At 40.8% G+C, this 60,948-nt stretch overlaps 2 protein-coding genes across 2 annotated transcripts; both read left to right on the forward strand.

Annotated features, from left to right (window-relative positions):
* The first annotated feature begins 9,765 nt into the window (after window positions 1-9,765).
* LOC150044754 (uncharacterized) lies at window positions 9,766-12,601 on the forward strand. The gene is given in 2 exon segments (XM_090321255.1): window positions 9,766-11,409; window positions 11,411-12,601. Coding segments are annotated over 2 exon segments (1,617 nt in total). The 5' UTR covers window positions 9,766-9,832; the 3' UTR covers window positions 11,451-12,601.
* A 19,264-nt stretch (window positions 12,602-31,865) lies between these two features.
* LOC150044755 (zinc finger protein 39-like) lies at window positions 31,866-51,170 on the forward strand. The gene is made up of 5 exons (XM_090321155.1): window positions 31,866-31,887; window positions 31,950-32,069; window positions 32,548-32,631; window positions 34,469-35,843; window positions 50,250-51,170. Exons 1-5 carry the CDS (start codon window positions 31,866-31,868, stop codon window positions 50,554-50,556), a joined length of 1,908 nt encoding a protein of 635 aa, XP_090177281.1. The 3' UTR covers window positions 50,557-51,170.
* The last annotated feature ends 9,778 nt before the right edge of the window (window positions 51,171-60,948 follow it).

Raw genomic sequence — 60,948 nt, forward strand, 5'->3', positions numbered from 1 at the left:
ACCACTTATCCAAGCAAGTAGAATTGGAGGTTAAGTGATTACCAGTCATCTCCTCCCATGACCTTACCTTCTATGAGAACTGGTTGTAAATGGTACTTCAAACTCAACATGTGACTGATTTTTAACTTAAATCTCTATTAAGAGCCTTCCTCTTTCCTCCACAGCCAAGGTCAAGCGGCCCTAGGCCATGCTCTTTAGCTTCCCTCCAGCCCCATTTCCAGGCTCACATCATGGTTTCCATACAACTCCTCCATGCTGGATTGTTGTGCCAAGATTGTCCCATGTTCTGGGAATGACTCCCTTCCCCCTTGCTTAGGGCCCATGTACTTGAACCCCAGGTGGTAACAGCTTAGTGCTCAGTGGTTACACACCTGAGCTCTGATTCGACCCGTGGTTTGAGTTATCAAATAGCCAATTAGGTAATTGTAATTCCCCTATAAAAGCTGTGTGAAGTTCTTGCTCAAGGCCTTCCAGCGTTGCCGGATACAGGTACGGCAGAGGCTCGAGTGTAAACTCGTAAATAAATGCTTTTTAGCTTTGACTGTGGCCTCTGGTGGTCTTTCTGGGGTTCTAGGAATTCGGGTACAACACTTGGTGTATTGGCCGGGAACCCCCAAGCCCACTCAGAAGCCTAGTCAATGGGTCCAGGAAAAACCGCGGTAAATAGGCCAGCTTCATTTGTTTCTGTGTATTATGTTTTATCTGTTACTCTGTTAATCTGCGTTGCCTATAGGTTCTGTATCTGGGTCAATGAAGAATCCTGGTGGACACGCTATAGGATTGTTGATGGGGCCAGTGGAAGACTATTGATTGTATATAGAGATTCCCTTTTGAATACTTATTTGTTAATTATATCACTTGAAATATGATGTAAAAATCAATGTTAATAAATTCTTTAATAAAAAAATAATTTAAAAAAAGAGCCAACTTATCTTGTGCTAGCCATACGTTTTCATTTTCTGCTTGTTCTTACAATTCTTCAAGAGCCAAACAGTAATTTGAAATAAAAAAAATCACCTAAGTTCCCAGGTCGGGAAGAGAAACTTTCCAGTACATGCAGCCACACCTGAGATCTAGGCTCTGAGGAACCTGTGAAAGGAGCCCACTTCCTCCAAGGTGCGCCGTGCATTGTGGGCGTTGTAGTTTTACCACAGAGCAGAGCCCTTGGTGGTGGAGGAAGTTAGTTTTGGGGCGGGGTGGGAAGGAGGAAGATCCTTTTTGCCTCTGTGTGTTAATGCCCACAGCTTAGTGTTTTCCCTTTGAAAAATCCCTGCGTCTGCCTCTTCCCCTCGATGCTGGAAGTCCTCAGAAGACTAACTTGGCTTTCTGTAGTGTAGGTTGGATTCCCCCAAGGCAGGCGCCCAGCTGTACTTGAAGGCATTTCAGGCTGTGGAACCAATGTCAGGTGGGGAGCCATCTGCTGGAGCACGGGTACAGAGTCCACCAGTTGGGGTTCATGAGTGTCGCTGCCATCAGCTCTCGGGTCTCCTCCAGGTGCCAGAAACTGGCTCTGGACGCCGGGAGAGCAAGCTGGGCCCTGCAGAGCAGAAGCACGAGCTGTGCATTTCCCTCCATGACTGAGAGAGAGTGCTGTGTCAGCCATGGGATGTTATCACTGTGCCCAGCTGGAGGACGAGCCAGGGCATGACTGTGGTGGAATTGTGGAAGGTCTTAGGACAGTGAGCTGGGATTGGGGTTCTGTGTTGTTTCTCAAGACATGTTTGCTCTGCTCCTGCTTTGTTGGCCTTCTTAGCTGGCCTGGCTTGAGTTCACGTAGGTGTGCACAAGTCCTTGTGTCTGGAGTCATTGTTCATGGGATATTGGAGTAGTGTGTGCTGGTGCTGTGGTTTTAGGAATGGAGCCTAGAGATGTTTGAAAGACACCCTGTGACCAGGAGTCTCCCTCAGTCGCCCTCCTAAAGGACAGACTTCACCCACTCTGACTTCACAACTCTGACCTACAGAGCAGAGGACAAAAGCACAGGAAGAGGAAGATGGTTTTAGCTTTCTTTCCCTTAAGGAATCATTGGTTCTACTTCTGCAGAGCACAAAATGGACGTGGTAGTCTTTCTTCCAACATTCAGTCACTTGGTGATTTTTGTTTGTCCCTTTTTTTTTTTTTTTTTTTTTTTTTGCCAGTCCTGAGCTCTGTCCTTGGGATTTCTCAAGGCTAGAGCTCTACCACTTGACCCTCAGCACCACTTACAGCCTTTTCCTGTGTATGTGATACTGAGGAATCGAATCCAGGTCTTCGTGCATGCTATGCAGGCACTCTACTACTAGGCCAAACTCCTGGCCCCCAGTTGGTGATTTTGGAATGTTTAGACCAACTTTCAGGAGGGGAGACAAGCTGGGTGGGGGAATAAGCTGTAATGTTATTAGAGGGTAACTGGAGATGAATGAAAGGATCTGTCTAGGTTCTACTCCCTAATCCCATTCTCACTAATTTATTCAGCCTACTCCCACAATCATTTCTAGTACATGATCTCTCAAATTTAATCCCAAATATCCCATCTATGGATTTGGTGATCCTAGGAGTTATATATTGGTTCTTGCTGGAAATTCAGGAAGTTTCAGTTGGCGATCTTTGTCCTTTTAAGAAAAATTACACAAGAGGGCCGGGAGTTTGGCCTAGTGGTTAAAGTGCTTGCCTAGCATGCATGAAGACCTGGGTTCGATTCCTGGGTACCACATCCATAGAGAAAAGCCGGAAGTGGTGCTGAGGCTCAAGTGGTAGAGCTCTAGCCTTGAGAAAGTTCAAGGACAGTGCTCAGGCCCTGAGCTCAAGCCCAGGACTGGCAAAAAAAAAAAAATTACACAAGAAACATTCAGGTCTTGCTGAATGTTTTATAATTTGTAGATGTGACATATCCTGAAGCTTTACCTAGTATTCTCTGTTTTTGTGTTTTTCTAATGTTGGTCTTTGAGCTCATGATCTGGGCACTAACCATGAGCTTGTTTGCTCAAGAGTAATGTTCAGAAACACTTAAAGGACATCTCAAAATGCAGTTATTCTTGGTATTTGCTTGGAGATTTCCCAGACCTGTCCCTACTGGCTTTAATCTGTGCCACTTCCGGGTTTCTGGTGATTAATAGCAGGTAAGGGTCTCATAGACTTTCGTGCCTGGGCTGGTTTGAACCACAGTTCTCAGATCTCAGCCTCCAGAGTAGCTAGGATTATAGCCCTGAGCCACCAGAGCCAAGTTACAATACACTCTTATAAAATGCACATTACATTTCTAATAAAATCATGTGAAATAGAAAACTTTAAAATAATAAGGGATGTCCAGTCATTAATATGTATAAGGGTAGTCCCACTCCCAAAACAAAAAGAAAATACCCTACCCTGAAATCTATAACAGTCTTGATCTCAAGTGTTGTGAATATAGGCAATGGGCTATTGTAAAATGTTTTTGAAGTTTTTTTTTTTTTTTTTTTATGCCTGGGGTTTGTCCCTGAGCTCTTTAGCTCAAGGCTACCGCCCTACCAGAGAGCCAAGCCCCACTCCCCATTTTGTAGAGGTTAACTGGAGATAAGAATCTCAGTTCCTTTTCTGCCCATGATGGTTTTGAACCTTGATCTTCTGATCTCAGCCTCCTGAGAAGGTAGGATTACAAGTCTGAGTCACTGGCACTGTCTTTTTAAAACTTTTTAAAGTAAGAAAACATTCTTCTGATGTAGAAAAACATAATACTGATGCGCAAACATTGTTTTAAAGGATTCATATTGTCTTTCCTAGCAAAAACAGCCTCAATTAAAGTCTAAAGAGTAGATTATTGTTTTCTGTATGTCTTTGTGGGATTCCTGTTATTTTACATTATAAAATGTGAAGCTGGGCGTGGTGACTTACACATGTAATCCTACCTTCCTTGGAGGCTGAAATCTGATAATTGTGGTTCAAAGCCAGCTCAGGAACTAATGTCTTTGAGAATCTTACCTGCAATTAAGCAGCAGAATCCCGAAAGTGGCACTGTTAGGTTCCAGGGGTAGGGTGGTAGCCTGGAGCTGAAGAGCTCAGGGACAACATCCAGTCCCAGAGTTGAAGTCCCATGAACAACAACAACAAAAAATTTACATTCTACATGACTGTGTAAACAGAAAAATCCCCAGAAGTGTAGATAATGCATTTTCTGTGTAATAAACCAACCAACAAGTACATGTAGAAACACATCTATTTAAGTTTTTAAAAAATATAATGGATCTGCCCTGTGGAGAGTTCTCAGATCAGTATTTTGTATAATTTTTTTTAAGTAATGTTAGACTATAAACTGGGCGAGGTGGGTCATGCTTGTAATCCTAGCTACTCAGGAGGCTGACATCTGAGGATCAAGGTTCAAAGCCAGCCTGGGCAGAAAAGGACCTGAGAAAAACTATAATCTTCTGGTTCTTTGGCTCAGGATGTGTGAGTTGCATTGAGACACACCTATGACCAGTATTTCATGTTGCATCGTTACTAGGCCCTGTGTCTCCAGCAGGCTGGAAAACGTTCTTCACTTGACTGTTAAGGAAAGTCAGCATTAAGGACTTGCATCATCTTTACTGATGGCCTTTTGACAAAAGCAGGTTAAATGACAACTTGCAAGTCATTGCACAAGGGTACTCTGAGTGTTTGAATATAGGCAAATGTGCCATTTGATAGCCATTATTGAAACATCATAACACAAGACTTGCATATCATATACACTTCTCCAGTACAACTTTGGGTGACAAATACTGAGTTATAAACACATGTTTTTTTCTGGTATTTAGTATGTAAATGAATGAGGTAGTAAACAAATGGTTAGTTCAGTCCTTGGATACCTTTGAATTAATAAAATAGTCATTCATACATGCCTCAGTGTATTTCAGTAAAACCTAGTTTTAATGAAGGTTTGATTTTCTTTTTGTTTCAATTAGTTAATTGTTTTTGGTGGGAACATTTGCTTTGGTTAGCTTTTTGCCAGTTCTGGACTTGAAGTCGGGGCATGGACACTGTCCTTGAGCTTTTTCAAGTTTACAGCTCTACCACATGAGCCATAGCACCACTTGTGGCTTTTCTGTGCATGTGGTACCAAGGAATCAAACCAGGGACTTCATGCATACTAGGCAAGCACTCTACCACTAGGCCACACTCCCCACCCAAGCAAATATTAGCTTTTATGAATTCTGTATATATATTAATCTGGAAATGAATTTCTTTTATACTATCTACCTACCAACTAATGGAATGTGGATTCTTCTTAGCAGAGCGTTTATTGCTATTCTTGAGATATAAAAGAGTCTATAGAAGGCTTTATGCTTCTCCAGCCTAAATAGCTTGTGTTGTGCAGGAAAAAAATGGGGTAAAACCATGCAGACTCTTTCCTAACTTCCTCATTTGCTTTTTCTTCCAGCCATTCTTCCAGAATCTTCTGCTCATTGTCAAATGCAAGAAAACATGAGAAGATCTGTGGTGAGTTGCTTTTAATTTCTCAGTGTTGTACCTTCCATTTTATGAACCTAAGGGTGTGAAAGATTTAAAAACATAAAGAGATAAAGATGGAATTATTTTGAACAGATTATAAAGTCTTACATTCTGTCTAAATTGAGTGCCAGTTCTCTTCAGATTGTTTTAATTTTTCTGATGTAAGAAAAAGTAGCCACACTTGTTATGTGATTTACTGACAATGGGGAAGTGACTTCTCATGGAAGGTTTACTAGCAGATAGTGAGACATCACATCCCCACGAGTAACATAAATAAGTGTAGTTAATGAAATACTAGTGGAGCAGCTGAAATAGTGTGTCCACACACAACTTCAAGTGTGCTACAGGAGAGCATAAGCTGCATGTGTACAAATTCCTCTCCATGCTTCTTGGACAGTTTTGTGGTTTGTGTCTTACATGAAAATTAGGCTACATGTGCCCCAATTTATTTTTCTTATTCTCAGTCTCTCTTCCTTCCTTTTTTCTTCCTTCCTTTTTTCCTTCCTTCCTTCCTTCCTTCCTTCCTTCCTTCCTTCCTTCTTTCCTTTTTATTTCTTCTTTTTTGTCCAGTCCTGGGGCTTGGATCACTCAGGGCTTTAGCTCTGTCCTTGGGCTTTCCTCAAGGCTAGCAGTCCACCACTTGAGCCACACTACCACTTTTGGCTTTCTCTATGTATGTGATACTGACTGAGGAATCCAATCTGTGCCTTCCTGCATGCTAGGCATGCTCTCTACCACTAGGCTCTGCTCCTGGCTCCACCTCTCCATCATATGTCTCACCTTTTTATTTTCTTGAAATGATCTTGCTTTCGCTTCATTTGGTGCAGCTTTTTATGTGTATGTGGTACTGAGGAATTGAACTCGGGTAATTGTGCATGCTACCCAAGCACTGTACCAGTAGCCCAAACTCCCAGCCAGGAACTAGTTTTTCTTATTGATCAATTTTCCTTTGTCTATTGGAATTGACATTTTCATTCTTTACTTTTTTTTCTTGACATTCCTGATGATGTAGTACTGATGAATCGAACCTGGGTTTTTTGTGTATTCTAGGCAGGCCCTCTTACCGCTAGGCCAAACTCTGGCCAGAATTGATATGTATTTTTTTTTAACATTCATTCATTCGTTCATTTATTTATTAATTAATTTTGCCAGTCCTGGGCTTGAGATTAGGGCCTGAGCAGTATCCTTGAACTTTCTCAATGCTGGAACTCTGCTAACTTTTAAGTGCTAAATCAATCACTGGATACATTCTTATTGTTGAGGCTTGAACTCTTGACCTTGGGGCTTGGGCATTGTCCCAAGCTTCTTTTGCTCATGGCTAGTCCTCTACCACATGAGCCACAGAACCATTTCTGGCTTCTTCTGCTTATGTGATACTGAGGAATCAAACCCAGGGCTTCATGCATGCTAGGCAAACTCTTTACCACTAAGCCACATTCTCAGCCCTTCATTACCTTCATTCTTTTTCTTTCCTTTCTTTGTCTTTTTTTTTTTTCAACCCTGAGGCTAGAACTCAGGGCCTGGACACTGTCCTTCAGCTTTTTCTAGCCTAGCTCTCTACCACTTGAGCCACAGTGCCCCTTCTGGCTTTTTTTTCAGTGTATGTGGTACTGAGTATTTGAACCCAGGGCTTGGTGCATGCTACGCAAGCACTCTACCACTATGCTATACTCCTGGCCCATGAGCTACATGGTTTTTTTTCCCCCATTAGCTACATTCTTAAGTAGTGTCACTCACTTAAACATTTCCCTGCACACTGTACTTTTCACAGATGTCTTAAGGGGATATGTATTCCATGTGATGTCCTGAATCTGTTCTGATTGCTTATGAGAGCTGTTTATTTAAGACCAAATTAAGATATTCAGTAAGAAAGAATATGAAAATATGGAAAATAATTTACTCAATGGTTAAGTAGTACATTTTATCAAATTAAGCTAAAGACACCCTTTTAGACACCTATGTATTATTAATTTTATCCTTCCAGGTTATTAGCTCCCTAAAATTTTTACTTTGTCTCTAATGCTAATTATTACTAATTACTAAGCTAATATAGAGACAAATATTTCTCTTAATTTGTCTGTATCTAACTGTAGATATATCAGAGCAAGCTCCAAACATTTGATGTAAGATAAAACATATACATAGAAGAGTGCATTTTCACACTTGGTATTCTTATAACTCGGGGCTGATGACTTGATGGAAATGTGCTGTTACAGAAGCTGGTGTCATTTGATGATGTGGCTGTGGACTTCAGCTGGCAGGAGTGGCAGATCCTGAACATTGCCCAGAGAACCATGTACAGGGATGTCATGCTAGATACCTACAGCAACTTGGTGTCCTTGGGTGAGCAAAACTCAGAATAATGTACAAGGTCAATGTCATTGTTTGTAGTGGATTTATGAATATTTATGATACTAGAGTGTAAGATTCCAGTGTGCAGGAAATGTCACACACACAAAAATATTCCAAGAAAACATCCACTTGATTATATTCAAAATCTCTCTTCTGATTCTTCCAAAAGCCAAATCGGAATTTAGACAAAAGTTCTAAACTACATTATACTGACAAGAGACTGTCTACCCAAAGTTGAGGTGATTTTGTTGGTGTATATACAGTCCAGAATGGAAGGTATATTAATATTGGGAATGTCACTGGGAAATCACTATTTAAAGAAGGGATGTACAATCTAAATCTAGCACTGGTTGTAGTGCTTTACTCTTGTAATCCTGGCTCCTTAGGGGGCTGAAATCTGAGAATTTGGGATTTAAGCCATTAATGGCAGGAAAATCCCCACGATGCTCTTATCTCCAATTAACTACTCAAGACTGGAAGTGGTTCTTGGACTCAAACTGATAGAATTGTAGCTTGAAGCAAAAGATCTGAGTTCATGCCACACAATTACTTAGCCAACTGAATGCAAAGTTCTGGGCTTGACAACCATGCAACCAGTGAGATAAGAGAAACAAGATTAGGATCAGCCTTGTGAGCAATATGTGTGACATCCTAGAGCAGTGATGACCCAGCATGAGCAATAGTTCTCCACTACTTCTTATTAGCAGGGCACTGCTTTCCTAAACCTGAATTGATTGCCAAGCTGGAGCAAGGTACAGAACCATGGGGAGCCTCTGACAAAAACTTCACAGGTGAGTGACATCATCATACAGAGTGATGCTGAGGTCTGGACACAGTGGGTAAGTTGTAATTGTGCTGTACGGAGCAATAATATTGCTACTTTCCTTGTGTCCTGTGTGTGTCAGAAAGCTAGGTGATCCTTGTGTCAAAGGCCTGTGAAACAAAAATTCATATGGAGATCTACTAAGTTGTCTGGGGCAGCAAAGTTAGTAATTTCATTCTTTTTGTGGAAGTCACTCTGGAACAAAAAGAATAAAGTGAATAATGTAGAAAATGAGATTTTATTTTCTACCAGTTGCTGGTGGTTCACACCTGTAATCCTGGCTACTCAGGAGGCTGAGATCTGAGGATCTTGGTTCAAAGATAGCCCAGGAATGAAAATCCTTTAGATGCTTCTCTCTAAATAACCCCACAAAGTGGTAGCACACTAGTGTTGGCCGAAGAGCTCAGGAACAGTGTCTAGGCCCTGAGTTCAAGTCCCACAACTGACAAAAAGAGAAAGAAAGAAAGAAAGAGGGCAAAGAGATTTAATTTTCTTTGATAGTAGGTGGCTGCAGGTGTGAGGAAATAAGGAATACATCAGGGCTGTTCTACTCTGAAAACCAAAAGAGTTTCTCAGTGGTGGGCAGAGACTGAGATCCAGAACCAAAGCTTTTAGTTTAGTGAGGATGATTAACTAGATGGTGAGCTCTAGTGTCTTTGTTTTTCTATGTTTCTGAGGAGCAGGAGTGTTAGGAAAAGAATTTTGATGAGACTTTGTCTAAGATAGAGAAACACAAAATTTAAAATTCCCATGGATATCTAGAACAGTGTATAAACTCTTATGTGTAAGGCAAAGAACAACTAATCATTGAGATACAAAGCAGAATAATGTATTAGTCATTTTAAAAAAGTAAATATAAACAAGGCAGCTTTTCTCCCATGATCTAGCAAATAATATTTGAAAAAAATAGTAAAGGCCAAAGTACTCAGCTCATAATTTTAGCAGTCCAAGTTCAGTAATCTGAGTAAATTTTCCTCTGATGTAAAACAAAGAATAAAGGCAACACAGACAAACATTTTTCTCTGTAAAATATTAGTATTAGTTTCTTAATATACAAGACAGAAAAATATATATTTCTCATAAGTCAATTCCTACTGTGATATTTTGAAATCTGTTAACAGTTAGGATGGATGAAAATGTCTTTCCCTTTACATTACAGAATCTTGGTTCTCATTTGTATTTGTTTTTCTGTGACTCATTGTAGATATCAAAAAGATGGAGGCAATGATTACAATCGGTGAGGAAAATCCAGATGAATGTGTGTGTGAAGTAGAAAGCATGAATAGTAACACAGTGGAGGCAAGCGTGAGATTAGTACCAACCTTTAAGTTGAGTTCACAACAGAAGCCGGAGCTGGTGAGGAATAATCGGGATTCCTTAGAGCTGAAGACTGACAAGCTCATTGAGTGTCAGAGCATGCTTCTCTCCAGTAAGCCCGATGAGATGCATGCTGCATACAGGCCTGCTGTGTCTCCTGCAGTTGAACAATCCCTCAGATATTCTGAGCATTTCACTCAAAATGATCAAAGTCCAGATGAGCTGCAGTACTTGAAATATGGTGGAGAAAGGAAGGTATTAAACTCAGAAGCCACATTGTTTAGACATAATTGTGTTGATGGGGGAGAGCCCTCTCAAAACCATAATGAATACACAGAAGACTATGATAGGCCTGTTCTCCTTGTCCAGGAGATATACCAGGAAGGAAGGAAAACACCTGAAGGTACTGTATGTGGAAGAAGATTGTCCTTAAGACCTACAGTCACTGCACATGAGAAAATGTACTTAGAGGTCAATCCATGTGGTGAATGTGAGGATTCTTCAAGAAAGAAAATATTCATTACAAAATCTCAGAGCAAATATTCAGAGGTGCAATCCAATGAGTACAGCCAGTGTGCAAAATCTGTCTTACAGAAGTCACACCCAACTTCCCAAAGTCAAACACCCGCAGAAGAGAAACACTCTGGATATAAACGATGTAGGAAAATTTCCACCCAGGTGTCAGCTCTGAGTAGGCCCCAGAGAATTCTCTTAGAAAAGAAACCTTATGAATGCAACCAATGTGGAAAGACCTTGAAGAGGAAGTCATATCTTGTTGTGCATAATAGAATTCATACTGGTGAGAAACCTTATAAGTGTAGAGAATGTGAAAAGTCTTTCAGACACAAGTCAAACCTCTCTTGCCATCTTCGAACACACACAGGAGAGAAACCCTTTGAATGTAAGGAATGTAACCAATCCTTCAGATACAAGAAAGATTTTCAAAGGCACTGGAGAACACACACAGGAGAAAAACCCTTTGAATGTAAGGAATGTGACAAGTTCTTCACCCTGAAATCAGATCTCAACATACATAAAAGAAATCACACAAAAAAGAAAACTTATGAATGCAACAAATGTGGAAAGACCTTCATGAAGAAGTCACATCATGATGTGCATTATAGAATTCACACAGGCGAGAAACCTTATGAATGCAGCAAATGTGGAAAGTCTTTCAGACAAAAGTCAAACCTCTCTTCCCATATGGGAACACACACAGGAGAAAAACCCTTTGAATGTAAGGAATGTGACAAATCCTTCAGAGACAGGACAGATTTGCAAATACACTGGAGAACACACACAGGAGAGAAACCATTTGAATGTAAGGAATGTGACAAATCTTTCACCCAGAAATCATGTCTCAAGAGACATACAAGAATTCACACAGGAGAGAAACCTTATGAATGTGAACAGTGTGGAAAGGCCTTTATCCAGAACTCACATCTTAGTAGACATAGGAGAATTCACACACCTGAGATACTTTAGGAATAATAAATGTGGAAAATCTTTCAACTAGATAAGAACTCAGTTTGCAAGAGAGAACCCTAGAGAACCCCTAGATTATACAGGACAACTGTCTTTCAAGCAGAGGTCACACCTCTTTGCAATAGAAAAACCATATGGGATAGAAGCCTTTTGAATGCAGGAAGGCACAGCTCACAGCTCATTAAAATAGAAGAGAGAAATACAATGAATGAAATAAATGTGGAAAGTTTCTCCAGAAGATGTCATACCTTAGTTTTCATCAGAGAACACACACAGGAGAGAAACCATATGGATGTAAGAAATGTCAAAAGTTCTTCACCAAAAAAGTATAGCTCAGTGTTCCTAGAACACACACAGGAGACTGGGAGTTTAAACTAGTGGTAGAGTGCTTCCTTAGCATGCATGAAGACCCGGGTTTGATTCTTCCATGCCACATACACAGAAAATGCCGGAAGTTGTGGTATGGCTCAAGTGATAGACCTATCTAGCTTCAGGAAGCCCAAGGACAGTGTTTAGGCTTTGAGTTCAAGCCCCAGGATTGGCCAAAAAAGATAATTTCATATTTCTTCTCAGAAATAAGAGGTCTGGTCTATGAGTCTGATGTTAAAGTCATCTCCAAGATAGTTTGGGAATTGTTACATGTAATAGGGTGTCATGATTTGAGCATCTTTTTCTCGGCTCTTTCCCAAAGTTTCTCACTGTATTGTGTGGTCCATGCATTATAACTCAGATGACTTAGTATTTCCAGATTGGGTTTTAATAGAAGATGTGATGGAAGATACCACTTATTACAAATTGTGCACAGAAGGAACATCTGTCTCTCCATCTTTTGTCTGTAGGTACAGTAGAGAACATGGATGAACACACATTTGGGGATACATTTTCTTTGTGTATGTGGACAAATCTTACAGCTGGAACTCAGAGCCTAGGCACTGATCTTAAACATTTTTGCTGAAGACTAATGCTTTACCACTTGAGCCATAGCTCCTCTTCTGGTTTCTCTGGTGGGAAAATAAAGACAAACATAATTAAAATGGTCAACAACAGGTCATTGAATTTTGTAAGTGGTGAAGTAGCAGAAAAATGATGAGAAAATAGATTCATTTCTAACCCTTCTTGTGTTGAGGTATGTGCTTATTGGATAACTCGTGTCTCTTCTTCTCCTCCTGTCCTTTTTTTTTTTTTTTTAAATTCCTTTATATCCTTCCCTTCTGTCTGCCCCTGTATTTAAACTCAGGGTCACATTCATGCTAGTAATTATTGTACTAGATGAGCCACACACCCTGGTCTTTTTGTTTCACTTCTTTTTTTTACTAGGGTTTATGTTTATGCCCAAGCCAGTTTGCACAATAATCCTTCTTTATGTCCTTTCTGAGTAGCTGAGATCACAAGCAAAATGTACTGGGTACAACTGTTGAATGAGATGCAATGTTGTGAATTTTTGCCTGGATAGCCATAAATCAAAATACTCTGTATGTAATCCTAGATCTGTCTATAAAAGGTTGCAAATGTGAACAGCCATTCGTGACTTTAATTTCTAACTATTTAATTATTTGAAAAGTTAAATTTGGGGACAATGTATGCTTTTATTTTCATAATTTCAAATTTCAACCCCCCAAAGCCAAAACTTTAACATTTGATTTCCCCAAGATTAATTAAGCAGATAAGATTTTAAAATATCAATTAACTGTTTGGAAAAAGAAACAAAACTTCAAAGAATGTATCCTTACCAATGTAACTCTATATTTGACACGTTGAAAAAACTATCTTAATTCATACTCTTCTTTCTGGAGAATGTATTCCATGAATGGATCATGAAAGCGCCAAAGCTTATGACCATTTTGACCAAGAGGAGGAAAGGCCAACCTGTACACAAACCCACCAAGGCAAGTTATGGTGGCTGTACCAAACATTTGACCTGAAATGATTCCACTGTTAGGAAAGCTTAATTATAAAAAGGGGAAAAAAGCAGGGAAATAGGAAAAAGACATCAATATTCCAAAACTGTAGGATCAAAGAGTGGGTTAAAGATAGAATAATTTAGGCCGAGAGCATGGACTAGTGGTAGAGTGCTTGCCTAATGCACATGAAGACCCAGAGTTAAGTTGTGAATTCCACAAGCAGAAGAAAAGAAAGCCGGAAATTGTGCTGAGGTCAAGTGGCAGAGCACTAGCCTTGAATAAAATCCAAGGACAGTGCCCAGGCCCACAGTGCAAACCCAACACTGAAAAAATAAAAAAGAATAACATTTACAGTAGGTACTGGAACAAATATCTTTTAGTTTAAAGAAAGTACAAGAGCTGGGTGCTAGGGGCTCATGCCTATAATCATAGATACTCAGGAGGCTGAGATGTGAGGATGGCAGTTCAAAACCAGCCTAATCACAAAAGTCACTGAGGCTCTTATCTCTAATTAACCATCAGAAAACTGGAAAGTGGCACAGTGCCTCAAGTGGGAGAGTGCTAGGTGTGGGCCAAAGATCTCATGGATTTCATCCAGATCCAGTGTTCAAGCCCTAAACCTATCAGATAATGCTAATTAAATCTCAGAGGCTTTCAATAAATTCTATTTTATATATTTGAGAAATCAGAAGGTAGCCATTGAAATTTATCAATTGTCTTTTCACTCTTATAGCACTGGTGATTTCAGTCAATAAACTGAGTAGGGAAGATAGCCTCAACACAAGAGAAAGATAAATATTAAATGGTTTCTGTCTAAAAGGCAAGGTATTTTTCTTCCTGTGATTATTGGATGTTTTTAGTACAATCACTCATAGGAAGCAGTTTTGGAACAGGCCAGGGAGAATGACTGACCCCTTTTGAGTCAATGAGACTCAAATTAGAAATCACTCAAATTAGAAGCTCGCTGAAATAAGCCACTACATACATCTCTAGCCATTGATATAGAAAGTAGCAGCTGGTTGTCACCTACAGTTTTTAAAGAACATACATGAAGCAATTCTGGAATGACCTTCTTCTGCTGATGTGCTAAAGAGGATCTATTTCCATGTCCATGATTGGGTGAGGACACACAGCAGCAGCTCACCTGTGTGAAGGAAGCACAAAAGCGTTCACTCTCACAAACAACATGGAGTCAGTCAGTGATGAGTAAGGGTCTGAGTTATTAGTTGTAAATTAATTTCATTGTTCTTCGTTTGTGTGTGTCAGGAGTAGGGATTGAACCCAGGATTCTTGCTCTTCCTTGGCCTTTTCCCTTATGGATGATAGGCTGCAGGTTAAACATACTTGTACTTCTGGGTTTCTCACAGCTGAACTGGTATTTCCTGCCTGGACTGGCCTAGAATCCTGATCCTCAGATCTCAGCCTCCAGAGTAGCTAGGAGTACAGGCGAGAGCCACCGTGCCCAGCTCAGACATTTTTTGTTTAATCAGGTAAATATTACTTAAATCACAAAGGATGCTTCAGAGACTGCAGTCCTCTTACTTAAGCCTATGTAGATAGAATAATAGGCAAGGATCATAATGTTTCCTTTATTCATGGTAAAACTGCTAGAAAAAAGTATTTCATTTTTTTGTATTTAAAATTTTGTTCATGTATTTTTATTGTAATTAATAGAATGGTTACATTATATTCTCCAGATAAAGTATTTCATTTTTGTCTTTTTGGTTTTCCTGAACTTAGAGTTGTGAGCTCAGAGCCTGAGAGTGTCTTTTCTTGTTGTTTTGTTTTGGGGTTTTTGTGAGATTTTTTTTTTTTGTCAATGTTGGTGCTCTTATTTCTGGAAGCACAACTCACTCTCACTTCTGTCTTTTTAGTAGTTAAAGGTAAGTTTGAAATACTGCCCGACTTTGCTGCAATAGCAGTGAGCCTCAGACTCAGGCTGCTGAGTGACTGCTCCTTTATTTGATGGATAATTTAAGTGGATACAAATCTTATGGTTCTGAACTGTACCTGAAGTAGTAGAAGCCTCAGCAAACATGCTAGGCCTTGATAGGGAGGGAGGGAGGCAGGGAAAAAGGAAGAAAGGAAGGATATTTATTTTGGGGAGGCTCTAAGAATTCCTCTTTTAGAAGCATGGCCGAAGAAAAAAATGGCTTTTACCAGAAGGAAATTCATTGAGCCATTTGTGAATAATATAGAAGCTCACACTTTTTTTGTATGTGTGCCAGTCCTGGGCTTGAGCTCAGCACCTGAGCAGTGTCCTTGGACTTTCTCAAGGCTAGAGAGGCTCAGACATTTTACAGAAGGTTGGAATGAAACCCCTTTCATCTACATACACACAGAAATCTTGACTTAAGTTTATAATTCCTAGAAGCAAGGTGGATGGCATTGTATAAGTGGCAGTGTGGCTCAAGTGGTAGGGGACTAGCCTTGAGCTAAAGAGCTCAGGGACAGTGCCCAAGCCCCAGGGTCTTGCTGTTCCACATCGCTCCCCCATCCTGCCCCCCAAAAAACAAAGACAAAAAAAGCAAAACTTGGTGCAAACTCTGTGTTAGGGCCTGGTCTTTGTGACAGAAGTCCAGCAGTCCTGGGCTTGAACTCAGGACCTGATCTCTGTCCTTGGCCTTTCTGTAGGGTAGAGCTTTATCACTTGAGTTACAGCACCACTTCTGGCTTTTCTATGAATATGGTAGTGCAGAATTGCACCAGAGCTGTGATGCACGCTAGGCAAGCATTCTACCACTAGGCCAAAGTCCTGGCCCAGCAGCCTGCTTTTTAATAAGGACCCCAGATATAAATTCCTAAATTGTGGCTTCTCTATATTGGGCTAATCTCTTGGTCCTATCACATCATTATTATAGGAAAGGCAAGTAAAGCACAGCAAATGCTCCCAGTCTGTGCTCAAGGTCTGAGTTCAAGTCTCAGGCCTAAAAGCAAAGAGGGAGGGATGGGGACTTTAAATAAAAGGCAAAATTGAGAAACAACCAAAATAACAAAAAGCTCAAGGTTTCATGAATAGGCCGGGCATGGTGGCTTATGCCTGTCATCCTAGCTTCTCAGGAGTCTGAGATGTGAGGATCAAGGTTCAAAGCCAGCCTGGGCACAAAAGGACCTGAGACTCTTATCTCCAATTAACCTCTAGAAAACTGGAAGTGGGTCTGGGGCTCCAAGGATAGTGTGGTAGCCTTGCGCCAGAGAGCTTGGGACAGGGCTCAGGCCTAGAATTCAAGTCCCATTATCCCCCCCAAATAAGAAGTCACAAAATTTGCTGACTCAAAAAAAAAAAAAGAAAGAAAGAAAAAAAGAAAAAGGGCAAGGGTCCTTTCTTACTGTGGAATGGCACCTCACTACTCAGATAGTAGAAATGTGGTGCCCTCCAGCATGGGACGAGGGGATTTGACTCATAGAGACGGGCACTAAAGGTACCCAATAATGTTAAACCAAACTGCCCTCTGACAACAAAGGAAAGGGAGGAAGTTTCCTGGCAGGCTGAGGAGGTAGGGTGAGAGAGGAATTCTGGTAACTCCACCTGGTTAAGCTGCTCTTGTAATCTGAGCTGTTATCAGGGAATTTACAGCCCCTGAGTTGAGTCAAGTACTCCTTTTTCCTGAAGATGGGCAATGCCTATAGGAGATGGATTTGGAGGGAAGTCAAGAAAGGGGTCCCTTCACAAACAAGCTGGTTCACAGAATTGACATTTGCAGTGCCCAGGCCCTGAGTTCAAGCCCAACACAGGGGAGTAAAAAAAAAATAGCACATAGAGTAGGTACTGGAACAAACAAACATCGTTTCAAGAAAGAACCAGAGCTGGGTGCCAGTGGCTCATGCCTGTAATCCTAGGTACTCACGAGGCTGAGATGTGAGGATTGCAGTTCAAGGCCAGCCTGGGCACAAAAGTCAGTGAGGCTTTTATCTCCAATTAGCCACCTGAAAACTGGAAAGTGGTACAGTGACTCAAATGGGAGAGTGGTAGCCTTGGGCCGAAGAACTCAGGGCCAGTGCCCAGATCCAATATTCAAGCCCAACAACCAACCAAAGAATAAAGAAAGAAAGAAAGAAAGGCAAGAAATTAAACCTCAGAGGCATTCAATAAATTCTGTGTCATCTACCTGAGAAATCAAAACCTAGCCATTGAAATTTATCAGTTGTCCTTTCACTCTGTTCTAGCACTGGTGATTTCACTCAGTAATCTGAGTGAAAGGTAAATATTACATGGTTTCTGTGTAAAGGGCAAAATATTCTCCTTCCTGTGATTAGTTGATGTTTTTAGTACAATCATTCATAGGAAGCAGGTTTGGAACATGCCATGGATTATGACTGACCCTTTATGATCCCACTCAAATTAGAAATCACTGTTCTATGAAGCTCGCTGGCTGAAATATACCACTTCTTTTTTTTCATATATTTTTATTGTAATTAATAGAAGGGTTACATTATATTCACCAGATAGACGGTACATTAATTCAAATACATTGATACTCTTTTTCATGTCTTGGTCCCTATTTCCCTCCACCCACCCTCACCCTTCATCTTGTTTTCCCCCCTTCACTATTCAATTTCAAATAACCAAATACAAATATATCCAATATATAAGCTAACAAAGTGAGATACTATAACAATATGAGATAACCAAGGGACAGCAAAAGAGATGAGAGATAACATAGAACATTAAGGACAACAATCACTCATTATATGGCTTTTGTTTCTATATCCTAGAGGTCCTTTCATTTAGTGTCCTACTATATGGCCTTATGTATCTAGGTTTTGCTCTATAGCAAATCTCTGCTATGAGAGCCCAGGTTTCTACTGATTATGACAAATGAGGGAAACCATTGAGCCTAAGTTCCTTTGAGTCTGGCTTACTTCACTTAATATGATTTTTTCTAAGTCTTTCCATTTCCTAACAAATGGGGCAATGTCATTCTTTCTGACAGCAGCATAAAATTCCATTGTGTACAAATACCACATCTTGTTGATCCACTCATCAACTGAGGGACATCTGGGTTGGTTCCATATCTTTGCTATGGAAAATAGTGCTGCAATGAACATCGTTGTACTAGTGCATTTAGTATGTCCCTGTTTCTGTACAGTTGGGTAAATGCCTAGAAGTGGAATTGCTGGGTCATAGGGGAGTTCTATGTTTAGTTTTCTGAGGAACTGCCATACTGCTTTCCATAGTGGTTGAATGACTTAAAGACGTAAAGAGAGTCTTCTCTGAAGAAGAAATTAAAATGTCCTATAGACACATGAAGAAATGCTCAACATCTCTGGTCATAAAAGAAATGCAAATCAAAACAACTCTAGATTCCACCTCACTCCAGTTAGAATGGCCAGGATCAGGAAAACGAATAACAACAGATGCTGGAGGAGATGTGGCCAGGAGGGATCAACAAACCACTTCTTACATCTCCAGCCATTGATGTAGGAAGTAACAGCTGGTGGTCACCTTCAGTTTTTAAAGAACATACATTAAACAATTCTGGAATGACCTTCTTCTTGTGCTAATGTGCTAAAGAGGATCTATTTCCATGTCCATGATTGGGTGAGGACACACAGCAGCAGGTCACCTGTGTGAAGGAAGCACAAAAGCATTCACTCTCTCACAAGCAACATGGAATCAGTTATTGATGAGTAAGGGTCTGAGTTATTAATTGTACAATAATTTCATTGCTCCTAGTTTATATGTGTGTCAGGAGTAGGGATTGAACCCAGGATTCTTGCACTTCTTTAGCCTTTTCCATAGGCTGCCTGTTAACCATACCTCTACTTCTGGGTTTCTCGCTGCTGAAATGCGGACAAGTCTCAATGGTATTTCCTGACTGGACTGGCCTGGCATCTTCAGATATCTGCCTTCAGAGTAGCTAGGATTACAGGGGTGAGCCACCGTGCCCAGCTCAGACATTTTTTTTTTAAATCAGATAAATATTACTTAAACCTCAGTGGATGCTTCAGACTGCAGTCCTCTACTTAAGCCTGTGTAGCTAGAATAATAGGCAAGGATTATAATATTTCCTTTATTCAAGGAAAATCTGCTGGAAAAAAGTATTTCATTTTTGTTTTTTTTTTTTGTTTTTTTCTGAACTTGCTCAAAGCGTGAGAGTGTGTTTTTGTTTTTGTTTTTGTTTTTGTTTGTTTTACGGTAGCCAATCACGTTAAACCAAACGCGCACACAGCTCTCTCATTGGTCCACTTTCATGCCAGGTAGAAAACACAGTAACACATAGAACCGTCCCAGGCAGGCAGCCAATAGTTTGACACTCTGTCATCATCTAGGCCGCCAATGACTGCGATGCAAGCATACAAAATGAACCTATCAAGGTGAGGGCTACCACTTACCCAATCAAGCAGAAATAGTAGCTAAATGATTACCAGTCATCTCTTCCCATGACCTTCTCTTCCATCAGAACTGGTGGAGACTAGTACAAGAAACTCTACATGTGACTGATAAAAATCTCTATTAAGAGACTTCCCCTTTCCTCCATAGCCAAGGACAAGCGGCCTTAGGCCATGCTCCTTAGCTTTTCTCCAGCCCCATTTCTAGGTTCCCATCATGATTTCAACACTATTTCTCCATGCTGGATCTTTCACATTCTGCCAGGACCTCATGGGGGGAATAACTCACAACTCACACAGCTCTTATATTTGCTACGTGGATCCCCACATTCCTTGATCCTGCCTGCAAACAAGCTGGTTCACAGAACTGACATTTGCAGTTTCAGAAACAGGGGTGGGGCCAGCAGAGGCCACATCCCCCAATTTGGGGGAAAGGCTGAGGGTCTAAAAAACAGCAATAAACACACACACAGACATACACACACACACACACACACACACACAAACAAACTATATCTAAAACTGGGTTCTTACAATAACTTTTAAGGTATTTTATGTCAGTGTGAACATTAGAGCAGTGGAAACTTAACCAGGAATTAGTTTAGGGCCAACAAATATCTTTTCAAAGGGACAGGGAAGATACTCAAAACTTGAAGGGGAAACAGAGACATACTTTACACTCTAGCAGAATGAATCTGTGAAAAGAAAACCAAAACCAATGTAGTCTCATAACCTCAATGCCATTATTACATCTAGGAATTAAAAAGTCAAAGCCAGGGGCAGTGGATCACCTGTAATCCTAACTACTCAGAAGGTTGAGATCTGAGGACTGCGGTTCAAAGTCAGCCCAGGCATTCAAATCCTTGAGACTCTTATCTCCAATTAACCCCCACAACAGGGGAAGTGGTGCTGTGGCAGCAAAGGCTGGGCGGTAGCCTGGAGCTGAACAGCTTAGGACAACACTGAGGCCCAGAGTTCAGACCTACAAGTGACAAAAATATTAAAAAGCCAACTTATCTTGTCTGTTGGCTATGTAGAATTTCATTGTGTATATATACCACATTTTCTGTATCCATTCATCTGCAGTAGGGCATCTGGATTGTTTCCATCACCTGGCTACTGTGAATAGTGCAGAGAGAAACACAGCTGAGCAGGTGTCCTTATCACATCTTGGGATATGCTGTTCAGGATAGATGCCCAGAAGTGGTATGGCAGGATCATAGGGAAGATCAATTTTCAGTTCTTTAAGAAACCTCCACACTGCTTTCCAGAGTGGCTCAACTAGTTTACAGTCCCACCAGCAGTGCAGTAGGGTTCCTTTTTCTCCAAGATCTGCCAGCAACTGTCATTGTCTGAGTTCAAAATCTTGGCTATTCTTGTTGGAGTAAGGTGGTATCTTAGGGTTGTTTTAATTTGCATTTCCTTTATGACCATAGATGATGAACATTTTCTCATATGCTTTTCTGCCATTTTAATAACTTCTTTTGATAAGTCTCTCTTTAGCTCCATTGCCCATATAGTGAATGGTTTGTTGGATTTGGAGGGGATTAGTTTGTTGAGTTCCCTGTAGATAGTGGATATTAAGCATTTGTCAGATGCATTATTGGTAAATATCTTTTCCCAGTTGGTTGATTGTCTGTCTACTTTTGTGGCTATACTTTTATCTGTGAAGAAACTTTTGATTTTTAGGTAGTCCCATTTATCCAGTCTGTCTCCAATCTGTTGTGATCCTGGGATTCTGGTCAGGAATCTTTATCCTGTGCCTATGAGTTCCAGTGTCTCTCCTATTGTATCATGTAGCAGTCTCACAGTTTCTGGTCTGACATTGAGGTCTCTGATCCACTTTGAGTTAATGCTTGTGCATGGTGAAAGGCTAGAGTCATTTTTTAGTTATTTGCATGCGGTTGTCCCGGGAAATGGATAAATCTAGAGTGAATCCTGTTGAGTGGGACAAGTCAAGACCAAGGGACCAATATGCAACTGGTATCTTTAATATGTGGCTATTAGATCCAAACAGTACAAGAGTGAGGACTCAATATTTGCACACCAAATGCTATGGATATGGTATTGGAAATATAAACACAACGACATAGACATAAAAACCTATGACTCCATAGACATAATGTTTTATTATATAGATTAATATGTATCTATGATCTACAAACCCTTAGCCTAATTTTGATTATGTTCTAAAAACTAAGTGCTATTGATTATATATAGAGATTCCTTTTGAATACTTGTTTGTTAATGCGATGTAACAATCAATGTTAATAAATACTTTAATAAAAAATAAATTTAAACAGGAGCGAACTTATCTAGGGCTCCCCATACATTTTCATTTTCTGCTTGTTCTTAAAATGCTTCAAGAGGCAAACAGTAACTTGAAGGAAAAAGTCACCACAGTTCCCAGATCGGAAGAGAAACTTTCCAGTATCTTCAGCCACACCTGGGACCTAGGTTCTGACAGTGGTGGATCCTCCGAAAGGAGCCCACTTCCTGCGAGGTGCCGCCGTGCATTGTGGGAGTTGTAGTTTTACCGCAGAGCAGAGCCCTTGGTGGTGGAGGAAGTTAGTTTTGGGGCGGACTGGGAAGGCGGAAGATCCTTTTTGCGCCTGTGCATTCCCGCCCACAGCTTGGGGTTTTCCCTTTGAAAATCCGCGCGTGTGCCTCTTCTCCTTCCTGCTGGATTCCTCAGAAGACTACCTTGGCGTTCTGTAGGTTGGAGTCCCCGAGGCAGGCGCCCAGCTGTACTTTGAAGGCATCTCAGGTGTGGAGCCCATGTCAGGTGGGGAGCCGGGGCTGGGGCACGGGAGCAGAGTCGACCTCCACGTGTTCCTCCACTCGGGGTTCATGAGTGTCGCTGCCATCAGCTCTCGGGTCTCCTCCAGGTGCCAGAAACTGGCTCTGGACGCCGGGAGAGCAAGCTGGGCCCTGCAGAGCAGGAGAAGCAGGAGCTGTGCATTTCCCTCCATGACTGAGAGAGAGTGCTGTGTCAGCCATGGATGTTATCACTGTGCCCAGCTGGAGGACGAGCCAGGGCATGACTGTGGTGGAATTGTGGAAGGTCTTAGGACAGTGAGCTGGGATTGGGGTTCTGTGTTGTTTCTCAAGACATGTTTGCTCTGCTCCTGCTTTGTTGGCCTTCTTAGCTGGCCTGGCTTGAGTTCATGCAGGTGTGCACACGTCCTTGTGTCTGGAGTCATTGTTCATGGGATATTGGAGTAGTGTGTGCTGGTGCTGTGGTTTTAGGAATGGAGCCTAGCGATGTTTGAAAGACACCCTGTGACCAGGAGTCTCCCTCCTAAAGGACAGACTTCACCCACTCTGACTTCACAACTCTGACCTACAGAGCAGAGGAGAAAAGCACAGGAAGACGAAGACGGTTTTAGCTTTCTTTCCCTTAAGGAATCATTGGTTCTACTTCTGCAGAGCACAAAATGGACGTGGTAGTCTTTCTTCCAACATTCAGTCACTTGGTGATTTTGGAAGGTTTAGACCAACTTTCAGGCGGGGAGAGGAGCTGGGCCGAGGAATAAGCTGGAACCTAGTTATTAGAGGGGAACAGGAGACAAATTAAAGGATCTGTCTAGGCACTACTCCCTAATCCCATTCTCACTAATTTATTCAGCCTACTCCCACAGTCATTTCTAGTACATGATCTTTCAAATTTAATTCCAAATATCCCATCTGTGGATTTGGTGATCCTAGCTGTTATATATTGGTTCTTGCTGGCATTTCAGGAAATGTCAGTCCGAGATCTTTGTCCTTTTAAGAAAAATTACAGAAGAAACTTCGAGGTAATGTATCTTGCTGAAGGTTTCATAATTTGTAGATTGTACATATACTGAAGGTTTAGCTAGTATTCTCCATGTTTGACAATCTGCTCTAAGAAGTATTACTTCACATAAGACCTTTCTGGGAATTGAAGTTAATGGGACATAGCACTCTGTGAAACTACCTTTTTGTGTGTGTGTGTGGGTTGTGAGGCTTTAACTCGGTCTGGGTTTGGTCCCTCTTCAGCTCAAGGCATCCTCCTTACTCCTGGCCCTCGCTGTTGTCTCTGAGCTTTTTAGCTCAAGACTACCACCCTATAGCCAAGCCCCACTCCTGTTTTCTAGAGGTTAATTGCAGATAAGAGTCTCAGTTCCTTTTGTGCCCAAGTTGACTTTGAACCTTCATCCTCAGATCTCAGCCATCAAAGTAGGTATGCCTACTGGGTATGAGCCACCTTGTCTGGCTCTGTTAAAATATCTTATGGAAGGATGTTTATGCTGGGTGTTTATTTTCCCCTGGGGGGGGGTATGTAGCGGGGGAGAGGGGGCCAGCAGGGTGGTTGTGGGGCTTGAACTCTGTGCCTGGGGGCTCATCCTGTTCTTTTCATCTCTGGACTATTGCTCTGACCAGATTCTCTGGATTTTTCTGCCTGCTGGCTTTGAACTGTGAACTGTGATTCTCAGATCTCAGTTTCCTGAGTAGCTAGGATGATGAGTGTGAGCTACCAGCTCATGGCTTGATCCTGTTGGTTTGTTTGTTTCTTTGGTTCCTGGTGCTGGAAATCTGTCCTGTGCTATCACTGGGCTCTTGAGCTCTGGGCTACTGCTCTAGAAAGTGGAGCAACAATATTCTGGTGGTTAATTGGAGATGAGCATCTCACAGGACTCTTTGCCTGAGCTGGCTTGGTCCTGTTTTTATCCTCTGCACTTGATATGGCTTTTGCAACTTAAAATGTTACTCACATGGATATTCACCATTTTAATTGTCTGCCTCTTTAACATCCCTTAAATGTAGAGACTGCCTAAATCTGTATTGCGAAACAATTGTTGAAATATAATTCATGATCCAATGCCTGTTTTTGTGTTCTTCTAATCTTGATCTTTGAGCTCATAGTCTGGGCACTAACCATGAGCTTGTTTGCTCAAGAGTAATGTGCAGAAACACTTAAAGCACATCTTCAATTCCAGTTATTTTTGGTATTTTATTGGAGATCAGAGTTTCCCACACCTGTCCCTGCTGGCTACAATCTGCCACTTCCGTGTTTCTGGTGATTAATAGCAAGTAAAAGTCTCATAGACATTAGCTCCTGGCCTGGCTGTGAACCACAGTTCTCAGATCTTAGTCTCCAGAGTAGGTAGGATTATAGCCCTGAGCCACCAGAGCATAGGTATAATACTCTCTAATAAAATGCATGTTGTATTACTAATAAGCAATATGAAATAGAAAACTTTAAATTAATAAGGGATGTCCAGTCACTAATATGTATGGGGTATTCCCAATTCCCAAACAAAAAGAAAATAGCCCACCCTGAAATCTATAACACTCTTGATCTCATGCATTGTGATATGGGCATTAGGATATTGTAAATTCTTTTTTGAATTTCTTTTTTTTTTTTTTTTTTTTTTTTGAGCCAGGGATCTCTCCCTGAGCTTTTCAGCTCAAAGCTAGTTACTGCCCTACCCAAGAGCCAAGCCCTGCTCCCCATTTTCTGGAGGTTAACTGGAGATAAGAGTCTCAGATCCTTTTGTGCCCAGGCTGGCTTTGAACCTTGATGCTCTGATTGTTTTCCTTAATGTACTATGTTATCTCTCATCTCTTTTACTGTCCCTTCCTTATCTCATATTGTTACAGTATCTCACTTCATTATCTGATATATTAGATATATTTGTATTTGGTTATTTGAAATTGGATAGGGAAGGGGGGAAAATAAGATGAGGGGTGGAGGAGGTGGGAAATGGGGACCAAGACATGAGAAAGGGTATCAATATATGTGAATTAATGCACCTTCTACCTGGCAAATATAACGTTACCCTTCTATTAATTACAATAAAAAATATGTGAAAAAAAAAAAAAAAAGAGTCTCAGGTCCTTTTGTGCCCGGGCTGGCCTTGATCCTTGATCCTCTGATCTCAGCCTCCTGAGTAGGTAGCATTACAGATGTGAGCCACCGGCACCCGGCTTTTTAAAATTGTTTTTAAGGTAAGAAAACATTCTTCTGATGTACAAAAACACAATAAGGAAGTGCAAACATTGCTTTTAAATGATTTATATGGTCTTTCCTAGCAAAAACAGCCTCACTTACAGTCTAAAGAGTAGATTTTAATTTTTTGTATATGTCTTTATAAAATCCATGTTATTTTACATTAAGGAATTTTCAGATGGGCGTGGTTACTTATGCTTGTAGTTCTAGCTTCTCTGGAGGCTGAGATCTGAGAATTGTGGTTCAAAGCTAGCTAGGCACTAAGGTCTTTCAGACTCTTACCTACAGTTAAGCAGCAGACACCTGGAAGTGGCATTCTTTGTTTCCAGGGGCAGGGTGGTAGCCTGGAGCTGAGGAGCCCAGGGACAACACCCAGGCCCAGAACTTCCATTCTACATGATTGTGTAAAAAAAACAAAACAGAACTGTATAATGCATTTTCTGATTTTTTTTTTTTTTTTTTGCCAGTCCTGGGCTTGAGCTCAGGGCCTGAGCATTGTCCTTGGACTTTCTCAAGGCTAGAGCTCTACCACTTGAGCCTCAGCACCATTTCTGGCTTTTTTCTATGTATGTGGTACCGAGGAATCGAACCCGGGTCTTCATGCATGCTAGGCAAGCACTTTAACCACTAGGCCAAACTCCCGGCCCCTGCGTTTTCTGTTTAATAAATCAACCTGCAATACATGTAGAAACACATCTGTTTAATTTTTTAAAAATAGTGTGGATCTGCCTTTTGGAGAATTCTCAGCTTGGTATTTTGTATAAATATTTTTTTAAAGTAATGTTAGACTATATAAGCTGGCAACGTGGCTCAGGCTTGTAATCCTAGCTACTCAGGAGGCTGAGATCTGAGCATCAAGGTTCAAAGCCAGCCTGAGCAGAAATGACTTGAGAAAAGACTATAATCTTCTGGTTATTTGGCTCAGGATGTATGAGTTGGATTGAGACACGCCTTTGATTGGTATTTTCTGTCGCATCTTTATTAGGCCCTGTGTCTCCAGCAGGCTAGCAACGTTCTTCACTTGACTGTTTAGGAAAGTCAGCATGAAGGACTTGCATCATCTTTACTGATGGCCCTTTGACAAAAGCAGGTTAACTGACAAATTGCCAATCATTGCACAAGGGTACTCTGAGTCATTGAATATAGGGAAATGTGCCATATGATAGCCATTATTGAAACATAACACAAGACTTACATATCAGATTCACTTCTCCAGTATAAATTTGAGTGAAAAGTACTGAGTTACAAATGCATGTTTCTTGTATTTAGTGTGCAAATGAATGAGGTAGTACACAAATGATCCGTGCAGTCCTTGGATACCTTTGAATTTCTAAAAAAAATGTTCAAAAATGCCTCAGTGTATTTCAGTAAAACTAGTTTTAATGAAGGTTTGATTTTCTTTTAGTTTCAATTAGTTAACTCCTTTATGTAGGAACATTTGTTTTCTTTTGCTTTGTGCCAGTTCTAGACTTGAACTCAGGCCATGGACAGTGTCCTTGAGTTTTTTCAAGGCTACAGCTGTACCACATGAGCCACAGCACCGCTTGTGGCTTTTTTCTGTGCATGTTGCATCACGGAATCAAACCTGGGGCTTCATGCATGCCAGGTGATGAGCACTGTACCACGAGGCCACACTCCCCACCCAGGCAAACATTAGCTTTTATGAATTCTGTATATCTATTAATCTAGAAATGAGGAGTCTATAGAAGGCTATATGCTTCTCCAGCCTAAATTGTCTCTGTTGTGCAGGAAAAAAATGGGGCAATACCATAGAGACTCTTTCCTAACCACCTCATTTGCTTTTTCTCCCAGCCATTCTTGCAGAATCTTCTGTTCATTGTCAAAAGCAAGAAAAAATGAGAAGATCTGTGGTGAGTTGCTTTTTATTTCTCTGGGTTGTACCTTCCATTTTGTGAACCTAAGGGGGTTGAAGATTTAAAAATATAAAGAGATAAAGATGGTATTAGATTGAACAGATTATAAAATCTTTCATTCTGTGTACATTGAGTGCTAATTTTCTTCAGGTTGTTCTTAATTTTTCTGATGTAAGAAAAAGTAGCCTAGCCACACTTGTCATGTGATTCAGTGACAATGGGGAAGTGACTTCACATGGAATGTTTACTAGCAGATAGTGAGACATCACATCCCCATGAGTAACATAAATAAATGTAGCTTAATGAAATACTAGTGGAGAAGCTGAAATAGTGTGTCCACACACAACTTCAAGTGTGCTGGAGGAGAGGTAAAGCTGCACGTATACAACTTCCTCTCCATATATGCTTCTTGGACAGTTTTCTGGTTTGTGTCTTACATGAAAATTAGGCTACATGTGTCCCTTTTTATTTTTTGTATTCTTAATCCCTCTTCCTTTCTTTTGTTTCTTCCTTCTTTCCTTTTCTTTTCTTGTTTTCAGGCCAATCCTGGGTCTTGGACTGGGGCCTCAGCTCTGTCCTTGGGCTTTCGTCAAGGCTAGCACTCTACCACTTGAGCCACAGCACCACTTCTGGCATTTTTGTGTATGGCATACTGTCTGAGGAATCCAATCTGGGTCTTCCTCCATGCTAGGCAAGCACTTTACCACTAGGCTATGCTTCTGGTCCCACCTCTGTCATATGTCTCACCTTTTTCTTTTCTTCAAATGATCTTTTGGCTTCATTTTGTGCAGTTTTTTCTGTGTATGTGATATTGAGGAATTGAACTCAGTTCTTTGTGCATGCTCAGTAGGAAAGCATTTTACCAGTAGGCCAAACTCCCTGCCGGAAACTAGTTTTCCTTATTGATCAGTTTTCCTTTGGCTCATAGAATTGACATTTTCTTTCTTTCTTACCTTTTTTTTTTTGCCATTCCTGAGGATGTGGTACTGGTGAATCGAACCTGGGTTTTTGTGTATGCTAGTCAGACACTCTTACCACTAGGCCAAACCCCAGGCAGAATTGACATTTTTTTTTTACATTTATTTATTTATTTATTTATTTATTTATTCATTCATTTATTTTGCCAGTCCTAGGCCTGAGATCAGGGCCTGAGCACTATCCTTGCACTTTCTCAAGGCTAGAGCTTTTTTTTTCTATGTATGTGGTACCGAGGTATCGAACCTGGGCCTAAGTGCATATGAGGCAAGGACTTTACCACTAGGCCAAACTACCAGCCCTGTGTTTTATTTTTTGTGGGTCATGGGACTTGAACTAAACCTGGGTACTGTCCCTGAACTTATCAGCTCAAGCCTTAAATCCTACTCCTGGGCTTGGGCATTGTCCCAGAGCTCTTCAGCTAGAGGCCACTGCCCTACCCTGGAGCCAATCCACTTACTGTTTTCTTGAGGTTAATTGGAGATGAAAGACTCTGGTCCTTTTGTGACAGGGCTGGCTCTGGACCTTGATCTCAGATCTCAGCCTCCTGAGTTGCTAGGTTTACAGGCGGGAGCCACTGGGCCTGGCCAGAATTGACATTTTTGTTACCCAATATATAGGAAAATTGTTGCAAATTATAAACTGAGACACTTCTACAGGATTCCAGAGCCAAAGGAAACAAACAAACAAACAAACAAACAAACAAAAAACAACAAGAAGACATAAAAAAATAGAGACGTAAAACAGAAATTCGGCTTACCAAGTTTGACTAGCATTTGGGCCTAGAGTCCCAGCAAGCAAGCATATTTAGTTCACAAAGGGAAGGTTACAATGGATACATGAAAAAAAATAAAGCACCTATATTAATATTATAATCAGAGCCAAAACAGAGTTTGTAAGAGGCTTTTAAAACAGGAGACTATAGCCCAGACAAATTCCAGCCATGAAATCCTCCTTAGTCTTCAAGGTCAATAGCGTCCAAAGGTTCAGTTCCCAGCCTTCCCAGCACTAAGGAAGAGAGGTGTGATCTGAGTCTCTGAACACTCTCCAGAGTTGCTGTTTAAACACTTCATGGCCAGCTCTCAGTATTTTGCATGCTGGAAAGGTGGAGCTCTAAACCCTCAACTTCAGGGTTCCTTTTATTGTTTGTGTTTCCTTTTTTCTTTTCTTTCTTTTTTTTTTTTTTTTTTTTTTTTTTTTGCCATTTCTGGGCTTGAGCTCAGGGTCTGAGCACTGTCCTGGGCCTGAGCACTGTCCTTGGACTTTCTCAAGGCTAGAGCTCTACCACATGAGTCTGAGCAATACTTCCGACTTTTTATTACATATGTGGTACTGAGGAATTGAACCCATGTGTTCGTGCATTCTAGGCAAGCACTCTACCACTAGGCCAAACTCGGGGCCCCAGAGTTCCTTTTAAGCATGTCTTTTGAGACTTTGCTTTTTACCATGCAACTTTTATTATGCACATGTTTGATGTATTCGTTATTATAAATGGTCTGTAGCTGTGGTCATACAATTTGTACTGATGTTTATTTCCTTTCATATTCCCACCATTTGTATTTTTCCGTATGGACTTTTGCTTAGGATATCTTTGTACTTGTTTTTTGTATATTTACTATAGATCTCTTTTGCCTGATTATTAAGATAATAATAGTTCAAAGACTGCCTGTTTAGTACAGATGCCAAAGCTTTTAAAATATATTGGTTCCATTGCTCTGTGCATCTGTGCAATTCACAAATACGCAGGGCCTAGTATATTCCTTTGAAAAGGCTATTTATTATGTAGTAGCTATAATCTAGTCTGATAGTTTGACTGTTTCCTTCATAGAGAATTAACTAGAAATGTTATGTATTTATTTATTGTTTTGCCTCTCCTGGGCTTGAGCTCAGGGTCTGAGCGCTTTCCTTGGACTTTTTCAAGGCTGGAGCTCTACCACTTGACCCTCACCACCACTTTGGCTCTTTTCTATGTATGTGGTACCGTGGAATCGAATCTGGGTCTTCGTGCATGCTAGGCAAGCACTCTACTACCATTAGGCCAAACTTCTAGTCCTACTAGAAATTTTATGTACAGAACAAGGCCATCCTCAGGCTAATGCCTAGAGCTTCAGAAGAAGTTAAGCATGCACAAAATACTGTTGTTATTCTATAGAACTGCAAGTAAATAAATGTCCTGCCCAGTCTTATTCTTGGTCATGGCAGAAATAGGAAATTTACATGATGACTGTGCTTCACTGTATTATTACTGTAAGAGTGTGCAATATTCTCACAGTGCCAGTATATGACATCATCCAATATAGTTACTTTTCAATGAAATAATTCCATTTATAACGTGAATCTATTGCCTGTTTTTTTGTTGACTAATTATTTGAACTCAGGGCCTCATGTTTAGCAAGTATATACAATATTAATGAATCTGTATCACCAATCCATGTACAATATTAATGAATCTATATCACTAATCTGTATACTTTGTTTTTAATACACTTAGGTATTTATATATTGAATCTTCACGCACTATGAATCATGAATATGGTGTTATAAGTTTACCTTCTACATAAAATATATTGTCTGTACATTCCTTTATAATTACCTAAACATAAACTATTTTAATTGCCTTGTCTTGGGAATATGACTATGTTGGCATGGTTTGTTATTTTTCTGAAGCATGATCAATTAAAATTTAGAGGAGCTATTAGTGAATGATCTTATCCTGAAATTATCAATGTACGTTTTTTTGTTTTTTTTTTTTTGCCAGTCCTGGGTTTAAAACTCAGGTCCTGGGCACTGTCCTTGGGCTTTCTCAAGCCTAGCACTCTACCAATCGTGGTACCAAGAATTTGAACTGCGGGCTTCATGCATTCTAGGCAAGCACTCTACCATGATGTTACACTCCTGGTCCATGAGCTGCATTCTTTTTTTTAAAATTTCCATTAGCTACATTCTTGAGTATTGTCATTCACTTAAACATTCCCTTGGACATTCTACTTGTCACAGATGTCTTAATGGCATATGTATTCCAAGTGATGTCCTGAATGTGTTCTGATTGCTTATGTGAGCTCTTTATAAAAGACCAAATTAGTTTATTCACTGAGGAAGAATATGAAAATATGGAAAAATAATTTGTTTACTTCATGGTTACCCTGAGAAGTAGTAAAGTTTATCATGTTAAGCTAAGAACAGTCTTTCAAAAACTTATGTATAATTAATTTTATCTTTCCAGGTTATTAGCTCCTTACAAGTTACTTTGTCTCTAATGCTAGCAGCAGAAACTTTGTATTACTAATTACTAAGTTAATATAGAGACAAATATTTCTTTTAATTTGTCTGTATCTTACTGTATAGATAACAGAGCAATCTCCAAGCATTTGATGTAAGATAAACCATATATGTACAAGAGTGAATTTCCAGGCTTGGTATTCTTATGCCTCATGGTTAATGACTTGATGGAAATGTGCTGTTACAGAAGCTAGTGTCATTTGATGATGTGGCTGTGGACTTCAGCTGGCAGGAGTGGCAGATCCTGAATATTGCCCAGAGAACCATGTACAGGGATGTCATGCTAGATACCTACAGCAACTTGGTGTCCTTGGGTGAGCAAAAATCATAATAACGTAGACTGTCATTGTCATGTTTTGTAGTGAATTTATTAATATATGTATTATTGGAGTGTAAGATTCCAGTCCACAGGATTTATACTCTAAATCAGGCATTGGTTGCAGTGCTTCACTCCTGTAATCCTGTCTCCTTAGGGGCTGAAATCTGAGAATTTGGGGTTGAAGTCATCAATGGGAGAAAATTCCCCATGAGGCTCTTATCTCCAATTAACTACTCAAGACTGGAAGTGGTTCCTGGAGCAAACTGATAGAATTGTAGCTTGAAGCAAAAGATCTGAGTTCATGCCACACAATTACTTAGCCAACTTAATGCAAAGTTTTGGGCTAGTCAACCATGCAACCAGTGAGATAAGAGAAACAAGATTAGGATCAGCCTTGTGAACAATATGTGTGACATCCTAGAGCAGTGATGACCCAGCATGAGCAATAGTTCTCCACTACTTCTTATTAGCAGGGCACTGTTTTCCTAAACCTAAATTGATTGCCAAGCTGGAGCAAGGTACAGAACCATGGGGAGCCTCTGACCAGAACTTCACAGGTGAGTGACATCATCATCCATAGTGATGCTGAGGCCTGTACTCAGAGGGTAAGTTCTTCTTGTGCTGTATAGAGCAATAATATTGCTAGTTTCCCTGGGTCCTGTGTGTGTCAGAAAGCTAGGTGATCCTTGTGTCAAAGGCCTATGAAACAAGAATTCATAGAGAGATCTACTAAGTTGTCTGTGCCAGTAAAATTAGCAATTTCTTTCTTGTTTGGAAGTCACTCTGGAACAAAAAGAATAAAGTGAATAATGTAGAAAGTGACATTTCATTTTCTACCAGTTGCTGGTGGCTCACACCTGTAATTCTAGCTACTCTGAAGGCTCAGATCTGAGGATCTCATTTCAAAGCCAGCCCTGGCATGAAAGTTCTTTAGATGTTTCTCTCTAAATAACTCCCAGAAAGCTGAAAGTGATCCTATGGCTCAAAGTGGCAGTGCAATAGTGTTGGCTGAAGAGCTCAGTGACAGTGTCCATGCCCTGAGTTCCAAGTCCCCCAACTAACAAAAAGGGAAAGTAAGAAGCTGCAGGTGTGAGGAATTAAGGAATACATCAGGGCTGTTCTAATCTGAAAACCAAAAGAATTCATCAGTGGTGGAAAACAAAAATACTTTATCAGTGGTGGGCAGAGACTGAGATCCAGAACCAAAGCTTTTAGTGTAGAGAGCATGATTAACTAGATGGTGCGCTGGAGTATCCTTGGTTTTTCATGGTTCTGAGGAGCAGGAGAGCTAGGAAAGGAATTTGATGAAACTTTTCGAAGATAGAGAAACACAAAATTTAAAATTCCCATAGATACCTAAAATAATTCTTAGAGAGAAATTAGAACTGAGTGTATAAACAATTAGGTGAAAGGCAGAGAGTCACCTAATGGTTCAGAAACAAAGCAGCATGATGTATTAATCATTTCAAAAAGGTAAATGTAAAGAAAGCAGCTTTTCTCCCATGATCAAGCAAATAATATTTGAAAAAAATAGTAAAGAGCGAGGGTAAGTACTCAGCTCAAATTTTTTTCAGTAAAAAGTTGAGCAATTTGAGTAAATTTTCCTGTGATATAACATGAAGAATAAAGGAAACACAGAAAAACATTTTTCTCTGTAAAAAATCAGTATTACTTAATTAATACACTAGAGAGATAAGCATATATTTCCCTGTGGTTGGTGTTTTTTTGTTGCCAGTCCTTGGGACTGAACTCCGGGCCTGAGCAGTATCCTTGGACTATCCTCAAGGTTAGTGCTCTACCACTTGAGCCACAGCACCAGTTCTGTATTTTCTATACATGTGCTACTAAGGAATCTCACCCCGGTCTTTGCATGCTAGGCAAGCACTCTACCACTAGGCCAAATTCCCGGCGCAAGAAAAGCATATATTTCTCATAAATCAATTCCTACTTTTCCAGAGCCAGCTGATAACAAATCGGGATTCCTGAAATAGGGGTAAGGACTAAGAAAATAGAAAAGAGACAAACAGATGGGGTTCGGGAGGACTACAGCCTAAGTCAGCAGCCCAAGACTCCAGATGGCCATGAGCCTAAGACTGTAGTCCAGTTTATTTCAAGTTCTAACCTTAAATACCCCTTTTAATACTAGGGAACTGCCAGGGGCTACATTCATACAAAACAGCAATCAAGTCACCATTAGGTTAAATGAGAAGCAATTAACATTGCCCAAGGTAACTGACGTCACAGGGGCTAAGGTCACTGGCCCCGCAGTTGGCCCCCCGACATACTTTGACATTTTAAAAGCTCTTAACAGTTAGGATGGGAGAAAATGTCTTTACCTTTACATTACAGAATCGTTGGTTCTCATTTGTATTTGTTTTCTATGACTCATTCTAGATGTCCAAAAGATGGAAGCCATGATTCAAACCTGTGAGGAAAATCCAGATGAATGTGTGTGTGAAGTAGAAAGCATGAATAGTAACTCAGTGGAGGAAAGAGTGAGATTAGTACCAACTTTTAAGTTGACTTCAAATCGTAAACCAGAGCTGATGAGGAATAATCGGGATTCCTTAGGGCTGAATACTGACAAGCTCAATGAGTGTCAGAGCATGCTTCTCTCCACTAAGCCCGATGAGATGCATGCTGCATACAGGGCTGCTGTGTCTCCTGCAGTTGAACAATCCCTCAGATATTCTGAGCATTTCACTCAAAATGATGAAAGTCCAGATGAGCTGCAGTACTTGAAATATGGTGGAGAAGGAAAGGTATTAAACCCAGAGGCCATATCGTTTAGACATAATTGTGTTGATGGGGGAGAGCCCTCTCAAAACCATAATGAATACAAAGAAGACTATGATAGGCCTGTTCTCCTTGCCCATGAGATATATCAGAAAGGAAGGAAAACACCTGAAGGTACTGTATGTGGAAGAAGATTGTCCTTAAGATCTACAGCCACTGCACATGAGAAAATGTGCACAGAGGAGAATCCATGTGGTAAATGTGAGGATTGTTCAAGAAAGAAAATATCCATTACAAAATCTCAGAGCAAATATCCAGAGGTTCAATCCAATGAGTACAGCCAGTGTGCAAAATCTGTTTCTCAGAAGTCACACCCGGCTCCCCAAACTCAAACACCCGACAAAGAGAAACCTTCTGGATATGAAGGACGTAGGAAAATTTCCACTCAAGTGTCAGTTCTGAGAAGACACCAGAGAACTCATACAGAAAAGAAACCTTATGAATGCAACCAATGTGGAAAGACCTTGAAGAGGAAGTCAAATCTTGTTGTGCATAATAGAATTCACACTGGTGAGAAACCTTATAAGTGTAACAAATGTGAAAAGTCTTTCAGACACAAGTCAAACCTCTCTTGCCATCTTCGAACACACACAGGAGAGAAACCTTTTGAATGTAAGGAATGTGAAAAATCCTTCAGAACCAAGAGAGATTTCCAAAGCCACTGGAGAATACACACAGGAGAGAAACCCTTTGAATGTAAGGAATGTGACAAATCCTTCAGGTACAAGACAGATTTGAAAAGCCACTGGAGAATACACACAGGAGAGAAACCTTATGAATGCACAACATGTGGAAAGTCTTTCAGTCAAAAACCATACCTCATTTTTCATCAGAGAACACACACAGGAGAGAAACCCTTTGAATGTAAGAAATGTAACAAGTCCTTCTCCTGGAAAAAAGGTCTTAAGATACATACAAGAATTCACACAGGAGAGAAACCTTATGAATGTAAACAGTGTGGGAAGACCTTCAGGCAGAGTTCAAATTTCAGTAAACATAAGAGAATTCACACACATGAGATACTTTAGGAATAATAAATGTGGAAAATCTTTCAACCAGAAAAGAACTCAGTTTGCATCAGAGAACCCATGCAAGAGAGAACCCTTAGATTATAAAGGACGAGTGTGTTTCAAGCAGAAGTCACATCTGGTGCATTAGGAAACCCATTCAGGATCAAAGCCTTATGAATGCAGGAAGGCACACCTCACAACTCATTAACATAGAAGAGAGAAATACTATGCATGAAACAAATAAGAAGATGGCATACCTCAGTTTTCATCAGAGAACACACACAGGGGAGAAACCATATGAACCCAGAGCAGCAGCTCACCTGTGTGAAGGAAGCACAAATGCATTTACTGTCTCACGAGCATCATGGAACCAGTTATTGATGAGTAAGGGTCTGAATTATTAGTGTAAATTTCATTGCTCCTAGTTTGTGTGTATCAGGATTAGGGATTGAACCCAAGATTCTTGCTCTTCCTTGGCCTTTTCCCTTACGGATGATAGCCTGCCTGTTAACCACACCTTTACTTCTGGGTTTCTCACTGCTTAACTGGAGACAAGTCTCAATGATATTTCCTGACTGGACTGGCCTGGCATTCTCAGATCTCAGCCTCTAGCGCAGCTAGAATTACAGGTGTGAGCCACCATGCCCAGCTCATACTTTTTTTTTTTTTAATCAGGTAAAAATTACTTACCCTCAATCGCTGCTTCAGAGATTGCAGTCCTCTTACTTAAGCATATATAGCTAGAATAGTAGGCAAGGATTATAATATTTACTTTATTCAAGGTAAATCTGCTAGAAAAAAGTATTTCATTTTTGTTTTTTCTGAACTTAGAGTAGTGAGCTCAGAGCATGAGAGTATGTTTTGTTGTTGATATGTTTTGGGGTTTTTTTGAGATTTTTTTAAGTGAATGTTGGTGCTCTTATTTCTAGAAGCACAACTCACTTCTGTCTTTTTAGTAGTTAAAGATAAGTTCGGCATACGGCCCAACTATATTGCAATAGCAGATTTTGAACTGTGATCTTCAGATCTTGGACTGCTGAGTACTTTTCTGTATTTTAGAAAGTTGTCATTGCTCCTTCATTTCATGGATAATTGAAGTGGATACAAATCTTATGGTTCTGAGGTGTACCTGAGTAGTAGAGGCCTCGGCAAACATGCGAGGCCTTGAATGGGAGGGAGTGAGGGAGGGAGGAAGGAAGGAAATTTATTTTGGGGAGCATCAAAAATAACTTTTAGAAGTATGGCTCAAGAAAAAAAATGGGTTTTACCAGAAAGAAATTCTTTGAGCCTTTTTTGAATAATGCCAGGCTCACACTTTTTTGGGAGGATCAAAGGGTAGGGTGGTAGCCTTGAGCTAGAGAGCTCAAGGACAGCGTCTTGGCCCAGAGATCAAGCCTCATGACCCACATAAAATAAATAAAAAATAAAAATCACAACCTCTCACTCCAAACAAACGGGAAGAGTCAGTTCTTTTTTTTTTTTTGCCAGTCCTGGGCTTAAGCTCAGTGCCTGAGCTCTACCACTTGAGCCTCCGCACCACTTCCGGCTTTTTCTAAGAATGTGGTACCAAGGAATCGAGCCCGGGTCTTCCTGCAAGATAGGCAATCACTCTACCACTAGACCAAACTCTTGGCCCCAAAGTTCTTTCTTACAGGGGAATGGCACCTCACTAGTCAGATAGTAGAAATGTCGTTCCCTCCAGCGTGAAGAGAGGGGATTTGACTCACAGAGAGATGGTGAGAACGCTAGCCAATCATCTTAAACCAAACACGCACGCATCTCTCTCATTGGTCCTCTTTAACGCCAGGTAGAAAACACATTAACACTTACAACCATCCCGGGCTGGCGACCAATAGTTTTATACTACATAATCTGGGCAGCCAATGACTGCGATGGAAGCCTACAAAATGACCTATTATGGTGAAGGTTACCACTTACTCAAGCAAGTAGAATTAGTGGCTAAGTGATTACCAGTCATCTCTCCTCCCATGACCTTCTCTTCCATGAGAACTGGTGGAGACTGGTACAAGAAACTCAACATGTGACTGATTTTTACCTGAAATCTCTATTAAGAGACTTCCTCTTTCCTCCACAGCCAAAGTCAAGCAGTCCTAGGCCATGCTCCTTAGCCTCTCCCCAGCCCCATTTCCAGGTTCACATCATGATTTCAACACAATTTCTCCATGCTGGATTTTTCACATTCTGCCAGGATCTCATGGGGGGAATAACACACAACTCACAGTGTTCTTATATTTCCCAAGGTTTTTCTGGGAAAGCGAGAGGGCTCCCCACATTCCCTGATCCTGCCTGCAAACAAGCTGGTTCACAGAACTGACATTTGCAGTTTCAGAAATGGGGGTGGGGCCGGTTCAGGCCACATCCCCCAATTTGGGGAAAAGGCTGAGGGTCTAAAAAACAGCAACAAGAAAACATACACAAAATACTATATCTAAAACTGGGTTCTTACAATAACAATCCAGCTATTTTATTCCAGCGTGAACATTAGAGCAGTGGGAAATTATCCAGGAATTAGTTTATGGCCTACAGATATCTTTTCTAAGGGACAGGGAAGATGTTGAAAACTTGAAGGCGAAACAGAGACATACTTTACACTCCAGCAGAATGAATCTGTGAAAAAACCAAAACCAATGTGGTCTCATAACCTCAATGCCATAATTACATCTTGGAATTAAAAAGCCAAAGCTGGGCGTGGTGGCTCATCTGAAAGTCTAACTACTCAGGAGGCTGAGATCTGAGGACTGTGGATCCAACCAGCCTAGACATTCAAATCCTTGAGATTCTTTTTTTTTTTTTTTTTTTTGCCAGTCCTGGGCTTGAGAGCTCAAGGTCTGAGCACTGTCCTTGGACTTTCTCAAGGCTAGAGCTCTACCACTTGAGCCTCAGCACCACTTCCAGCTTTTTTCTATGTATGTGGTACCGAGGAATCGAACCCGGGTCTTCATGCATGCTAGGCAAGCACTTTAACCACCAGGCCAAACTCCCGGTCCAAATCCTTGAGATTCTTATCTCCAATTGACCCCCAGAACACCAGAAGTAGTGCTGTGGTACCAAGGGGTGGGCGGTAGTCTGGAGCTGAACACATTAGGACAACGCCCAGGCCTAGAGTTCAAGACCCACAAGTAACAAAAAGAAATTTTAAAGTCAACTTATCTGTTGGTTATGTAGAATTCCATTGTGTGTGTGTGTGTGTGTGTGTGTATATATATATATATATGTATGTATATATATATACACATACATACATACGTGTGTGTGTGTGTACCACATTATCTGTATCCATTCATCTGCAGTGGGCCATCTGGATGGTTTTTATCACCTGGCTATTGTGAATAGTACTGAGATAAACACAGTTGAGCAGGTGTCCTTATCACATCTTGGGTTATGATGTTCAGGGTAGATGGCCAGAAATTGTATGGCGGGATCATAGGAAGGTCGATTTTCAGTTTTTGGCATACCTCCACACTGCTTTCCAGAGTGGCTCAACTAGTTTACAGTCCCACCAGCAGTGCAGTAGAATTCCTTGTTCTCCACAACACCACCAGCATCTCTCATTGTCTGAGTTCAAAATCTTGGCCATTCTTGTTGGGGTAAGGTGGTATCTTAGGGTTGTTTTTATTTACATTTCCTTTATGACCATAGATGATGAACATTTTCTCATATGCTTTTCTGCCATTTTCATCTCTTTTTTTTTTGCCAGTCTTGGGCTTGAGCCCAGGGCCTGAGCACTGTCCTTGGACTTTCTCAAGGCTAGAGCTCTACCACTTGAGCCTCAGCACCACTTCCGGCTTTTTTCTATGTATGTGGTGCCGAGGAATTGAACCCGGGTCTTCATGCATGCTAGGCAAGCACTTTAACCACTAGGCCAAACTCCCAGCCCCTCATCTCTTCTTTTGATAAGTCTGTCTTTAGTTCCTTTGCCCATATAGTGAATGGTTTTTGGGGTTTGGAGGGGATTGGTTTGCTGAATTCCTGTGGACACTGGATATTAAGCCTTTGTCAAATGTATTGGTAAATATCTTTTCCCAGTTAGTTGGCTGTCTGTCTAACTTTGTGGCTATGTTTTTATCTGTGCAGAAACTTTTGATTTTTAGGTAGTCCCGTTTATCGAATCTCTCTCCAATCTGTTGTGACCCTAGGATTCTGTTCAGGAATCTTTTCCCTGTGCCTATGAGTTCCAGTGTCTCTCCTATCATGTAGCAGATTCACAGTTTCTGGTCTGATATTGAGGTCTTTGATCCACTTTGAGTTAATTCTTGTGCATGGTGAAAGGCTAGGGTCATTTTTTAGTTATTTGCATGGGGTTGTCCCGGGAAATGGATTAATCTAGAGCGAATCATGTTGAGTGAGACAAGTCAAGACCAAGGGAACAAAAGGCACCTGGTATCCTTAATATGTGGCTATTAGATCCAAACAGTACAAGAGTGAGGACTCAATATTTGCACACCAAATGCTATAGATATGGTATTGGAAATATAAACACAACGACATAGACATAAAAACCCATGACTCTATAGACATAATGTTTTATTACATAGATTAATATGTATCTATGATATACAAACCCTTAGCCTAATTTTATTTATGTTCTAAAAACTAAGTGCTGTTGATTGTATGTAGAGATTCCCTTTTGAATACTTGTTTGTTGATCATATTATTTGAAATATGATGTAAAAATCAATGTTAATAAATTCTTTAATAAAACTTAAAATCCAACTTATCTAGTGCTCCCCATATGATTCCATTTTCTGCTTATTCTTACAATGCTTCAAGAGGGAAACAGTAATTTGAAGAAAACACTCACCACAGTTCCCAGATCGGCAGAGAAAGTTTCCAGTACATGCAGCCACATCTGGGACCTATGGTCTGACAGACATCAATTCTCTGAAAGGACCCCACTTCCTCCAAGGTGCCACCGTGCATTCTGGGAGTTGTAGTTTAAGGCAGAGCAGAGCCTGCAGGAAGTTTGTTTTGGGTGGGGTGGGACTGGGGAAGATCCTTTTTGTATCTGAGCGTTCCCGCCCACAGCTTAGGTTTTCTCTTTGAAAATCTTTGCATCTGTCCCTTCTCCTTCCTGCTGGATTCCTCAGAAGATTACCTTGGTGTTCTGTAGGTTGGAGTTCCCAGAGGCAGGCATACAGCTGTACATTGAAGGCATCTCAGGCTGTGGAACCAATGTCAGGTGGGGAGCCATGGGCTGGGGCACAGGAACAAAGTCGACCAGTCACGGGTTCATGAGTGTCGCTGCCATCAGCTCTCCTGTCTCCTCCAGATGCCAGAAACTGGCTCTGGATGCTGGGAGAGCAAGCTGGGCGCTGCAGACCAGGAGAAGCAGGAGCTGTGCATTTCTCTCCATGACAGAGAGAGTGCTGTGTCAGCCCATGGGATTTTATTCACTGTGCCCAGCTGGAAGACGAGCCAGGGAATGACTGAGCCAGGGAATTGTGAAAGGTCTTAGGAGAGTGACCTGTGATTGGGGTTCTGTGTTGTTTCTCAAGACATGTTTGCTCTGCTCCTGCTTTGTTGGCCTTCTTAGCTGGCCTGGCTTGAGTTCACACAGGTGTGCACACGTCCTTGTATCTGGAGTCATTGTTCATGGAATATTGGAGTAGTGTGTGCTGGTGCTGTGGTTTTAGGAATGGAGCCTAGAGATGTTGGAAAGACACCCTGTGACCAGGAGTCTCCCTCCTAAAGGACAGACTTCACCAACTCTGACAAGCCCTACAGAGCAGAAAAGAAAAGCACAGGAAGAGGAAGATGGTTTTAGCTCTCCTTTCCTTAAGGAATCATTGCTTCTACTTCTGCAGAGCACAAAATGGACATGGTAGTCTTTCTTCCAACATTCAGTCACTTGGTGATTTTGGAGTGTTTAGACCAATTTTCAGGAGGGGAGAGGAGCTGGGCCGAGGAATAAGCTGGAACCTAGTTATTAGAGGGGAACAGGAGACAAATGAAAGTATCTGTCTAGGTACTACTCCCCAATCCCATTCTCACTAATTTATTCACCCTACTCCCACAAACATTCTAGGACATGTCCTACAAAACAATGGGGTGCCAGCCTGCAAAAATGAGTGTGCTCAGGAAAAGCAACCAGGAAATCACTGGGAGACTTCGCCAAAGTCAGGCCTTAGGGTAAGCTTCTCTAACCAAGCTGTGCAGAAATTTGCTGGAGACCCAGCAGGAGGTGTGACATTCCATTGGAGCTGCTGAGAGACAAGGTTGATGCCACACATCCTGTCCTGCCTGATTCTAGTCCTGCTTCCTCAGAGGACTGGAACTAAAGCCTTGGTGGTGGGACAGTCTATCTGTGCTAAGTTCAAAGTCCCCTAGGTTTTTGCAGCCATTCTGGTGACTCTGGATGGGTGAAGGGAATTTTCCATCCAGTGCTGAACAGCCTAGAGGTGAGAGGTGCAAATGTAAATGAGGGCTATAGTCACATGAAAAAGAGAGAAAGGTTAGTAAAGGTTTGGGGAGAGGAGTTGAAAAAAGAATGGTTTATGAAGGATAAGAAAGGATCTGAAAGGAATTAAAAATGTTTGTGTAAGTTATAGAAGGTTTGAGTATGTAGCCAATGGTATGAGTATATTTTGAGTAAACTCAGTGAAAGGGAAATATTACATGGTTTCTGTCTAAAAGGCAAAATATTTTCCTTCTTGTGATTACTGGATGTTTTTAGTACAATCACCCATAGGAAAGAGTTCTGGAACAATTCAGGGAGAATGACTGACCCCTTATGATCCCACTCAAATTAGAAATCACTGTTCTATGAAGCTCGCTGAAACAAACCACTTTTACATCTCTAGCCATTAATGTAGAAAGTAGCAGCTGATGGTCATCTTCAGTTTTCAAAGCACATATATTAAACAGTTCTAGAATGACCTTCTTCTGCTGCTGATATGCTGAAGATGGCCTATTTCCATGTACAAGACTGGGTGAGATTCCAAAGCAGCAGGTCACCTGTGTGAAGGAAGCACAAAAGCATTCACACTCTCACAAGCAATATAGAATCAATTATTGATGAGTAAGGGTCTGAGTTATTAGATGTAAATTAATTTCATTGATTCGAGTTTTTGTGTATGAGGAGTAGGGATTGAACCCAAGATTCTTGCTCTTCCTTGGCCTTTTCCCTTATGGATGATATGCTGCCTGTTAAGCATACCTGTACTTCTGGGTTTCTCACTGTTGAACTGGAGACAAGTCTCAATGGTATTTCCTGACTGGACTGGCCTGCATCCTCAGATCTCAGCCTCCAGAGTAGCTGGGATTACAGGTGTGAGCCACCATGCCCAGCTCATACATTTGTTTGTTTTTAGATATTTATTTTTCTTAATCAGGTAAATATTGCTTAAACCTAAAGGGATGCTTCAGAGACTGCAGTCCTCTTACATAAGCTTATGTAGCTAGAATAATGGGCAAGGATTCTAATATTTCCTTTATTCAAGGTAAATCTGCTAAAAAAAGTATTTCATATTTTTTTTTGTTTTTTTTTTTCTGAAGTTACAGTAGTGAGCTCAGAGCATGAGTTTGTTTTTGTTGTTTTGTTTTGGGGTTTTTAGATTTTTTTTTAGTGAATGTTGGTGCTCTTATTTCTAGAAGCACAAGTCACTTCTGTGTTTTTAGTAGTTAAAGTGTGAAATACTGCCCGACTATACTGCAATGGCAGATTTTGAACTGTGAGGTTCAGATCTTAGGCTGCTGAGCATTTTTCCATACTTTAAGAAAGTTATCATTGCTCCTTCATTTGATATATAATTTAAGTGGATACAAGTCTTATGGTCCTCAGCTGTACCTGAGTAGTAGAGGCCTCAGCAAACATGCTAGGACTTGAAAGGGAGGGAGGGAGGAAGGGAGGGAGGAAGGAAATTTATTTTGGGGAGCATCTAAAAATAACTTTATAATTAGGGGTCAAGAAAAAAATGTTTTTTTTTCCAGAATGAAATTTGTTGTGCCTTTTTGAATAATGCAGAGGCTCACACATTTTTGAAGTGGGTGTGCCAGTCCTGGGCTTGAGCTCAGCACCTGACTAGTGTCCTTGGACTTTTTCAAGGGTAGAAAGGCTCAGACATTTTACAGAAGGTTGGAATGAAACCCCTTTCATCTACATAGACACAGAAAGCTTGACCTAAGTTTATAATTCCTAGAAGCAAGGTGGATGGCATTGAATAAGTGGCAGTGTGGCTCAAGTGGAGGGGACTAGCCTTGAGCTATAGAGCTCAGGGACAGTGCCCAAGCCCCATGTATTTCCTATTCCACTCCCCCGCCCCACCATGAAAAAACAAAAAGAAAAGAAAGCAAAACTTGGTGCAAACTCTGACTCTGTTAGGGCCTGGTCTTGTGACATAAGTCCAGCAGTCCTGGAGCTTGAACTCAGGACCTGACCCCTGTCCTTGGCCTTTCTCTAGGATAGAGGTTTACCACTTGAGTTACAGTACTAATTCTGTCTTCTGTATGTAAATGGTAGTGACAAATCGAACCAGGGTGTTTGAGCATGCTAGGGAAGCACTCTTCCACTAGACCAAACTCCTGGCCCAGCAGCCTGCTTTTTAATAAAGACCCCAGATATAATATCCTAAATTGTGGCTTCTCTATCTTGGGCTAATCTAATGGTCTTATAACATCCTTATTATTGGAAAGACAAAGCACAGCAAGTGCTCCCAGACTGTGCCCAAGCTCTGAGTTCAAGCCTCAGGACTAAAACCAAGGAGGGAGGGGTGGGGACTTAAAATAAAGGCAAAATTGAGAAACAACCAAAATAACAATAAAACCTCCTTAAGGTTTCATAGGCAGGCCGGGCATGGTGTCGTTCCCTCCAACGTGGAGCGAGGGGATTTGACTCACAGAGAGATGGGTGCAAACTGTATCCAATCACTTTAAACCAAACTCACACGCATCTCACTCATTGGTCCTCTTTGTGCCAGGTAGAAAACACAGAGTCACACATAGAACCGACCCTGGCAGGCAGCCAATAAATGTAATGCTACGTCATCATCTAGGCAACCAATGACTGTGATACAAGCATACAAAATGAACCTATCATGGTGAGAGTTACCACTTACCCAAGCAAGCAGAATTAGTAGCTAAGTGATTACCAGTCATCTCCCATGACCTTCCCTTCCATGAGAACTGGTGGAGAGTGGTTGGAGAAAGTCAACATGTGACTGATTTTTAACTTAAATCTCTATTAAGAGACTTCCTCTTTCCTCCACAGCCAAGGTCAAGCAGTCCTAGGCCATGCTCCTTAGCTTCCCGCCAGCCCCATTTCCAGGCTCACATCATGATTTCAATACAATTTTTCCATGCTGGATTTTTCACATCCTGCCTGGTCTTCTTGGGGGGAGAGGGGAATTACCCACAACTCACACAGCTCTTATAATTGCCTAGGTTTTTCAAATATTTTGGTTCTATCGCTCTGTGCATCTGTGCAATTCACAAATATGCAGGGCCTTGTATATTCCTTTGAAAAGGTTATTTATTATGTAATAGCTATAATCTAGTCTGATAGTTTTCCTGTTTTTTTTCAAAGAGAATTAACTGGAAATTTCATTGATTGATTGATTGAATGTTTTTCCTGTCCTGAGCTTGAGCTCAAGGTATGAACACTATCCTTGAATTTCTCAAGGCTGGAGCTCTACCACTTGAGCCTCAGCACCACATCAGCTCTTTTCTATGTATGTGGTAATGAGGAATTGAACCTGGGTCTTCGTGCATTCTAGGCAAGCACTCTACTACCATTAGGCCAAACTCGTAGCCCCACTAGAAATTTTATGTACAGAACAAAAGCCATCCTCAGACTAATGGCTAGAGCTTCAGAAGAAGTTAAACATGCACAAAAATTGTTGTTATTCTATAGAACTACAAGAAAATAAATGTCCGGCCCAGTCTTATTCTTGGTCATGGCAAGCATAGGCAATGTACATGATGACTGTACTTCACTGTATTATAACTGTAAGAGTGCAATATTCTTACAGTGCCAGTATAGGACATCATAAAATATAGTTACTTTTCAATGAAAAAAATATCATTTATAATATGAATCTATTGCCCATTTTTTTCTGTTGAGTAATTATTTGAACTCAGGGCACCATGTTTAGCAAGTACATACTATAGTAATGAATCTATATCACCAACCCATATACAATATTAATAACTCTATATCACTAATCTGTATACTTTTTAAATACACTTAGGTATTTATATATTGAATTGTCACACACTATGAATCATGAATATGGTGCTATAACTTTCCCTTCTACAAACCATTGCAGAGAGGGTACATAAAATATATTGTCTATACATTTCTAATAATTACCTAAATATAAATTATTTTCATTACCTTGTCTTGGGTATATGGCTATGTTGGCATGGTTTGTTATTTTTCTGAAGCATGATCAATTAAAATTTAGATGAACTATTAGTGAATGATCTTATACTGAAATTATCAATGTACTTTTTTTTGGCCAGTCCTGGGTTTAGAACTCAGGTCCTGGGCACTGTCCTTGGGCTTTCTCAAGCCTAGCACCCTACCATTTCTGGTATCAAGGATTTAAACCCAGGGTTTCATGCAAGCTAGGCAAGCACTCTACCACTATGCTATACTCCTGGCCTATGAGCTACATTCTTTTTTGTTAATTTCCATTAGTTACATTCTTGAGTATTGTCACTCACTTAAACATTCCCCTGGACACTCTACTTGTCACAGATGTCTTAATGGCATATGTATTCCGTGTGGTGTCTTGAATCTGTTCTGATTATGAGCGCTCTTGATAAAAGACCAAATTAGGATATTCAGTGAGGAAGAATATGAAAATATGGAAAAATAATTTGTTAACTTCATGGTTACCCTGATAAGTAGTAAATTTTATCATATTAAACTGAGGACACTCTTTCAGAATCCTATGTATAATTAATTTTATCATTCCAGGTTATTAGCTCCATAGAAGTTACTTTGTCTCTAATGCTAGCAGCTGAAATTTTCTATTACTAATTACTAAGTTAATAAAGAGACAAATATTTCTCTTAATTTTTCTTTATCTTACTGTATAGATATCAGAGGAATCTCCAAACATTTGATGTAAGATAAAACATATATGTATAAGAGTGAATAACCAGACTTGGTATTCTTATGCCTCACGGTTAATGACTTGATGGAAATGTGCTGTTACAGAAGCTAGTGTCATTTGATGATGTGGCTGTGGACTACTTCAGTTGGCAGGAGTGGCAGATCCTGAACATTACCCAGAGAACCATGTACAGGGATGTCATGCTAGATACCGACAGCAACTTGATGTCCTTGGGTGAGCAAAAATCATAATAATGTACAAGGTCATCATCATGTTTTATAGTGGATTTATGAATATTTGTGTTAATGGAGTGTAAGATTCCAGTCCATAGGATTTATACTCTAAATCAGGCACCGGTTGCAGTGCTTCACTCCTGTAATCCTGTCTCCTTAGGGGCTGAAATCTGAGAATTTGGGGTTGAAGTCATCAATGGCAGAAAAATCCTCATGAGGCTCTTATCTCCAGTTAACTATTCAAGACTGGAAGTGGTTCCTGGAGTCAAACTGATAGAATTGTAGCTTGAAGCAAAAGATCTGAGTTTATGCCACACAATCAATTAGCCAACTAAATGCAAAGTTCTGGGCTAGTCAATCATGCAACCAGTGAAATAAGAGAAACAAGATTAGGATCAGCCTTGTGAACAATATGTGTGACATTCTAGAGCAGTGATGGCCCAGCATGAGCAATAGTTCTCCACTACTTCTTATTAGCAGGGCACTGTTTTGCTAAAACTCCATTGATTGCCAAGGTGGAGCAAGGTACAGAACCATGGGGAGCCTCTGACCAGAACTTCACAGGTGAGTGACATCATCATATGTAGTGATGCTGAGGCCTGAACTCAGAGGGTAAGTTCTTCTTGTGCTGTATGGAGCAATAATATTGCTAGTTTTCCTGGGTCCTGTGTGTGTCAGAAAGGTAGGTTATCCTTGTGTCAAAGGCCTGTGAAACAAGATTTCATATGGAGATCTACTAAGTTGTCTATGCCAGTAAATTTAGCAATTTCTTTCTTGTTGTGGAAGTCACTATGGAAGAAAAAGAATAAAGTAAATAATGTAGAAAATGAGATTTCATTTTCTGCCAGTTGCTGGAGGCTCACACCTGTAATCCTAGCTAATCAGGAGGCTGAGATCTGAGGATCTCGGTTCAAAGCCAGCCCAGGCATGAATGTTTTTTAGACACTTCTCTCTAAATAACCTCCAGAAAGCTGAAAGTAATCCTGTGGGTCAAAGTGGTAGCGCACTAGTGTTGGCTGAAGAGCTCAGGGACAGTGTCCAGGCCCTGAGTTCAAGTCCCACAACTGACAAAAAAAGAAAGAAAGAGAGAAAAGAGATTTAATTTTCTTCAAAAGTAGGGATATGCAGGTGTGAGGAAATAAGGAATATATTGGGGCTGTTCTACTCTGAAATCCAAAATAGATTATTAGTGGTGGGGAGAGACTGAGATCCAGAACCAAAGCTATTACTCTAGTGAGGATGATTAAGTAGGTGGTGAGCTGGAGTATCTTTGTTTTTCCAAGGTTCTGAGGAGCAGGAGTGTTAGGAACGGAATTTTGATAAGACATTGTCTAAGATAGAGAAACACAAAATTTAAAATTCCCATAGATACCTAAAATAATTCTTAATGAGAAGTTAAAACTGAATGTATAAACAATTATATGAAAAACAAATTGTCACCTAATGGTTCAGAAACAAAGCAGCCTAATGTGTTAGATATTTCAAAAATGCAAATGTAAAAAAAGCAGCTTTTCTCCCATGATCAAGCAAATAATATTTGGAAAAAAACAGTAAAGGACAAAGGACTCAGCTCATAATTTTATCAGTACAAAGTTGAGTAATTTGAGTAAATTTTCTCTGATGTAAAACAAAGAAAAAAGGAAACACAGAAAATCATTTTTTCTGTAAAATATTAGTATTAGTTTCTTAATTAATACACTAGACAGAAAAGCATATATTTCTCATCAGTCAATTCCTACTTTGATATTTTGAAATCTGTTAACAGTTAGGATGGAAGAAAATGTCTTTCCCTTTACATTACAGAACCTTTGGTTCTTATTTGTATTTTTTTTTCTATGACTCATTCTAGATATCCAAAAGATTGAAGCAATGATACAAACGTGTGCGGAAAATCCAGATGAATGTCTGTGTGAAGTACAAAGCATGAATAGTAACACAGTGGAGGAAAGAGTGAGATTAGTACTAACTTTTAAGTTGAGTTCAAAACGTTAGCCAACTCTTATGAGGAATAAACAGGAATCCTTAGGGCTGAGGACTGACAAGCTCATTGAGTATCAGAGCATGCTTCTCTCCAGTAAGCCAGATGAGATGCATGCTGCATACAGGCCTGCTGTGTCTCCTGCAGTTGAACAATCTCTCAGATATTCTGAGCATTTCACTCAAAATGATCAAAGTCTACATGAGCTACAGTACTTGAAATATGGTGGAGAAGAGAAGGTATTGAACCCAGAGGCCATATTGTTTAGACATAATTGTGTTGATGTGGGAGAGTCCTCTCAAAACCATAATGAATACACAGAAGACTATGATAGGCCTGTTCTCCTTGCCCATGAGATACACCAGGAAGGACGGAAAACACCTGAAGGTACTGTATGTGGAAGAAGATTGTCCTTAAGACCTACAGTCACTGTACATAAGTAAATGTACCCAAAGGAGAATCCATGTGGTGAATGTGAGGATCCTTCAAGGAAGAAAATATCCATTACAAAATCTCAGAGCAAATATCCAGAGGTGCAATCCAATGAGTACAGCCAGTGTGCAAAATCTCTCAGAAGTCACGCCCAACTTCCCAAACTCAAACAACCACAGAAGAGAAACCCTCTGGATATGAAGGACATAGGAAAATTTCCACCCAGTTGTCAGCTCTGAGCACACACCAGAGAACTCACACCAAAAAGAAACGTTATGAATGCACCCAATGTGGAAAGACCTACAAGTGGATGTCACATCTTGATGTGTATTATAGAATTCACACTGGTGAGAAACCTTATAATTGTAGAGAATGTGAATGTGAAAAGTCTTTCAGAGAAAAGTCAATCCTCTCTTACCGTCTGCAATCACACATAGGAGAGATATCCTTTGAATGTAAGGAATGTGACAAATTCTTCACTCTGAAATCAGATCTCAACATACATAGAAGAATTCACACAGAAAAGAATCCTAATGAATGCAACAAATGTGGAAAGACCTTCATGACGAAGTTATATCTTGTTGTGCATAATAGAATTCACACAGACGAGAAACCTTATGAATGCTGTAAATGTGGAATGTCTTTCAGAAAGAAGTCAAACCTCACTTTGCATCAGGGAGTTCATACAGGTGAGAAACCTTATAAGTGTAACAAATGTGAAAAGTCTTTCAGACTAAAGTCAAACCTCTCTTCCCATCAGCGAACACACACAGGAGAGAAACCATTTGAATGTAAGGAATGTGACAAATCCTTCACTCAGAAATCAAGTCGCAAGAGACATACAAGAATTCACACAGGAGAGAAACCTTATGAATGTGAACAGTGTGGAAAGACCTTTAACCGGAACTCACATCTCAGTAGCCATAGGAGAATTCACACACGTGAGATACTTTAGGAATAATAAGTGTGGAAAATCTTTCAACTGCACAAGAACTCAGTTTGCATCAGAGAACCCATGTAGGAGAGAACCCTTAGATTATAAAGGATGAATGTCTTTCAAGCAGAAGTCACATCTCGTGCATTAGAAAAACCATTCGGGATCAAAGCCTTATGTATGCAGGAAGACATAGCTCACAACTCATTACCATAGAAGAGAGAGAGAAATACTCTGACTGAAACAAATGTGGAAAGTTTCTCAAGAAGAAAAACGATAAGAAAACAGATTCATTTCTAACCATTCTTGTACTGAGGTATGTGCTTATTGGATAACTCCTCTACCTTTCTCCTCTCTTCTCCTTTTTAAATTATTTTCTTTAATTCCTTCAAATCCTTTCCTCCTGTCTCTCCCAGTGCTTCAACTCAAGGTCACATTCATGCCAGTAAGTGCTGTATGAGTTGAGTCACACACCCTGCTCTTTTTGTTTCACTTGTTTTTATACTACATTTTATGTTTATGCCCAGGCCAGTTTACACCACACTCCATCTTTATGTCCCTTCTGAGTAGCTGAGATCACAAGCAAAATGTACTGGATACACCTGTTGAATGAGATGCAGTGTTGTGAATTTTTGCCTGGATAGCCATAAATTAAAATACTCTGTATGTAATCCTAGCTCTGTCTGTAAAAGATTACAAATGTGAGCAGCCATGCCTGACTCTAATTTCTAACTAATTATTTGAAAAGTTAAATTTGGAGACAATGGAAGGTTTTACTTTCATAGTTTCAAATTTCAACCCCCAAAAGCCAAAACTTTGCCATTTGATTTCCCCGAGATTAATTAAGCAGAAAAGATTTTAAAATATCAATTAACTGTTTGGAAAAAAACCCCAAAACTTTAAAAAATGTGTCCTTACCAATGTAACTCTGGATTTGGCACCTTGAAAAAAAACTTGATTCATACTCTCCTTTATGGAGAATATATTCCACAAATGGAGCATGCCATCTCCAAATCTTATGACCATTTTGACTGAGAGGAGAAAAGGCCATATACAGACCCACCAAAGCAAGTTATGGTGGCTGCATCCCAACATTTGACCTGAAATGGTTCCAGGGTGAGGAAAGCTTAATTATGGAAAGGGGAAAAAAGCAGGGAAATAGGAAAAAGACATCAATATTCCAATATCCCAAACCTGTAGGATCAAAGAGTGCATTAAAGATAGAATAATTCAGGCTGAGAGCATGGACTAGTGGTAGAGTGCTTGCCTAACATGTATTAAGACCCAGGACTGAGTCCTGAGCACCACATGATCAGAAAAAAAGAAAGTCAGAAGTTGTGCTGAGGTCAAAGGGTAGAGCACTAGCCTTGAAAAAAATCCAAGGACAGTGCCCAGGCCCAGAGTTCATGCCGAGCACAGGAAAAATAAAAAAGAATAACATTTACAGTAGGTACTGGAACAAACATCTTTTAGTTTAAAGAAAGTACTAGAGCAGGGTGATAGGGGCTCATGCCTGTAATCCTAGATACTCACGAGGCTGAGATGTGAGGATTGCAGTTCGAAACCAGCCCAGTCACAAAAGTCCTTGAACTTTCTTAAGGCTAGAGAGAATCAGACATTTTATAGAAGGTTGGAATGAAACCCCATTCATCTACATAGACACAGAGAGCTTGACCTAAGTTTATAATTCCTAGAAGCAAGGTGGATGGCATTGTATAAGTGGCAGTTGTGGAGAGCTATTACATTCGCCATTACAAGATGGCGCTGGCATCCGCCTTTGTGGTTGGGCCACTGAGTTGTTTGTCTGAAAGTTTCCAGGAAGAGATGTGATTGTTCATGAGCTTTATGCATGATTGGAAGTATGTGTAATGCCATATTGCTACTTGTTTAGAATGTGCTATAGAGGTGTACTTATATTATTGGCTATAGAATTGTAAGAAAGCAAATGTGATTGGATGATGGGCCTATAAAAGCCCAGGGTTTTGAGGAAGTCGGGGTCGACCCGGCATAGCTGTAAGCTTGCTGAATAAACTGCTGCTCGAGAAGAAGTCTCACTTGTTGCGTCTTCCTTGCCGGCCGAGGGGATCGCGACAGCTGGTGGCCCGTACGGGGACGCCCGTACGCCAAGACCTTCACTTCCAACAGACTTCAGAACTCGAGGTGGTGCACCGGAAAGTCCCAGGTAAGAGGGACCGATTAAAGTCCCAGGTAAGAGGGACCGATTAAAGTCCCAGGTAAGAGGGACCGATTAAAGTCCCAGGTAAGAGGGACCGATTAAAGTCCCAGGTCAGAGGGACCAATTAAAGTCCCAGGTAAGAGGGACCGATTAAAGTCCTGGGTAAAAGGGGACCAATTACTTCTGCTCTTTTCTGTAGATAAAGAAAGAGCGGGGGGAAAAGCTCCAGTTTCAAGTTATGGGAGTCTCAGAATCATCTCAGTTGGTGGCAGCTTTAGACGCCTTATTGCGTGCAAAGGAATTGAAGGTGAAACAAAGTACATTGAAACTTTTTCTGTTAAATGTGGAAGGGGTAGCTCCTTGGTTCTCCGTTTCGGGGAACCTCTCCCTTCCTGCCTGGGATAAGTTAGGAAAGGATATAGATAGAGCTGCGGAAAAGGGCAGGCTTGGACCTGGAGTGAAGCCTATTTGGAAATTGGTTAGGAGCTGTATGACTGATGAATGATGCAGCACTGCTCTAGTTGAAGGAAAAATAGCCTTGGAGGAATTCAGAGAAGAGAAAAGATCCACCTCCAGGCAGAGTAGTGAGAAAGGTGAGTCACTGGAGAGGCAAGTGCCCTCCATTTACCCACCCTTGCCTAAAGAAGGGGAGATTAGTGACTCAGAGTCTGAAAATTCTGGGTTGGAAGCGTTCCCAGCACAAACGAAAGTTTCTCGGCTTCTCCATAGTGGACAAAAGAAATCTGAGAACTGGGTAAGGCTGAATGCCCCGCCTCCTCCAGATCCTGCTCCTCTTGAGGGGTCTGGACGCACGCGCCACGCAGAGGTCTGGCGGCAAGCTGAAAATGACCTTTGCTTAGGTTGTCCTGTTTTTGAATCGCCTAATCAGCAGAGATACCATGAGCCCTTAGATTACAAGACAGTTAAAACTTTGGCAGAAACCATGAGAACGTACGGAGTGAATGCTGCTTTTACTCAGGCTCTGGTGGAAGGATTTAGCAGATACTGCATGACGCCCGCAGACTGGTCTTCCCTTGCTAAGGCATGCCTAAGCCCAGGACAGTACTTAGAATGGAAGGTATTTTGGATGGAATTCGCAAATGAGCAAGAAGCTAGAAATGTTGAGGCAGGCAGACCGTTTTGGAATAGGGATATGCTTCTAGGACAGGGGAATTTTGTAAATGACCAGAATGGATATCCACATGAAGTATACACGCAAATTAATGCCATATGTATTAGAGCTTGGAAAGCACTCCCTAACAGAGGAGAAATAGCTGGGAACCTGACAAAAGTAATTCAAGGGCCACTAGAACCTTTTGCAGACTTTGTAGCACGTATGGTGGAAGCCGCTGGAAAAATCTTTGGAGACGCTGACAGAGCTATGCCTCTGGTTAAGCAGTTGGTATATGAACAGTGTACTAAGGAATGCAGAGCGGCCATAACCCCATATAAAACAAAAGGAATAGAGGCCTGGCTAAAAGTGCGTAGAGAGATTGGAGGACCTCTTACCAATGCAGGACTAGCTGCTGCAGTAGTTCCAATGACCAAACAAGGACAAAAGGGAAGTAATGCATGTTATGGATGTGGCAAGCCAGGACACATAAGAAAAAACTGCCCTGAAAAAGGAGGATCGAGGAATCAGCCAGTAGGGCATGCCTCACCAAGTCTTTGTCCTCGATGCAAAAAGGGGAACCATTGGGCCAGTGTCGTTCCGTAAAAGACAAGGAAGGACGACCTCTACCCCCCCTTAACCAACAAATTCCAAAAAACGGCCTTCGGGGCCCACGTCCCCAGGGCCCTCAAATATATGGGGCAATGACAGCTGCCTCCCCGCCACCTCCCGAGACGTGGCCGACATTCAGACATCCGAGTCAGCGAGGCGAGCCACTCCGGGCTCCACAGGCATTGACCTCTGTTCCACCACCAGACTCGTATTAACCCCTAAAATGGGAGTTCAACTTATTGATACAGATTTCAAGGGTCCCCTTCCTGAAAATACTGTGGGACTTTTACTAGGTCGTTCCTCCTCCACCCTAAAGGGTTTGAGTATTCATCCAGGAGTAATAGACTCAGATTATCAGGGAATAGTTAAAATTATGGTTGAATCTCCAGGGGCATAATAGCAATTTCCCCTGGAGATCGTATAGCTCAATTATTACTACTTCCTAGCCATCATCAAATTTTCCCAGCTAAAAATAATATTAGAGGACAGCAAGTTTTTGGCTCCTCAGGCACAGCAGCATTTCTTTCTTTGGATCTTAGTGAAAGGCCTATATGTGATTTAATAATTAATGGTAAAAATTTTATGGGATTATTGGATACAGGAGCTGATAAGAGCATTATTTTCCAACATGATTGGCCAACGTCCTGGCCACTGAAAGTAGCTGATCAAACACTTCAGGGCCTGGGCTATGCCTCTAACCCACAATTAAGTGCAGCCTTTTTAAACTGGAAGGATCATGAAGGACGTAGTGGCATATTTCAGCCATTCGTACTTTCTGTCCCTATTTCACTCTGGGGCAGAGACATCCTACAACAAATGAATTTTAAACTTACAAATAATCCTTTTAATAAAGCAGAAAAAATCATGTCAAAAAAATGGGTTTTCAACCAGGCTTTGGGTTAGGAAAACAATTAAGGGATGCACCTCCCCAATATCAGTAAAACAACTTCCTAAAAATCAAGGTCTGGGTTTTTCCTAGGGGCCACTGAGGAAACTATACCCATTCATTGGAAGACAGAGGAACCTGTGTGGGTTCCTCAGTGGCCACTTCCCTCTGAAAAATCAATTGCAGCCCAAACCCTAGTACAAGAACAGTTAACATTAGGACATGTCTGTCCTTCAGTATCACCCTGGAATACTCCTATATTTGTTATCAAGAAAAAATCTGGAAAATGGCGATTATTACATAATCTGCGAGCAATTAATAATCAAATGCAAGTCATGGGGCCTGTTCAACGAGGACGGCCTCTACTTTCTGCATTACCTCAAGACTGGCCTATAATCGTCATTGATATAAAAGATTGTTTCTTCTCCATTCCACTGAATAACGTGGATACCTGTAGATTTGCCTTCACCTTGCCCTCTGTAAACCAAGAGAGTCCAGATGAACACTTTGAGTGGGTAGTGTTGCCTCAGGGAATGGCCAATAGCCCCACCTTGTGTCAACTGTATGTACACGCAGCTTTGACCCCCCTGCGAAAGGAATTTCCATCAGTGAGATGCTTACACTATATGGATGATATCTTGTTGGCTTCCAAAGACCAGGAAATGTTGAATGAGGCTTTGAGTTTATTAGTAAAGTGCCTTCAAAATAAAAGATTATTTATAGCCCCTGAAAAGGTTCAGAAAAATAGAATATCACAGTATTTAGGAAGCATTATAACATCTCAGAAAATAAGGCCATTGAAATGGCAGTTGCGAAAAAATAACCTTAAGACCTTAAATGATTTTCAAAAATTATTGGGAGATATTAATTGGATTAGAACCTCCCTCCCTATGAGCAATAGTGAATTAAAGCCCTTATTTGATTTATTGCAAGGTGATTCTGCCTTAGACTCACCAAGAATGTTAACCCCTGCAGCCAGAAGAGTTTTAGAAGTTTTGGAAGAAAGATTAGATTCAGCATTTTTACAAAGAATAGAACCAGGACTAGAAATTTCTTTAATTATTTTGGCTTCTTTTAAACAGCCTTCAGGAGTCTTGTGGCAGACTGGACCTTTGGCGTGGGTTCACCCTAAATTGTCACCTGCAAAATCAATTGAATACTATCCCACAGCCGTTGCAAATTTGTCCATTTTGGGTATTAAATTTAGTATACAACACTTTGGTTGTCAACCTAATCTTCTTATAGTTCCTTATACTTCTGATCAAATTCAGGTTTTAAGTGCCACCATTGATGAATGGGCTATTTTAAATTGTATGTTTTCAGGAAAAATAGATAATCATTATCCTAAGAGTCCTTTTTTACAGTTTTTTTAAAGAACATCCTGTAGTTTTCCCGGTAGTTACAGCTAAGCAACCTATTTCTGGAGCAGTTAATATTTTTACTAATGGCTCTAAGAATGGACTAGGGACTTATTTGGTTGAGGGTCAAGAACCAGTTTTGTGTCAGTTTCCACCTGGATCGGCACAGAAGGTAGAGTTACAAGTTGTTATTTCTGTTTTTAAGAATTCTTCCTTTTCTTTTAATATTATTTCTAATTCCCTTTATGTAGTTAATGCTTTGAAATATTTAGAACTTGCTGGGTCTATAAGTAAAAGTAGTAATGTATGCAATTTATTTGCACAATTGCAAGAATTAATTTGTGCTCGCAAGGCCCCATTTTTTCCAGTACACATACGTGCACATACAGGATTGCCCGGACCCCTGAGTTTGGGCAATGATGTAGTAGATAAGTGTGCACGCATGCAAATGGCTTTTATTGTCTTTACCCCGGAACAACAAGCTCAAGAGTTTCATAATCATTTTCATGTTAATGCCCGCACCCTACAATCTCGGTTTAAATTAACTCGGCAAGTGGCCAGACAAATTGTATTAAATTGCCCAAAATGTGTTACCCACCTCCCGGTTGTGTCATTAGGTGTTAATCCTCGTGGCCTCCTTCCTTTAAAAATCTGGCAAATGGATGTTACCCATGTTATGGAGTTTGGAAAGTTAAAATTTTTACATGTTTCAATTGATACATGTTCAGGAATTATTCATGCCACTCCTTTAAGTGGAGAAACAACTCATCATGTAATTACTCACTGCTTGGAAGCTCGGGCTTCCTGGGGCATACCTTATTTAATAAAGACTGATAATGGCCCCGCTTACACTAGTAAGCAATTTCTTACCTTTTGCCAGACTATGGGAGTACAATTATTACATGGATTGCCTTGTAATCCTCAAGGACAAGGTATTGTGGAACGTGCTCATCACACCTTGAAATTCTATTTACAAAAACAAAAAGAGGGAATTGGATATAGGAAAACACCTAAAGACAGAATTTCCCTTGTTCTTTTTACTTTAAATTTTTTAAATTTGGATATTCAAGGCCATTCTGCCACTGATAGACATGTTTCACCAGCTATAGGACTGCATAAAGGACTTGTGAAATGGAAGGATGTATTAACTGGCCAATGGAATGGGCCAGACCCCGTGCTCTCTTGGGCATGAGGAGCTGTTTGTGTGTTTCCACAGAAATCACAAGATCCCATTTGGGTGCCGGAACGTTTGGTGAGGAAAGTGCAGAAGGATGAGCGTCATGAAAATCCTGTCCATAATGCTGTTACTGATGATGCTGTTGTGGCCATTAATGGAGACTCGATTGTGGGCTATAATGAAGACGTTCCTCTGCCAATGCCAGTGACTAGTACTTCAAAATAGAAGCAACAGAAAGGAATTTAATAGTGAAATTGAGAAGAAGATCAAAGCGTGATTTTGGAGTGACTGCATTAATTGTTTTAGTGTCTTCATTAATTGCAACTGCCGCTGCATCTGCTGCCGCTATGGTTACTTCCATTCAGACTGCGACTGCTGTAAATACTTTGTCCGAAGCGGTTTCACAAGCTATGGATACTCAAGTACAAGTAAATCAGCATTTAGCCCGAGGACTTATGATTTTAAATCAAAGAGTAGATTTTTTGCAGGAACAAATGGACTATATGTTTCAATTTACTCAATTAATGTGTGTAGGAACCACGTCTGGTTTATGTATTACTTCCTTGGATTATTATAATTTTTCACATGCTGCAAATTTATCCCGAGAATTGGGTCGTATGCTTCAAGGATCTTGGACTCAAGAGTTTGAAAATCTTACTAATCAATTACGACAGGAAATTATAATTGTTAATTCCACCCGTGTAAATATTACTACTGTGGGAGAATTAGTAGATTGGATTTCCCAATCCCTAAATTGGGTTAAGGAATGGGCTGGAAGTGTGTCCTTGATTGTTATCTTATGTGTTGGATTAGGATCATTGTGTTGGTTTGTTTTTGTTCTGCGCAGACAAATTATCAGACAAAGGAAGAGCGATCACATGGTCATTAAACAAGCTCTTATGGCTCTTCAACAACAGGAATCCCCCCAAGCATGGCTGGGTATGCTGGATCAGTAGTCAACGATGGGTAAGAGTAGAGATTGGTCTTGGTATCAACCTAAGACAGACTCCGATGCTCGAGTATCGGATGTTGAAGACGGGTAAGAACCAAGAGGCATCTCTCCAACCTAAGACAGGCATGATCCCTTACCCTTTGAATGAGAAAATTGGGAAGGCGTTTGGAAATTTGGCCAGTCTCTGGATTCCTACTCAAATTCTCTTCGCTTTCAGCCAAAAGAAAAAAGGGGGAGATGTAGAGAGCTATTACATTCGCCATTACAAGATGGCACTGGCATCCGCCTTTGTGGTTGCACCACTGAGTTGTTTGTCTGAAAGTTTCCAGGAAGAGATGTGATTGTTCATGAGCTTTATGCATGATTGGAAGCATGTGTAATGCCATATTGCTACTTGTTTAGAATGTGCTATAGAGGTGTACTTATATTATTGGCTATAGAATTGTAAGAAAGCAAATGTGATTGGATGATGGGCCTATAAAAGCCCAGGGTTTTGAGGAAGTCGGGGTCGACCGGGCATAGCTGTAAGCTTGCTGAATAAACTGCTGCTCGAGAAGAAGTCTCACTTGTTGCGTCTTCCTTGCCGGCTGAGGGGATCGCGACAGGCTGTGGGGCTCAAGTGCTAGAGGACTAGCCTTGAGCTAAATTGCTTAGGGACAGTGCCCAAGCCCCAGGGTCTTCTGTACCACATCCCCCCCCACCCCACCCACCAAAACCACAAAACAAAAAACAAACTTGGTGCAAATTCTGATTCTGTTAAGGCCTGGTTTGTGACAGAAGTCCAGCAGTCCTGGGGATTGAACTCAGGACCTGATCTCTGTCCTTGGCCTTTATGTAGGCTACAGCTTTACCACTTGAGTTACAGCACCAATTCTGGCTTTTTTATATATGTGGAACCGAGGAATCGAACCAGGCTCTTGGTGCATGTTAGGCAAGCACTCTACCACTGGGCCAAACTCTTGGCCCAGCAGCCTTCTTTTTAATAAAAACTACAGTATATTTTCCTAAATTGTGGCTTCTTTATATTGGGCTAATCTAATGGTCTTATAACATCATTATTATAGGAAAGGCAAGTAAAACAGATAATGTTCAGAGACTGTGCTCCAGCTCTGAGTTCAAGCCTCAGGACTAAAAGCAAAGAAGGAAGGGTAGGGGCTTAAAAGAGAGGTAAAATTGAGAAACAACCAAAACAAAAAGAACAAAACCTCTTTAAATTTTCATAGACAAGCCAGGCCTGGTGGCTTATGTCTGTCATCCTAGCTCCTCAGGAGGCTGAGATCTGAGGATCAAGGTTCAAAACCAGCCCAGGTGCAAAAGGACCAGAGACTCTTATCTGCAACTGACCTCTAGAAAACGGGAAGTGGGGCTGGGAATCAAAGGGTAGGGTGATAGCCTTGAGCTAGAGAGCTCAGGGACAGCATCCTGGCCCAGAGCTCAAGCCTCATGACCCACATAAAATAAATAAAATAGAAAAAACACAACCTGTCTCTCACTCTAAAAAAGGGGCAAAAGTCCTTTCTTACCAGGGAATGGCATCTCACTAGTCATAGAGTAGAAATGTCATTTCCTCCAGCATGGAGGGAGGGGATTTAAGTCACAGAAAGATAGGCGCGAATAGTAGCCAATCATGTTAAACTAAACACTCACGCATCTCTCTCATTGGTCCTCTTTTGCGCCAGGTAGAAAACCAAGTAACATGTAGAACCATCCCAGGCAGACAGCCAACAGTTTTATGCTACATCATCATCTAGGCAGCCAATGACTGCGATGCAAGCATACAAAATGAACCTATCCTGGTGAGGGTTACCACTTACCCAAGCAAGCAGAATTAGTGGATAAGTGATTACCAGTCATCTCCTCCCATAACTTTCTCTTCCATGAGGACTGGTGGAGACTGGTCCAAGAAACTCAACATGTGACTGATTTTTAACTGAAATCTCTATTAGGAGACATCCACTTTCCTCCACAGCCAAGGTCAAGCGGCCCTAGGCCATACTCCTTAGCTTCTCTCCAGCCACATTTCCAGGCTCACATCATGATTTCAACACAATTTCTCCATGTTGGATCTTTCACATTCTACCAGGACCTCGTGGGGGAATAACCCACAACTCACACAGCTCTTATATTTGGCAAGGTTTTTC

The sequence above is a fragment of the Megascapheus bottae genome, chromosome 29, assembly GCF_031878675.1.
Source record: "Megascapheus bottae isolate mThoBot1 chromosome 29, mThoBot2.hap1, whole genome shotgun sequence".
In the NCBI taxonomy this organism is placed as follows: Eukaryota; Metazoa; Chordata; class Mammalia; order Rodentia; family Geomyidae; genus Megascapheus; species Megascapheus bottae.

Coding starts and splice junctions, on each gene's coding strand:
- LOC150044755 (XM_090321155.1), top strand. CDS start 31,866: ATGTACAAGAGTGAATTTCCAG. Junction 32,632..34,468: donor CTCTGACCAGAACTTCACAG/GTGAGTGACATC, acceptor GACTCATTCTAG/ATGTCCAAAAGATGGAAGCC. Junction 35,844..50,249: donor CAGTGTGGGAAGACCTTCAG/GCAGAGTTCAAA, acceptor AATGTCTTTCAG/AAAGAAGTCAAACCTCACTT.